This window comes from Phoca vitulina, unplaced genomic scaffold (genome assembly GCF_004348235.1).
Source record: "Phoca vitulina isolate PV1807 unplaced genomic scaffold, GSC_HSeal_1.0 scaffold63, whole genome shotgun sequence".
NCBI lineage: Eukaryota > Metazoa > Chordata > Mammalia > Carnivora > Phocidae > Phoca > Phoca vitulina.
This window is the reverse complement of record NW_022589766.1, coordinates 6,500,277-6,570,567: the sequence shown is the minus strand read 5'-3', so window position 1 is coordinate 6,570,567 and position 70,291 is coordinate 6,500,277. Positions and strand designations below refer to the sequence as shown.

The window sequence follows — 70,291 nt, the reverse complement described above, 5'->3', positions numbered from 1 at the left end:
TACCACACATACAATCTATTATTAAGTGACAAAGGAAGCCACAGAACAATGCATAATAGGTTAATTTCATTTATGTAAGAAGATACTAAATCAATTTAGACAGAGAGAAACTCAAAAAACTATTAACTGTGAGATTTTCTGGGGAGGGACTTGGGGCTTTGACATTTTGGGTATTGTTTTCTTTTTTTTACAGTATGCACATATTCATGAATTACTTGTGGGATTTTTAGAAATTTTAAACAATTCAAAGAAAAAAGGAAGAGATGTGTCCTCATCCTTGTGGAGCTGAGTCTAGAGACAGCAGACAAATCAACAGCATTAAAACCTCTCAGTAAGTATTCTGAGAAGTGTGAGCAGAGCACGGTGGCAGCTGGGGTGGGGGCCCCTCACTGCCTGAAGTGACACCTTTGCTGAGTTCTGAAGAAAGAGAAGGAGTTTCCCAGGTAGAGGGGAGGGAGGGGAGTGTCACCCACGACAACGGGCCTAAAGGGCTGAGTCCAGGCCCATGAAGAGGCGATGGGCAATAGGCAAGGAAGCTCGCACCTGCTGAGCCCCTAGCTGCTGGGTCCTGTGCTGAGTGGTGTTGTGGGCATGTCCTCATTGGGTGGAAGGGAACCAAGGCTGTGTATGTTGATGGAAGAGAGGGTCCGGACTGGATGAGAAAGGGCATGGGAGGAGGTGGCAGGCGGCTGGGCAGGGTCTGCTCCTGGAGCGGCTGATGCAGACAAGGAGGGGTGAAGAAGGGGACAGGGAGGGCCAGCGCCGGAGGCAATACCTTCCCTCACCCCACACCCCACTTCTGGGTGCCCCATTCACATCCTCAGCCCCCAGGCAGGTGTGGGTTGCGGGTCAAGCTCTCAGGCAGCCTCTCTAGGGCTGAGGGTACTTCCAGGCCTCACCCCAGACCTGCTGCCTCAGGGCTGACTCTAGGTCTCCATGTGGTGCCCGAGGCAGCTGGCCACAGACCTGGCCCGGGTCATCCTGGCAGCAAGATGATCGCACTAAATCATTTCTTGCAGTCCTTTGGGGCGCTCTAACAAAATGTCACAGGTAGGTGGCTTATGAACAATAGACTTTCTTTCTCACATTTCTGGAGGCTGGAAGTCTGAGATCAGGGTGCCAGCATGATTGGATGAGGGTCCCTCTCTGGGTTGCAGACTGCTGACTTCTTATTGTGTCTTCACATGTGGAAGGGGGGCGACGGGGATCTCTGGGGCCCCTTTTATAAAGGCACGAATCCCATTCATGACCTAATCACCTCCCAACGGCCCCACTTCCTAATACCACACCTGGGGACTTAGACCTCAACATACAAATGGGGGGGCACCAACGTTCAGATCACAGCACCCCTGAAGGGTTCCCAAGTGGGGATGAGGCTGAGTCTACGGACAGAGGGGCCTCAACCTATGGCCTTCTACCCCGTGTGCTTGTCCTGACTCGCAGAGCGAACACAGCCATGTCCTGAGGATGTCACTGCAGACGTGACAGAAGGCACCCATCAGCGGCAGAGGGCAGAGGTGATGGGGTGCGTGGGATCAGATGAGGTGGTGGCCAGGGGCACTCTGGCCCAGATGATGGGCTCAAAGTCCTGCTCTTCCAGTTTCAAGCTGTGTGACCCTGAACATGTTACTTAACATTCCTGGGTTTCAATCTCCCCATCTCTACAGTGCAGTAATGACAGTATGACTGTCTATTAAGTGCTTGGAACAGCGGGAGCATAGGGAGGCCTGCTGCTGAAGTGCTAGTGGTCATTCTTGCGGACTCCCCATGATGTCCCAGCTGGGCCTAGCAGCAAAGGGCCCCTTCGGGGTCTCTGCGCTACCATGTCCCTACCCTCAACCAGCCACTCGCTCACACCTGCTCCTGGGGCCCAGGGGGTGGCCCTGGGAAGGGAAAGGAGTGCTGGCTCTGGGGGGGTGGGGAATGTCAGTAGCCATGGGCCCTAGGGGGGGTGGGGTGGGGGAGAAGGAGGAAGCAGGGGTTCCAGAGTAGCAGAGACTCCAGCGGGGAGGTTTGCCCAGGGCAAAGACTGGGTCAGCACACGGCTGGCTTTGGGGTGTCGGAGACAGCCTTACGGGAGCCAGAGGTGTCTGCTATTATCTCTGGAGCTGTTGCGAAAATTTCCAAATAGAATCATTTTTAAGTCACTTTAACCAGACAGAAGATCTGTACGCCAGGCAGCACTTTTGAGAAGGCGGGCGTAAGTGTCACCCAGTCAGGGAAACGCTGAGGAGTCTGGGTCCCCTCGGGGAGGTCTCTGGCTTCGGAATATTAAAATCACTCAAGGAGAGGAGAGGCATGTTGATCCCTCGGAGCCCAGCTACCTCCCACAGGGGGCCCAGCTCACACACAAAGCGAAGAGTAGAGTCTCAGTCCAGAGGAGCTCAACAAAACAGTCCTGGTTTGTAAATTAGCGGCAGAGCTGGGAAACAGTAGCTACCTGTGGTTTTCTAATTCCATTGCCCGACGGGAGTGAGGGGCATCATTCGGGTGTGAAGTGCAGGCTATCAGTTCACCCATGGGTTAGGGATTCTCAGAAAAGGCTTGACCAAGGCAGGGGTGGAAAGGATCGCCGAGGAAGCTGCCGCAAACTAGCTGTGTAGCCTCGAATGACTTGCTTCTCTCTGGGCTCCCCCTCCCTCGTGCTGTAATAAGGAAGGACGACTGTGTAGCATTAATCACACTGCGGGGCTTACTACGTCTGAGTCACCTTATGTGTATTATGTGGTGTATTATCTCACGTAAGCCTTCCAACGACCCTGGGCAGTAGGTATCTGAATCCTCAGTTTGCAGATGAAAAATGGAAGTTCAGGGAGGTTAAGTAACTTGCCCCAGGCCATTCAGCTAATGAGAGACCCAGCGCGGGGCAGAAAGCCTTGAAAGGCCGCTAATGCCACGCTGGATCCCTCTGGGTCAGCTCTGCACTCCATCCTCTGCATGAAAAATCAGGGGAAGGCACCTGGGTGTCGTTGTGCTCCACCTCAGCGCCGGCCAGAGAGGCCACGAGGGCCGGAGCGTGAGGGGCAGAGACGAGAGCCCCAGCACCTTCACAAGACGCACACTCTGTTCTGTCCTCACAGGCCTGAGAAAGGGGACTGCCTTGAGTTTACCCTGAGCTCCTCTTTCCAAGAGCTCACACATATCCTTTACATGGGCAGCTTCTCACTCTTCCACTTAAGATAATAATAATCTCCATGGAAACCTCTCCAAAGGACCCTTCCAGCCAGGGCTCAGGACCACCTCAGGCAGGGGATGTCATCACCACCATCATCGTCATCTTCACGGTCCACCGAGGCAGAGAGGTGGCCAAGTGCCGGGGCTGCAGTGTCACTCCTAGCTCTGCAAAGACCAGCCGGGTGGCCTTGGACAAGTCACCCGTCTGTCAGCCTGAGCTTCCCCATCTAGAGCCCGGGGACGGTTAGAAGGACTAAATGCAGAGTGGACAGGCAGAGCGAGCACTCAACAATGAGAGCTTTTTTTTTTTTTTCCAGGTCCTTTATTTAAAATAAACTATTTTTTTAAAGGCTCACAGCAAAACTGAGAGAAACATGCAGAGATTTCCCACATAGCCCACGGCCCCACACAGGCGCAGCCTCCTCGACCGTCCACAGCCCCGACCAGAGCAGCACAGCTGACCACGAACCTGCGTCAGTCAGGTCAGCCCACGAACGACACGTCATTGTCACCCAAAGCCCATAGTTTACATTAGGGTTCACTCTTGCTGTTGTACGATCTGTGGGTTTGGATGAAGGTATAATGCCATCTCTCTCCATCATTATGGCATCACACAGAGTAGCTTCACTGCCTAGAAAGCCTCTGTGCTCCACCTAGTCAGCCCTCCCTCCCCTCTAACCCTGGGCAACCGCTGATCTTTCTATGGTCTCCGTAGTTTTGCCTTTTCCAGAAAGTCATGTAGTTGGAATCATACAGTATCGTAGCCTTTTCGGTTTGGCTTTTTTCACATAGTAAGAGGCATTTAAGGTTCTTCCTTGTCTCTTCATGGCTTGGTAGCTCATTTCTTTAGTGCTGAATGATATTCCATTGTCTGGATGGACCACAGTTTATTTTTCCATCCATCAACTTGAAGGATATCTTGGTTGGCAATTATGAATAAAGCAGCTATAAACATCTGTGTGCGGGGGTTTCAACTCATTTGGGTAAAAATACCTAGGAGCCCCATTGCGGGTTCATAAAGAGTATGTTTAGTTTTGTGAGAGACTGTCAAACTGTCTTCCAAAGGAGCCGTGCCATTTTACATTCCCACCAGCAGTGACTGTGGCTTTTATTTTTATTTAGAAATAAAAAGTGCCTTGCTTAAGATTACACAGCCATTAGTTGGCAGAACAGGGACCAAAAAGCAATCCTTCTGGTTCCACACTGTGGGCGGTTTCCCTTTTTTTTTTTTTTTTTTTTAAAGATTTTATTTATTTGACAGAGAGAGACACAGCGAGAGAGGGAACACAAGCAGGGGGAGTGGGAGAGGGAGAAGCAGGCTTCCCGCCGAGCAGGGAGCCCGATGTGGGACTCGATCCCAGGACCCCGGGATCATGACCCGAGCCGAAGGCAGACGCTTAACGACTGAGCCAGCCAGGCGCCCAGTGGGCGGTTTCCCTTTGACCACGTTGCCCGTCAGCTAGACAAGCCAATCTCCTGCCCTCACAAACAGGTTCACACTTACTCACCATTGCTTTTGAAACCTGATTCTTGGTGCGGATGTATCCCAAAGGATTCCTCTTCTGCCCCGTCCAGGAAGGCCCACCGTCTGTCTGTCTGGTTCCTGTACCTGAGAGGCTTGTGATGCTCTTGCACGGTGCCCAGGTGCGTACAGAGGCCAGTGTCCAGGTGTTCCAAGCTTACCTGTACCTGGAGGAGAACCAGGTGGCTCTGGGAAGCCCCTCCTCCTTTCAGAGCCAACCCAGCCAGCCCCAGAGTCCTAGGAGTCACCGTGCCCTCATCAGGGACTGGCAGAGGAAAAGAAATGACCCCCACACCCACCCGTCAGTCCAACTCCAAGTCTGCCTGTTCTTCCTTCCTTCCTGAGGTAAAATTCACATAACGAAGTCATTTTAAAAGTGTACAATTCAGTGGCGTTCAGTATATTCGCAATGTTGTGCAACCACCACCTTTACCTAGGTTTTTTTTTTTTTTTTTTAAGGTTTTATTTATTTGACAGAGAGACACAGCGAGAGAGGGAACACAAGCAGGGGGAGTGGGAGAGGGAGAAGCAGGCTTCCCGCAGAGCAGAGAGCCCGACGCGGGGCTCGATCCCAGGACCCTGGGATCATGACCTGAGCCGAAGGCAGACGCTTAACGACTGAGCCACCCAGGCGCCCCTCTACCTAGTTTTAAAACATTTTCACCCAATTCCACCTATTTTTCAAAGAAAACCCCACACCCACTAAGTTGTCACTCCCCCTTCTTCCTTCTCCCCACCCCTGGCAACCACCAACCATTTGCCTCTTTGGGATTACCTATTCTGATCTTGGAATAAACAGAATCTGTGTCCGGTTCCACACACATTTCTCAGACCACACTTTCTGTAACTTCCTGGGGAAGGAGGAGGAGCAGAGACCCCTCTTGCTGCCTTTGTCTCTGGCCCCGCTCCCCCTGCCCACAATGTCTGTGATCCAGTTCATCCATTCTGTTTCTTTTTTTTTTTTATTTGTCATGAGCAAAGGATTTTGATGGTTCCTAAATTCATTCAACAAATAGTTCATGAGCTAGCAGGGGAGACAGGGAAATAGTCATTACAGCAGTGTGATCAGGCAATGCTATGGATTCTTCAGAGAGGCGTGGAGCCCGTACGTACCCCAGCCTCAGGGTGAGGGTGGTCAGGGAAGGGAACAATGGGGCTGGGGCCCCCATCTGTCTTGTTCACCTGTTTCCTCGGGACTTAGTACACTTCCTGGCACATAGAAGAGGATGAACGAACAAGTCAATCAACCAATTAATGCAGCTCTCAGCTAAGAGCTGAAGGTTGAATACAAATCTGCATAGCGTATCTGAAGCCTCACAGGCAAAGGTTCCCCTGCTTTAGTACACAGAAAGACAGCTCAGTCTAGATGAATGTGGAAGGGAAGGGGGAGGCAGGTGGGAGGAGATGAGGCCAGAGCAGGCAGGGCCTTGGAAGCTACCTGAAGGAGCTTGACTTTCCCCTGAGTGCGAAGAGGAAGGGTTTTAAGCAGATTCGCATTCTAGAAACTCATCTTTCTAATCCGGATTAGAGATTATGATGATCTGATGATGTGCCAGGAGGACAGAACAGACATCATTCTTGTCCTCCTCCGGCTGATGTTTCAATGGGAAACAGAGGTACTTAATATATCCTTAAAATAATTAATTCAATAGTCACAAGGGCACAAGGTGTTCTGAGGGATGTCCTGAAGGCAGTGACTTTTGGATCGAAACCCGAGAAATAAACAAGATTTGGTTAATTAAAGAGAGGCAAAGAGCTTTCCAGACTACACGGAAGCTTTTAGGAAGGTCCTGAGCAAAACGTGCTAAAGGAAGTGAGAAAAGTCTAGTATGACAGCTGTGCTCAGTGTGAGGCTGGGAGTTTGACCAGATGGGGCTGGGAGATACGTGGGGCTCAGACCCCAAAGAACACTCTTACACATTTTGGACTTACCCTAAGTCAAACAGGAAGTCTTGAATGATGTAAGCAGGATCCAATTTTGAAAAATGGAACAACTGCATTTCTCTTCCGTGTTGCTGTGCATGTGACCTTCTTCCTGGTCACTGCAATCATCTGCTTGCTTTGGAAGTGAAGTTAAGATTAGCAAAGAAAAAAAAAATGCGAAGGAGATAAGTACTGTTTAGCTTCTGACATCCAAAATAGAATTTTTTTCAGCCAGACAGTAGTCTTGAAAGACAGTCATTGGTTAAGAAATAGGGTATTCTGGATGTCTTTAACTTCCTCTTTAAGATATCAAGAAGCAAACCTGACAGAATTGATGGTAGAGCTTCACTTCAGGAAGCAAACAGAGGAGAAAGCCCTGCTCTTAGGTCTGGAGGATATTGGGGAGGAGGCTAGACAGGAAGCAAGTGTGGAAGGAAGTCAGGTGTGTGTCCTAATTACCCATCTTCCATTTGAAGTCCCAAGCAGAGGTGTGTTAGATTGGGGGCAGTGGGAGAGGGGGGAGTGTGATTTCTGTACGTATCTCTCTAGAGGTCTTCACATCAAAGTAAACTTCCGTGTGGTTAGGCACAGGGAAGGTTTGAATTTAACCTTATCTATTGTGGTTGTGAGTTCAAGCCCCACGTAGGGTGCATTTAACCTTCTCAAACCACCCTGGGCTCCCATGTTACAATGATGGCTACACTAGATCTTTAGCTGTGGGTTTTGTATAAGAAACTAACCAGAAGCAGATAGTTTGAAAGCCTAAGCTTTAAAAAAAAAATGCGTTGAACAAGTATTAACTATGGCCTGTCATTTCACAGCTAGTTCTAGTACAATCCCTGGGCCTCAGAACCTGTAGCAGCAGCAAGTAGACTGCGAACTCTCTGAAGCTCCCAATGCCCATTGCAATCAAGCATACTGTGGCGGATGATGGACCAGGAAGAACCTTCCAGAAGGAAAAGCCCGGAGACACAGACAACGGACAGAAGAATTCTTCCCAGACAACAGAACAGCGGCTGCCAGAGGGGCTAACCAAGCGTTTTACTCCACTGCCCAGGAGGGAGGTCTTTACTCCTCCAGCCTATTAGCAATGGATCATTTTTAAGAACTAGTGGCCGACGTGCTCCCTTTTCTGAATAGGGGTCTTTACCTCAGTTACCACGTACCCATTCCACCTGGTATAGCTACACCTGAAGCCCATGGAGAGTCTTACACATCACCTGATAATCCTGGGCCTTGATTTGCATGAGGTTTTGGGGTTGTCTCCCCTGAAGAGGGAAGGGGATAATTCAATACATGGGAAGAGGGGGGCACATGAATGTTCGGGTGGCCAAAGGGCCGCCTATGGCAGAGACTGCTAGTTGCTTCCTCCAGCATCCATTCTCCCCTTCTTCCTTACCAACATAACCCCCAGTTTTATTACTAAGATTGTATTTCAGATTGTACTTCTCAGACTCCTTTGCAGCTAGCTCTGGCCTTAGGAGTAAGTTCTAGCTAATAATATATGAACAGAAGTGTCATAAGGTTTCCCAGGGAAGGAGTCAAAATAAAAGTGTGTGTGTGGTAGTGGGGGAGGGCGCCTGGGTGGCTCAGTCGATTGAACGTCTGACTCTTGATTTTGGTCCAGGTAATGATCTCAGCTGGGCATGGAGCCTGCTTGGGATTTTCTCTCTCCCTCTCCCTCTGCCCCCTACCGCTGCATGCGTGAATTCTCTCAAAAAAAGGGGGGGGGGAGAAAAAAATAAAGGGGGTAGAGGATGCCCCTCTCCCATTCCTCCATACTGCTTCTTGGAAAATAAATATAATGGCCAGAGTTTGCTGGAAATTGGGTCATGGGGAATTAGGGTCACCCATGGGAATAGACAAGAAAGAACAGCTGGAGGCCCCTGGCCCCTGATGACTTCATGGAACCATCAGCCCAGCCCTTCACCTCTGGCTCCAGACTGTTGTAGGCAAGGATAAAACCCTGCGTGTTCAAGGTTCTGTTTGTTTGGGTTTTCAGTCCCACGCAGCTGAAAGGAATCCTAACTGATAGATCTCTAGTCTAGGCTTGGAGCAGGAAACTTACATAATCAGTTGGGTGGTAGGACCCCAGATCCTGCAGCGGCAGGAAGCAGACTGTGGACACACAACATCAGTTTGGGCAGCAGCATGTGGAGTGGAAGTGGCTGTGGACGAGGATGGTGGCATCGGGGCTGGCTAGAACATTCAGATTTGAAACCTGCCTAGGCGGTGAGAAGGACGGGGCGGTGTGCTGCCCTGAGGCAGGTGGTGAGGAGGAGTCGAGGCTCATGCGTAGGAAGAGGGAGGCAAAGGAAACGGCAGACCCAAGAAGGAGTGGGGAGCCGGGCCCGCTGCTGTGCAGTGGTCAAGGGCATGCAGGCTGCGCTGGGTGGGATTTGGTCACAGGGAAGCAGTGTTGGGGCCGTGGGGGTGGCAGCCACCCGCAGGGGGGCAAGGGAAGAGGGGGTGAGGGGGGTTAGCAAGTGGCCCAGCAAGGGAAGATATCTCCCCCTCCCCCCACCCCGGCCCTCCTCGGCTGGGAAGCTGCCCCAGGAGGAGGAGTCCAGGGAGGTTCTTGGCATTTTTAAGATGGGTGAGACTTCACCTCGTTTCATGCTGGTGGGAAAGCAAGGGGGCCTTGGAGAGGTAAAGGTCCATGACAGCAAAGGAAGAAGAGGACACAGGCTCCCGAGGCTCCCTGAGAACAAGGACCCCGTGGCACCCAGAGCTGGGCGGTGCGGCGAGCCTGGGGGAGGGGGGGCGGGCAGGAGGTTGCTTCTCTGCTAAGGCAGCTGAAGGAGGGAAAGTGGCAGACAAGCTGATAAGGTTGTAGATTATAGGGTGAGGACATCCCCTTCTGATGGCCTCCGTTTTCTGCGAAGTGGCCGTGATGTCATCTGTGGTAAGTGAGGGGGTTGGAGAAGATTTGAGAGAGGAGGCAGCTTGAGCACCCCCTTTCTGAGGAACACGAGAGAGAACTGGCCAGGAAAGCACAAAGGGTGAGGCTCAGGCCGGGCTGGAAGCTTGCGCTGGTGGCAGCACCCGTCTGCAAGGCTGTGTGGTTTTCTCCAGAAGGAAATTCCTCGTCTGGCTTTCCCAGCCTGCCTGGGCTCCAAGCTGCAGGCCCGCCTTTGCGCTCAGCAGAACGTGTGCACCTGCAAATCCTGTCCACTCCTCGAATTAACATGCCTCCCCACCCCCACCCAACTCCTCCTCTTGCCCTCTTGCTCCTCTGGGTTTGGCTCCTGGAACCAGTTATCTTGGACTCCGCAGGAGCACCTTCTTGCCATGCTGAGCCCACGGCAACTCTGGCTGTCCCCCGGGCTCTAGGCAGGGCCTCCTCCCTGCTCGTCCCAGCCTCCTTCCTTCTTTTCACCACCCACCCCTGTCCTGCACATCTGGTGCCTTCAGCTTCCTCGAATGAGACTGTCACTGTGTCACTCCCCATTCAAAACCGCTCTGCAGCTCCTAAGACCTCAAAATAAAAGCTCTCATTTCTGCTTACTTTTGGGATCTTGGCTTAAATGCCACGAGTTCTGGGAAGCTTCCCTAGATTAGGGGAAGTCCCAGTGGTACCTGCACCCGTGACACCTTATAAGTCTTCTCGGAGACTCTCAGTAATTACTCGATCCCGCGTCATTAACAACGGCAGGGAGTGCGTGCGCGCATGCGCACAGGCACACGCTCCCTCATCACGCCCATCTCCCCAGCGCAAGGATGTCACCTGCCTGAGCAACTAATGACAAAGCCAAGCCTGTCGGGCCCTTGGGATCTCAGGTTAAATTTCCATCCACCCCTAAATCAGCCCATGCTTCAGATACTGGGGACTCCTTCCCAGGCCCCAAAGCTGCCCCCCCCACCTCCTCCCGCACCAGGGTGTTTGCTCCGACGGCTCCCTCTGCTCACGTGCTCGTGCTCCAGTCCCTCTTGTGCAGACGTGCACGCCCCCCGCCCGGCTAGCCCAGGGCCCTTCTGCTGCAGACTCTTCTCTGAAACCTCCACCGGCCACAGGCCAAACCCCAGAGCGTCTGCTTCCGGAATGCCTGCCGTCCCCATCCTTTCACTCCCATCAGACTAGAACCTTGAGGGAAGCTTCCAGTTTGTAGTCAATCGATACAGCAAATGAAAATGTTTGATCGTGGAGCAAAGAACCGCTTTCTGTTAACACTTGTATAAATAGTGTCCTATACAACCGTGTCCCCAGTAGCGACTTTCATGGTTGCCACGCACTTAGTAGGGACACAAAAATATTTTTCAACGAATAAGATATTTTCTCCCTTATATCCGTAGGAATATGGTGGCGACAGTCTCTGTCTACACATCAATTTGGAAAATTAATTTATAAATGCCATTGTCCTGTGTTTACAACATGAAAAAGATGTCTGTTTTCACCAGCGAACAGAGTCGGTCTTTTCAGGTTTATTCCATCTTTACTTGAGAAACAAATGCATGCCTTATGCAGCGGATCAAGGTAGTGACTATATTTGCCAGCGTACCAGACACGACACTGTGTAAGGGCAAAGGAATTTCTCCTGGAGCTGATAATTTCAACACGTTCAGTAACATTTGTCTCTTGGGCTTCTGAACAAGACCATGAATGTGGAGCCAGCTGAAACCTATGAGACCCTACAACAAGGGGCCGACTATATTGCCATTCATACTTACTAGTTTATTTTCCGTGCTGATGTTTCCCGACTGCTTTCTAGTTCAGAAAATAGGCTCATTGGGATTCTGAAAAATACTGCCTAACTATAAATCCATGGAAACAGAAAGCAGATCGATGGTTCCCAGGAACGGGGGGGCAGGGGGAAATGGGGAGCAATTACTTGATGGGTCGGGGTTCCTTTTGGGGTGAGGAGATGTTTTGGAACTAGGCAGGAGTGTGTGTCTTGCATGACACTGTGAAGGTACTAAATCTCGCTGAATTGTTCACTCTGAAAGGGTTGCTATTAGGTTATGTGAACTTCACCTTAATTTAAAAAGTCGCACATGATTTAAATAATACTGAATACTTCACTGAATGTCCTACAAGGCAAGGCAGTGCTGTATTCTAGAACAGCCCTAGATAAAAGGCCCCACAGCACCCTGCACCTTGCCTTGCCTTTGGATAAAGAACGGGGTCCCCCATGTCTAAGCAGGGCCATGTCCTCAAAGTGTCCTTGGAGACACCCAGCTGAACACCATTACAAACCAAGCCACACGCTGCAGAGTGTCTGTGTTTTCCTTTGTTTCTCCTTTGGCTGACACCAGGACTTGGTAAGGTGTGTTTTGTTTGATTAAGGACTTTTCTAGTTCCAGAGATGGAGCCTGTGGTGGATTTTATTTTTTCCTTTAAATGAGTGGAATTTTCCAGTGACTGGATAGAATCCCTGGACACTTCACTGGGCCATCTGTCCACCAGGGCCCAGTGGACAGGAAGCAGGAGGAGCCTGCCCACAGGGCAGAGTCATGGGCCAGCAGTTTGTCTCCACTTGTGGCAGGTTCTACAAAGGCAAGGGCTGACTGTAAAAAGGGTGGGTGGACTTGTCCTAACAGCTCACAACTTCTCAGGAAGCAGTCCTTCGTTGTCTTGTCCAGAGAGGAACAGACTCTCCACCAGGATGCAAGAGCAGCATCATGGATCAGGAGCGAGGCTGACCAGGAGGGGAGGCCATCGGCCCCCCTCCTTGCTGGGGCCTGGAGGGGGGGCCCTGGGCCAGCAGGGGCTTGGCTGCTCGTGCACAAATATCTCCTCCATCCTTTAAACACATGGGGCCCAAAGGGAAATTGCACCCTTCCACTTCAAACATGGCACTGGAGCCCAGAGCCCAATGGCTGTCATAGGCAGGGTGCATCAGTCAACTCTCTAACCAAGGTCTATGGGTTTTAACCACTTAGGTTTCCTCCTGATTTTAGCACTTCGTACCTTCTCACATGCCTTCACATACAAGGCGCCATTCAGTAGCCCAAGGCACAAATGCTGCTGAACGTCTTGGAAAATACCGGCTCCAGGAAAAATTCCTTTTCCTTCATGTAGTGGCAGTGCCATGAGCAGAGAAAGCCTGGTGACAAAGTTCTATGTACCTGGGGACTCTATCTAGGTCCAGCAACAGAAGCGAGCCCCAGGAATCTGTCACCAACACATCCTTCCCAGGGGAGAACACTCTACCTAATCCTTGAAACTCCAACTTTGCTGGACGTGTCACCGATAGAGTTTACCGTCAACCCGGCTCACTCAACGGGGTTTGGACCAGGACAGCCTAGATTTAGCAGTGACTGCAAAATTCCCTCACAGACCCTGGTAGGTCTAGGGACCCAATGATGGTGGCCCCTTACTGTTTTTCTCAAAAGAAGGGGCACCTGAGTGGCACAGTCAGTTAAGCATCTGACTCTTGGTTTCGGCTCAGGTCATGATCTTAGGGTCATGAGATCAAGCCCCGTATCGGGCTCCGGCTCAGCACGGAGTCTGCTTGAGACTCTCTCTCCCTCTCCCTCTGCCCCTCCTCCTGCTCTTTCTCTTTCTGTCTCTCAAATAAATAAATCTTTTTAAAAAAATAAAAAGACTGAAAATCTGTCCAGATGTTTTTAAGGCATTTACAGCTGCCCAAAGAGGCTTATGACTCTACCTCCTAAGTGCCTGGCAATCGTCGACCTCTCTAATTGCCATATGGACGAAGAGGTGGAAATTGAAACGAAGCAGATTTCGAAGTGTTAGTGGAAGATGAAAGGTGTTCTAGAAGTGCCTAGGCATGAGAGGCACGTGGAGAGACATGAGCACAGGCTTGTCCGTGGGCGGCATAGTCCCCGAAGCCAACAGAAGCCCACGTGAACATTCCCAGAGATCCTTGACCCTTACACAACTAGGGGACACATCCACCACCCAGGAAATCAGACATCTCATTCTGTGGTGTCTGCTCAGGCAGAAGAGATTCCTAGGAGGCCCCGTGTGGAGACTTCTGAGTGCCCCATCCCCTAATGCCCCAGACCCTCTCAAAAGGGAAAGGAGGAGCTCCCCTAATCCTGCTGGTGTGGGCGCTGTCGTTGGACGGTCGTTGCCCTCCCCTTTGCAGACGAGGACGAGACGAAGCCTCAGAGCAGTTAAATGGCTTTCTCCCGAACTCAACAGCCACTGCGTAGTGGGGGCAGGCTGGGGATTTAGGGCCCTTCTGATTCAGTCCAGTGCTCTTGGATCCTCCAGAGAATGAGGCCTGCACACCGAGCTGGTCCAAAGCAGATTTGCAGTGCCCGGTGCAATTTTAGGGACTAGTTCTCAGCCAGCTGCGCTCCCGAAGGCTCTGGCCCCCATTCCATTTACGCTGCAAGGGAGGATCAGCCCCGAACAGATGTGCCCCCTTTACCCGCAGCAATGGGGTCTGGGCTGACACCTCTCATTCCACACCTAACAGCCTGTGTCTTTTCAGAAAGAAAATCTGAAGATGTGATCGTCCACTTAGATGCACGCCTCGGGTTTTTTTTGTTTTTTTGGAGGCCTTTCCTGCCCGTGATCTCATTTGCTCACCTGGACAATCTTAGCGATACATTTCATTGGTTCTTTGAAGATTCTTGGGTTTCCAGAGCCAAATTGTTCAAACAAAATACCCCTAGGAAGGGACAGGACCTTGAACTTTTATTGGCTCACAGCTTGACAGTAGTTGGCAGCTAGCTGAGAGTCAGGCCCTGAGAAAGAGGGAACAGGACTGGGAGGAGTTAAGGGGGGGGTCAGGAGGACAAGCAGGAGAAAGGAGGGGAAGGAGGGGGGGACAGCTCTATGCCCCAGCCAGTAGCCCACCTCACCGTTTGCAGAAAGAGGCCATTCTCTGCTTCGCCCACCCACCAGAGAGACCAACTCCACCCCCAAGGCCAAAGGCAGAAAAATCTAGAAGAAAAAGAGAAACGACAGCAGAGATGGGAAGAAAAAGATGGAATAAACCAACCATCAGAGCCTCTTCAATCTTAATTCATTTTATTCTACAAAAACTACTCAATTGAAAGTGGAAAAGCTAACCAAAAAAAAAAAGTTTTAATATGTTCTTTCTTCCATAGCAGCAAGCTTTTTCTAACAAGCTTTCTTTAGTGCAAATACTGTAGGCCTATATTACAGTAAAACAACAAAACAAAACAACAACAGAAAACACCACCAGAAATGCTTCAGAGCAGAGCTACTCCTCAATTTTCAAAGCTATACAAAGATTTTTGAGCTCGTGGTCCTGCCTGGAGAGGCCTATTTAGAAACCTTTCCAATGGGACCATTTCACCAATACTTAAAAAAAAAGAGAGAGAAAGAAGAAAAGAAGAAGAAGAAGAAGAAGAAGAAGAAGAAGAAGAAAAAGAAGAAGAAGAAGAAGAAGCAGCAGCAGCAGCAGCAGCAGCAGCAGCAGCTGCTCACAAAGGTAATTCAATTCCCCCGTAGAGCTATGGGAATCTTGTACAACTTATTTGCCTCCAGGATCTTATAGCAGACTTTACTCCACATCATTGACATCTCAAATACAGATGCACAAAGCTTATGCTTTTCCACTATATACCAAAATACGATATATACATCTTTCACTGCAGAAAAGACACCCTGATACCTATTCTTTATACAAAGGCGAATATTTTCTTCCTCGACATCAAGTAACCACAAACTAAAATAAATGGAATAAACTTTTAATCATACAGAGAAAATAATTTTTGAGGAACAGGGCAGGATCTTCCATTGTATTTTCTTACAATGTAGACTTTCTCGGCGACCACTGTCCCCAGAGGAATGACCACCCATCTTTAAAAACAGAACCTTTTTTATACAGTTTATACAACACATGTCACAAATCATTTCAGAAACAAAAAAGCATCATTAGCCTAAATTAAAAAAAAAAAAAAAATGGAGAGGGAGAGAGGAACTGAGTATTTTAATGCTGTTTCTCTTCAGGCTTGGTACAACACAAAGATGTAAACATTTTAAATAAATAATAAAATAAATGTCGATTTCTTCTCCCCCTCCCCTTCCCATCCCCTGCTCAAAATTTGACCCAGCCTTTCCTGAACACATCAGCATTGGAAAATGAAAGCCCTCTGTTGACGTATGGCCAAAACACTAGAAGCATGAGAAGATGTCAAATTAGTAGTGGGACGACTGAGTTTCCTTTTTAAAAGTTGCAGGAGGCACACTTGGAAATGTACACAGCGCACACACACACACACACACACACACACACACACACCCAACCTGTCAATAAATAGTGAGATGCTGGCTTTTAAGATGAATGCCAAGAAGACTCAACAAGCAGAAAGTAGCAAGACCCCTTTACTTAAGTTTTAAAAAGAAAGTTACACACATCACATATCCTATTGGTCCACAAATTCTATAAGGACTCAGGTTACCCCTCCAACCATCTGAGGAGTGCAAAGGAGCACATCACGAGGGAGAGGGAAAAGAAGTTTAGAGGTGGGAGGATACTGTGGGGGATGGGTCTTTGAGGACAAACCTCGGACTGGAGGCAATCTTGCCTCAGATCTTTGAAGGAAGACCTTCTCACCTCCAAGTGCTTTTGTTTATCCATTACGTGGGGGCCTTGAAGAGGGGATACCCTCATCCCTTAGTCTCATCCTAAAGAGGGTATATTTATAAAAGTGCCTAACACGGTGCCTGGCACATAGTAGGGGCTTCTGCCTTTCCTTCTTAAAGGGGCCGTGTGATATCTGATCAGGAAGGAGACCAACCGGAAAGGTAAATGGTGAGATTGCAGGAGCGCTGTTGGTCCATCAAGGGAAGGGGAGAAAAGTAGCACTGAGTCCTCCCTTAGACTTAGAGCCAAGTGGGAGCGGAGAGGAGACTCTCTTCCCCAAAGCCTGAGAAAAGGAAGCAGTGACCTCTGAGGGCTCTTGGCTGAGATGCTTGTGTGACTGGCCACAGTGGAACACCTGGCCTTTCTCACAGGCAGAACAATGATTTCTTTCTGAAAACTTCCCCCGTGAATTCTCCGCTTACAGCTGGCTCCAGCCATTGCCCGAGCTTCACCTGGGATCTCCTCTCTTTCCTGTGTCAGCAGCTGTCCCCGTCCATTCAGCCAGGAAGAGGACTGATCCCAGAGAGGCCAGCCAGGTGGCCGAGAGGACGGGGTGTGGTTCACACTAGCCTGTCAAGGAGTGCCTGCCCTGTGCCGTCCCAGAGCTGCCTGCAGCCCAGCTGGAGTCCACACCAGCTGCCTCATGGCTGGGGACACAGGGGAGGCACAGCGGTTCCCAACCCAAGCACGAAGGCACCCCCACTGCAGCTCTTCCTGTAGCTGGAGCCATGGAGGAGAAAGCAGAAGGCCTGGTGGCTGGTAATTCTGGAACAATGGTGTGTGTGCAGGAACTCAGAGAACAAGCCAGAAGAAGTCAAGGAGGACGTGCTCATGAGTTCGGGGTGAATATTCGGCCTTCCCCAAATAACCTCTGGCTTTGGGGAAGCCAAACCACCTCCTGGAACACAGCCAGAGGGTCCTGAATGGGACAGCTGAGAGGCCTCTAAAGTCCTCCGGGGTGGTGGAGTTTCTGCCTTCTGCTGGTCCCAAAGCCAACACAGCCTGAAATCTGAACTAAAGCCAAACTCTGTCTCAGGAATGTCCAGCCTGGCCCCGAGTCACAGACTGTGGCCTGCCTTGGGATCAGTGCTGTGCAAAGTGGGGCACAAAGGGACGTTTAGAAATAAAACACCAAAGCAGCTTCATTTAAGAAATATATATATATATATATTGCATATATATATATATATATATATACACACACACACATGCAAAAAGAAGCAAAGAGCTCCCAACTGGCCACAAATACCACTTGAGATGATTAAGCCTTTCAGAACTGAGTGCACCCCGGTTTTCTTTGCCCACCTCCTGCTGTTCCTGGCTGACTTCTGTTTCTTCGATTAATCTGAAGCCAGAAACTCAATTGCCTAGTCTAATAAGGAGTGCCCCTCCCAGAACCTCTGGGAAACCGGGAGGGCAGCCTCATAGGCAGGGAATGTGGGAAATAACATTTTTAAAATATTTTTGGACAAAATCCTTTTTCTTTTAATCTCCTCTCTCTGCATGGCCTAGCCTTTCACACGTCACTTCCAGTCAGAGCGGGCTGTGTACTTTAAGCCTCTGGCTGCCCCATTCTGCGCGCTCCCTTCTAGTGCTCGGAGCGGGCTATGGGCAGCAAATAAGGACCAGCGCTCGAGGCCTGGGTGTGTGAGGGGGGCAAGTGAGCGAACGCCTTACAGCTCCTGCGCTTGCTCTCTCTCTCTCTCTCTCTTTCTCCCGAGTCTAACTTTGAAATTTAACCCCCACTGGGTTTGATTTAAATAATATCTATCTAATTTTAAATTATCATACAATGATCTCTAGAGCTGAATCACAATAGCAGGGTCTCCCCCAGAGCAGCTAGCCCAGCAGAGGCCAATCCAAGAAGATCAGCCAGAGCTATGCCCTCGGGAGAAAAAGGCTCAGAGGGGTGGGAGGCAGGGAGCCCGCTCAGCTGTGCTTTTGCAGGAGGCCAGAGAACCCCCTCCCTGCTCCCCGCCCCACAGGGGAAGGGGGCACCTCTCCTGCAGTGGGAAGCAACACATCTTATGTCTGATTTCAGCAGCCCCCCAGGAATGACAGGTAAGCCCCAAGCCTTATTAACAGCTCCGGGCCACTGGTCCACAGCTGGCTGGCTGGACCCGAGGAGCACTCTGGGGGAAGGAGTATGTAAAAGAGAAAGCGCTCCATCAGGTAGCCGATGACCACAGCAGGTAGAAAGGGCCCGGCAGCTCACTGAGAGGCGAATCCCACTCTGCCTCCCTCTTTCCTCCCCTACCTTTCCATCCACAACAAAAGTGCCTTTTGAGGCTTGGGGAGGGGCCACCTGGCAGCAATCTGGGGAGGGGCCAGGCCCACGCTCATTAAATCTCCGTGGGTGGCGTCACCCTGAGAGCCAGGCTGGGGGAGGGCAGAGCCAGTAGGGACTTGGAGTGATGTGTGGTTCCTAGGGAGGGACGCCTCCCTGGTCTAGAGAGAAGGGTCCAGGGGCAGGATGGCGAGGCAGTAATTATAGGAGACGTCCTGCTCAAGACACCAGGTAAAGGGAAGCTGGCTAGGACACCTGTGTGGCTTGTTGGCACTACTCCTGGCCTGGTAATTAGGCATTTGGCAAACCCAACCTGTGCCCCGGCTGTCTCACTCACACCCTGTCTTCTGGACAAGCCGCTCCTCCAAAAAGTTGTCTCCGAGGATGGAGAGGAAGGGTCCTCCGGGCCTCCCAGTGATGGCAACATCTCCTTGAGAGCTCAGGGAGCCCTGCTGGTGGTCCTGGAGATGGCGGTGGACCGGGGAGTGTCAAGGGAGAGAAGGTTCTGTATTGCACATTGACTGTCCCCTTCCGGACAAGTCAGCCCCAGCAGAAGAGTCAGTCACCTGCTGCCCATCTCCAGAAATGAAGAGCTTTAATATTCAGACCCCCCAGATGAAATGTCATGGCAAATTTGATAAAAACCAAGAGGAAGTGAAATTGACACTGGGGGGAGGAAGGGGCGAATAGAGGGAAGGTGAAACCAAAAGGCACTGAGCATGCTGGGTGGGGCGGGGAAGGACACCATCACTCCAGAGACGTAGCATAACAAGGGACAGGAACGGTCCACACCAGCCGCAGGCTCTTCAGAAGCCAGAGAGATGCCTGAGTCCACCAAACCAAGTTCTCCAAGGCTTTTCAAGAAACAGGATTTGCTTTGCAAGATGAACGACGGAGGAGGTCCCATGACTTCTAAGAGATGGCTGAAGTCCTCAGCGCCTCACGGCCAAATCCCACCTGGGTGTCCCCAGAGCCGGGCAGCTCTGTGGCAGGGCCCCCCTCTTGCCCTCACGGCCCTGGAGCACTCGAAGGTGCTGGTCCCTGGGAAGGAGGCAGTGACGAGGAGCCCCCGGGAGCCGGGTTACAGAGCCAGCAGAGTGGGGGAGTTCAAGGAGTCTGACGACTGGTCCCCACTGCTACTGCTCCGGCGGTGAGCCTTGGAGCAGGACTCGGAGGGTGACGCAGGCGGTTCCTGCTCCAGGACGCTGGGGTAGGTGAAGACGAGGTTTGACGTGCCCGGAGTGATGGCTGGCGTGGAGGTCACCACGATGGGGGTGTGCAGGGGCTCCTCCCCGTAGAAGCCCCCAGCAATGCTGATGGGCTTGATGACAGAGCGCTGAGCCTTGTCTAGCCCGGCCGATGAGGAGGAGGGGCTGTCCTCTTCCAGGGGCTCCTGTTTCACCACCACGGCGCCCGCTCCACCGCCCCCACCACGCAGGGACGGCAGCCCAGAGGCGGGAGGCGATCGGCGCTCCTCGGGGCTGATCTTGCACACAGGCCCGTGGGCCACCAGCATGAACTCCAGCTTTTCCTTCTCCTTCTGCAGCTCGGCGATCTCCTTCTGCAGGCCTGACTTCTCCTCCTCCAGCTCCTCTGTCTCCTGCAGGGGGAAGAGAGGTGTGTGAGGGGCAGGAACCCGCCAGGGGCCTGCTCGAGGGCGGGCGGTTCGAATCCAGGTGAGAAAGGGAAACCCAGAGCTGTGAAAGCAGCGAGCTCACACCCCTGGCCACAGACCCCACCGCTTCTGAAACACCTGGAGGCTCAAGAGGCCTTTTTTTGTCCAAAGCTCCGGATTGAGAAAGGAGGAAAGTCGGCTTGGAGGAAGGATGAATCAATAATTAGCTGGCACGATGGAGGGCTTCCTTTGTGCCCGACACGGCAGGCAATCCTCCAGAAGATTTCTGAAGCAGCTATTTTCAATCAACTCATTTTGCAGATAAGGAAACTGAAGTTCAGAGAGGTTTGGTAATTTGCCCAACGTCACAGAGCAAGCAGGTAGGGTAGACCAGACTTGACCCCAATGTATCCGATTCCAGGGTCCCTATGCTACCATGCCCTGTGCCCTCAGTGCCAGGACTGCCCCCAGCTACCCCTGGGGGGGGGTCATAGTGAGGTCTGGAGGGGACGGGAGCACAGCGTGCAGTCCCACCCCTCTCTCCTCCTCATACCCCCTCAACCCCATCAGCCTGCCTTCAGCTGCATCAACACCAGCCGCTCAGCTGCACACACAAGCTGAGGACAGTGCCGGGCCGGCAGGAAGTTCTCCAGCAGTCCCGGCTAAATCGGCACTGCCCCACTTCCCTTTTTTGCTCTAATTTCTGAAGCATGTGATTCAGGACTCACAGAACCCCTGGAGAACATTCCGTTCAGTCCCCGCACTTTAGCAGAGGAGGAGCCTGGTGGCCCGCGCAGGGCTGAGGCTGGCAGGGTCCAGGCAAGGAGCTCGGCCCCCTCCTCTGACACAAAGCCAGAGAGAAGCAGCAAACACCCGCAGACGGAGCGGGTGCGAAAGGCGAAAAGGTGTGGTGTCACGGGCCTCCTCCCCACTTTTCCCCTATCAGAGTCCTGTTCGAGAATGAGATGGTACAGGCCAGAGCTTCACGAAGCAGAGAACAGCATATTCCACAGTGAAAAAAAGTTTCCATCTGTCTCAAGGGTCTGACAAACGTCATGAGCTTATGAGAGGTTTCCTGTGGAGGATGTGGCTCAGGGGCCTGGGTGGCTGGGGCGGGTGGGGCGGCAGGGGAGTAGGGTGTGAGGCTTCTGGGGGAGGGAGGGGAGGAAAAGCAGGGGGCCCCGGAGGAGGGGCTATTCTGGGGCTAGCGGTGGGGAGCACCCAGGGTAGACCCAGAGGACCTGGCCCCTTAGCAGGTTAGTGGAGGACTCCACACCATGGAGCGCTGGTCACTAAGGGATCTCTTCACCTAGTGATGGAGAGCGCCCGCCTGTCCTCCTGATGCTCTCTCTCACACACACACACACACACACACACACACACACCCCTCCACTGGGCATTCCTGCAGCCTACAGGGAATTCACATGTACACGTTCAATCCCCAAGAGTGAGGGCTCCAGGATGGATGAAGGGAAGCTGGGGCAGGTGGATGGCACTGGGAGCATTAAATAAAGTCATGGGATGTGCAAGGTAATTGGTGATTTCCAAAGCCGCTCCCTGGCCGGTCACGGTAAGGACTGCCGACAGTCTCCCCGGTCTCATCACTTTGAAAACATTCCACCCGGGACAGTCAGTCCTGGCTTTAGGCTTCCTCCACGCGCCATTCAGCCCATCCTGTAGGGCTAGGCTCCGGAGGGAGTTACGTGATGTTGGTCAGGTCGGGCTTTTGAGAGGGAAGGGCAGGGCCGTGGCCCCCAGGTGTGGGCAATTAGGCAGCAGGGGCGAGTGACTCACAAGGGCAGAGTGAGCTACCAAGGTGACAGCTTCAGGCTCATAGCAGAGGTGGGGAAGCCTTCTGCCCATGAAGGATAGGAGAAAACCCCAAGATAGTCCAAATCAGCTGGCATGTGACCATTTCCATGAGACCCGGAGAGCTTCCAAAGCCCTGCCGAGGTGAAAGGACCCAGCCCTGCCCAAACTAGCTCACTTAAGCTAGCCCGGGCCACTCCTGCTGGTGGTAGGCACGGGGGCAGCTGGAACCTTGGGAAACAGCCCTGAGGGGGCAGGTCTGGGCCTGCGCAGGCTCCCTCTGCCATCCCTCACCCAGGGGCCCCAGAAGGTTCGAGAGTAGGGAACGCGCATGTGCTGAAGGAGAAAGGGTGCTAGGCCCCAGCAGGCTGTTCGGGGCCGTGTCTGGGCCCAGGCTGGTGCCCAAGCCCAGCTCCCGCCCGCCCTCTCCCTTCTTCAGTCAGGGCGATGCTAACCCTCTGTGTTCAAAGGAAGGACCGTTTCTGTCGGCACTGGCTCATCGATGGGCCACTAGTGGACAAGGAGAGGGTGGGAGGCCAGGAGCCCCAGGGCTCTTGCTCTCGCCCACCCGGAAGTGCTCCCACCCCACGCAGAGCTCCTCACCGCCTGCAGCTTCTCCGTCAGCTCCCGGCGGCGGTTTCGGCACTTGGCTGCGGCCAGCTTGTTCCTCTCCCTCCGGATTCGACGTTTCTCCTCTTCTTCAGGGGACAGCTGGAGGCCAAGGTCAAGGATCATGATTAGGTTTGGGTACATGATTCACCAGCTTTGTTTTCTCACTATATTTTAAGAAACCCTTCTGAGGGGCACCGGGCTGCCACATCGGTTGAGCATCCGACTCTTGGTTTCGGCTCAGGTCATGATCTCGGGGTCACATCAGGCTCCGCGCTCAGCACGGAGTCCCCTTGGGATTCTTGCTCCCTCTCCCTCTGCCCCTCCCACTCGTGAAAGAAAGAAAGAAAGGAAAGAAAGAAAGAAACCCTCTGGGACTGGGTGTGCGGGGTGGGAGAGAGGCGAGAGGAGGGTGGCCGGGCCCCGCATTCCCGGAGTCTGCGGCTCACTGCTATGGCCACCAGGGAGGGCACTGAGAACCGAACCCACCCTGGAAGGTGACATCCCATGTTTGAGGGCAGCAGTGTGTCAGGGACTCATCAGCCTAGGCGAGATGGTAGCATTTGTCATGTCAGCTCTGATTCTGTGCCAAGGCCAGAGAGAAGAAGCTGGGGCCACTTCCCCAGAGTCCCCTCATACCAGCCAGGCCTCGCCCCACCCACTTAAACAGCTTCTTCCAAACCCTGGCTAATTACTCCTCCCCACCACTCTGCCAGCTCTGCAAGCCTCATTATCCCCGTTTGGTTAAGTAGCCAGGCCCAGAGTAAGAACCACCCCGGGGGGGAATGTTCTATTGCCAGGGGGTAGGCCAAGGATGCCACCCCACTCCCAACTTCCTCTACCAGCCCCAGAGGGCTAGCTGCTCACCATTCAACCTGGAGGACTCGCTAGTGTGCCCGGCACAAGGCTAGGCCGGACGGGACAGGCAAACGGAGAAGGAACCCTCAGGCACATTCAATCCTGCTGCCCACCACATCCATTCATTCAACCAACGAGAAACTTCTTCGAGGTGTCAGGCATGGTTTGACGGGTCTGAGATTTATCAGAGAACCAAATGAACAAAAATCCCCCTGCAGAGCTTACAATCTAGCTCCTTATGATGAGGCTGGTTAGGGGCCCATGACTCATGCCCCAGGGCAAGGACGCTGCTCCGCGAAACAGGGCTGACGCTCTGTTTACATGTAGCCCTTCCTGTGACCCCAGGGCCCCTCGCAGGCAGAGGTGACACGAGGCCGTGGGCCAAGGTGGAAAGTAATTCCAAAAGAAAGGCCATCCCATGCTATTCTCAGACAATGATGGCATCCCTACTACGTGCCAAGCGCAGTCCTGGGGGCTTAGAAAATTCTATGGGGAATAAGATCTGGGTTCCACCCTCCAGGGACAACATGGGAAAAAAGCCGAAGCCACTTTTGGAGGTGAGAAAAGCTGCCTCATTTCGAGATGCTGCCCCACTGTCAGCCGCCCCGTGAGGGAGGGAGTCACGGCCCCGGCTGGGCCCAGGTCAGAGGCCCCAGGGCTCCCCACAGCCCTGCAGGTCTGTTGCTGTGATATGCAACACAGAAAAGCAGGTCACAGCATCGGAGAGGACAACTCCACCCCTGTCTACACTGAGGAAGCCCCGTGGCCCCAACCAAGGCGCCAGAGTCCCACATCAGATTCTCCAAACGCTGGCCATGGAAACATGCCCATCAACCGCTCAGACGTGAAGTCTCTCTGAGGCCTCAGGTCCCCTGAGCACAGAGAAGCTCATCACACCTTCTCAACTTTCAAATCCACCCCGCACCCCCGCAACAGTCTAGGTGTGTGGCCCACGGGGAGGCAGGAAGCCTGGCAGGCTATAGGGAGACCTACCGGCCTCCTGGTACCTCAGGTCCCTGTCTCCCAGGGCTTGGGCGGAGCTGTGTTCCTGGCAAGGCAGACGCAGGCCTCCTTCACCCCCGGGACATCAGCCCATGCTCCTTCACTGCCTCTGAGACCCCACCTCACTGGGATTAAGAACCAGGCCCAGCTCCCCTCTCCCACCAGCTCCACCCGCCCTGTGTCTCTCGCCCCCTGCAGCAGCCTCCAGGTGGGGCACACAGAGCCCACCCAGCTGGTGACACCCCGGTGAGTCCCCAGGCCCCTGCCAAAGGCCTGCTCTTCGAGTCCCACACTTCGTCCTGGCTCCACCTCTGTCCTCCAGCCCCGTCTTCAGTCCCAGCCTCTGAAATCCTCGGCCTCCCCTGGAGAGCCCAAGGCTCCACGTTCTCTCTTCTGAGAGGTCTAAGGCCGACTGGGAGCAGAACACAGATGGGGCGATTCTGTGTGGCCTTGGACAAATCACTGAACCTTCTGAGCCTCAGATTTCCCCATGTAGAACATGGGATTATTAGGACCTGCCCTGCCCTCCAAAAAGTTTCTGTGATGATCAGATGAGATGCAGTGTGAGAGCCCTTTCTAACCTAGAAAGTGCTAGAAGGAAGAAGATGTAATTCAGAGGTCTCCTTGCTGATGCTTTTTCAGAGCCCTGCAAGAGTCCACAGCCTTGGGTACCATGCTCTGTGTGGGGACTGGCTGCCCAACTGAGGTCATGAGGCCACTTGGCTGAGGCCCTGAATACGTGCTGCTCCTAAACCTGTCTCAACCTGAGCCCAGCCGTTACCAAGAGAGCCTGCTGGGCCCGCTGCAGTCCCGCACTCAGGGCTCACTACTCAAAGGGCTACCAGGGCTCCCCTTGAGGTCCAGACAAGCCCCTCATCCCTCACTGACGAGGGGCAGAAAAGATGCAGAGCTGGTTGCAGTCCATTTCGGCCTCCCTTCCCCTTTGGGGGCTTCCGGACAACTTCTGACCTCCCGATTAGCCTAGAAGTCTCTCCCCTATCTGTAAGATATGGGGCAGCTTGTGGGAGCTGTCAGCAAGGACGTGTGCAGGGGTGGTGACACCAACATGGTTACAACCTGAGTGTGTCAGCACCAGCGCGGACCCACCCACAAGCCACACACCCTCTGCTCCCCGCCTCCTCAGTCGCCACCACTGGCCTCAGAGGGAGCCTCTGGGCAGGCTCTGGGGAGGGCAGTGAGGCACCATGCTGGCTCTGGGGAACAGGCTCGTCCTCCTGGGGGAGGTCAGGAAGGCGGAAGTAAGCTTCAGAGGAAGACCCTCGGGCTAGGAACGCAAAGAGCCAAGGTTTGAGGATGCTACTGCCCAGGCTTCCTCCAAGCTGCTGGATGATTGTCTGAATTCCTAACTGACGGGATAAAATGCTCCCGGCTCTCTCCCTCCCTCTCAGAAAAGGAAGGAAATTCTCCAGACAGATTGTCTTAAGGCACGCCTAGGTGGTGTGGTGGGAAAACCACAGGGCTGAAGGTCAGAGGAGGTAGATTCCAGTCCTAGCTCGGCCACTAACTCACGGCGGCGTAACCCTAGACGGGGCCCTTCTCCTTTCTGGACCTCTGTTTCCTCATCTGTAAAATGGGTACAGAGGGGAAACTGGAAAAGCTGGTCTCCAAAGTCCCTTCAGATACAAGCTTCTATATTTGGTGTGAGCTAGGCCCAGAAAAGAATGGCGAGCGTTCAGCACATCTTGCTTTTTGTCCTGCTAGCTCAAGAGTCCCTCACAAAACTGGCTGTCACTTAGAGGTCACTTACATAATGGGGGGGGGAGCCAGCTCATCAGTGACCATAAAGCTTGACACCTTGGGCTCCTGAAGGAAGCCTATTTAATAAAGGACAGTACGATCGCTGCTACTGCAATGTTTACAACTACAATTTTGGAAAGCAGCAGCGAGGGGGAGATTGGTCACTCGCTGTAGCAGCAGAAGACCAACAACTGCAAGCAGCAACTATTACGGTGTCCATTACGCTCCATGTCACCCTGCGCTGAGTCCTGCCATTAACAGAACAAACCAGCGTGTAGGGGATGCAAGGCCCAGCTTTATCCTCAGAGGAACGAAGATCCTATGAATGCTCCCAGTTCCTCAGAGTAGGGACCCTTGTAATTCTAAGTATCCTGGGGACTGTTGGCACTGGATCCATGATTATCCACAGGGACCACGGGTGAAAGGTCCTTGTATCGGAACATCATGGACCTGGGATCCCAGAACGAGAGTGGACAGTGGTGGAAATGGAGAGGAGTGACTCTCCAGGCAAATATTTCATTTGAAAAAGGGATCCCACCGCTAAAGTATTTTCCCTTCCCTGGATCCATAGTGACACGGTACTGTAGAAAGAGCACCGTACAGGGAGTCCGGTGAACTGGGTTCTAGTCCAGACTTCCCACAGTCTTGCCAAGTAGCCTCAGGCAGGTTTGTCTAAGCTTTGGTTGTATCGCCTGTGAAGGGGGATACATGGGGCACTTCGAAGGCTCATCCCCCCTTTTTATGCATGATTCTGATTTCTCTTTTCGGAATCAGGGGGCCCACCACTACCCTAGCTCACTACTGATAGAGATGACATGCCTTTGAGTACTGGTAGATGGTGTCTAGAGAGCAACGGCCCACACTTTCTCATGTCCCTCCCTGCCAGGTGGACTCCTTCTCAAAGCTGAGCCCTTGGAGGACAAAAAAAGCCGACATCTGACCTGCCCCCCACCACACATCGTCAGCAGGAGCAGCTGAGCAGACTCGAAAGACCCCAGAGTCACCGTACTTCTGGAACGGGCATTCTAGGTACGTAAAATGGGCTCCTGCTTCAAGCTGGAGGCCTGGGACGCCGAGCAGGAAAGGCAAGTACTGTGGGCCTGGAGGGTGACCCTTCAGGTCTGCTGAGCGTTTCCCCTGCACCAGACACCAGGAGACAATGAAGGGCTAATCCCAAAAACTCCCGGCCAGGGTTTCGTTGGCTGTGTGTCCTGCAGCCCCTCTGCCAAGGATCGGGGAAGGACATCGGTGTAGGCAGGTCCTAACAGTCCTTCCCATCTGCGGCCGCCGCGCCACACACAGTGTGTTTTCCCACACGTGGTCTCATTTGCGAGGCTACAACTCCTGTCCGGCAGGCACCATTATCCCCATTTTGCGCTGAGGAAGCTGAGACTCAGGGATCCTAAGGGACGTGAGCAAGATGACAGAGCCAGGCCTGACTCTCAGGCCTCCGGCTCCGCTTCCCATGAGGAAGGGTCATGTGCCCGTGGTCCCGAGCTGCCTCTTCTCCTCAGTGCTCCCAGAACACCGACCCGGCTCCCCAGCAGACCACAGAAAAACACTGTGTGTTACAGGCCCTGAAAGGCACCCATGTGGCTGCCTTACCCTGATCTGAGGCCTACCTGCTCATCTCTCCTCCTGCGGCCCACGGTGGTGCCAATGGTCTTGATCACGCCGGGTCTCGGGAGTGCCATGTGCCCAGGGACCGAGGCCAGGCCCGGCAGGGGGCTGTAGGGGTGCGAGCGGGGGTACGGGTTGGACATGGAGGTGATCACCGTGGGCTGCACCATCCACTGCAGGTCCTGGCTGGTTGTGATGGCGTTGATGGTGGGGATGAAGGCGCTGCCTGAGCCAGGCATATCTACCCGAAATTTCTGCAATGAGGAGAAAAAATCGTATTGAGCCAGTAAGTACAGAGCAGAAGAGGGCGAGCAGAGCCAGGAGGGAAAGCAGAGCCAGTGTTTGGAGGGCGGCCAAGGTCAGAACACTGGGTGGGCTTCCCTGGACATCCAAGAATCAGGGGGATCTTAACTATTCCTGAGGCCCCAGGGCAGATCTGTTCCCCTGAGGTCCTGGGGACTCTGTCCCCAGGTGGCTCGTGAGGACGTGATCATACCGCAAATGACTTCGAGGACAGATGTGGTCCCTAGCCGCTTACACTCAGCAGGCCCTCCCTGCAGCCTTTGGGCCTAGCTATGCCGCATCTGCAGGGCAGCCATCCCCCCCTGGCCTCACGAGCCTCTGGGTCACCTGCCAATTAGCCCCCAGGGTACTGGGGCTTGGGAGCCCTTGAGGAGATTTGCATACCAACAGCTCTGGGGCAACAAAGATCACCAGGAAGCTTATTGTGCCTGCTTTTGTTACTTTCCAAATAGGTGCAGGATGGGGCTATGACCTGATCCAGGGTGAGGCCAGGTCCATGAAAGGTGCCCTCCGACTCATGGGACTGAAAAGTGGTAGCCTTTGTGGCCAGACTTCCCTTTAAGTCCTCATCCTCCTCCTGGCCCTTAACCGCCATCTTGCTTGGAGCAGACACACTGCGTCTCTACCTACCTACGTATCTATCTGCGTTCATAGACGTGTCTGTGCGAAACTTTAGTGCTGCTAGCTCAGAGTTTTCTCCCCGTCTCTTAATTTATGCCCAGAGCGTGTTGCAGAACTCTCCGGAACATACTGCAGGAAGCATTCTATTTAAAATATAAGATGATGACAGAGTAGAAACACTAAAATGGGTCATGCTCCTCAGCAGTTGGTCTTGGCCTTTCTTCAGGGCTGGCTACTAGAAAGTGAGAGGAGGAAGAAGGGAGGGACCTCCCTGCCCCCAGGGCCTCCCCTGGCTTCCAGCTTTTTCAGGAGGAAAGCTCCCTGAAGGGAGCCCTCATCCTCAGGTGATTCCCGTTTCCACACAAAGGTTCTGCAAATCCTTTCTTCCCTGACCTGGCGGGTGACATGATGAAAATAATAACGTCACTTACTGAGTACGCACTAAATGACAGTCACCGTGGTAGAGTCTCACCTCAATTGTCTGATTAACTCTCCCTCTGAGGTAAGAACTACCATTATCTCCATTTTAGAGGCAGAAATTTAGGCGCAGAGAGATTGAGTAACTTATCCAAGGCCACCCTGCTCCTAAGCAGGGAGGGGTCAGGATTCAAATGCAGTTCAGCCTGACAAAGAGGACAGGGCTCTCAACCATGGTGCTACATAAGCTTCTGTGCATTGCTTTTTCCTTCCTGGAAACCCAGACCCGGGTGCTGGTACCCACCCCTACTGCCCTCAGAGCATCAGCTCATCCCTGGCCAGAGTCCCTACAGACCATCCCTCTCCCCCAGGAGGCCCCATAGGTCTGACCCCAGATGAAATCTTGCTATCACTAGCATGGGGGTATAGCCTCCCCCCTCTCTTGGCCTGGTCAGACCAAGCAGGAGTAGAAGTATTAGCAGCAAAGCCAGCTGACACCACCCTTGTCTCTGTCCCTGGTGACGGACGACACCTGGGCTCCTGCTGTGAAAATAAAGTGGAGCTTAGAGCACTTCACTGTAACTGAGGGGGCTGGGGCCCCGTCCTTGCTCTTTCCCACTAGCTGCCTGACCCCAGTCTGGGTGGAGGGATGGCTCTGCCTCACTTCCCAGACTGCCCCGGGGCCCCAGGTCAAGGGCGTTCGGGGAAGAAAGCACAACCCAGCACAAGGGATTCTGGGATTCCATGAGGACAGCCACCAGTGCGAGGAATCCTGGGATTCTGTGAAGTTACCGGTGCCATGGATTCTGGAATTCTATGAGAAGAGCTGCCCAGTACAAAGGATCCTGAGTCATCTTGGAAGGCAAAGACAACTCGGCTTTTTATCAGGAGCTGACTCTGTGTGTGTGTGTGTGTGTGTGTGTGTGTGTGTGTGTGTGTGTGTGTGTAGGTAGGTAGGTAGGTAGGTAGGTAGGAAGGTGAACAAGGAAGAATCCAGGTGGGAAATGATCTTCAAGGAGAAAACGTGGACAGCTGAGCTGGGCCTTGAGGAGGCAGAGTATTGAAAGCTCGGGCGTGTGGCTGAGTGTGCAGAAGCACAAAGGCCCAGACAGCTACGCTTCTCTTGGGCTGTTGGATGGGAGGGGGGGAGGCAGCAGGAGGCCTGGATTTGAGGCCTTTGCAGAATCAGGGAGGACTGTTTCCCCATCTTGGAGGGAGAATCCGAACATCAAACTCACCGCACTGTCATGAGGATTAAATAAGTAGCTACTTATAATCACTGGCTATAAAAGCACACCGGTGGTTCTCAACCTTGGCTGCCCATTAGGATATTCTGAGGAGCCTTTTCAAAACACCAACGTCGGAGTCAGCCTCACCATTAGAGTTCTAAAATAACATGTCTGGGGTGGGGTTCTGATAAGGTATTTAAAAAAAAAAAAAAAGCCTGAGGAGATTCTAACGTGCAGCCAGGGTTGAGAAACACCGCGCCAAACAAATGGACGGCGGCACCGTCCTCACCATCACTACCACCACCGCCATGATGGTGCCTCATCACCGTGTCTCTGCACTCTGCTGGGGGTGGCTCCAGGAAAAACTGCCAGCTTCCCGCTCCTGGGAAGCACCCAACATTTTTATTCCATTTCTCTCCCCAAGTCAGGTTCTGGGTCTGAAGAACTCCTGAGGCATCCAGCATGAGGGCTGAACGTGACCCTCCACCTCTGTGAGGGAACTGTCAGCTTTTCTTTCAGGAAAGCCTCCAAGAAATTCACTCCTCATCTCAACAAACAAAAGAGCTCCCATTTCAGCCTAGGGGAAGCAGGAAACCTGAAGCACAGCTGGGAGGCTAAGATCCCTTGGGAATAAGTGGATGACTCGCAGCCCCCCGGGGGCCCTCCAGGGCCCTCACTCTGGGTCTCCAGAATGTGCTCCCCGGCCTTCAGCCAGATTCCTTGCAGCAATAGCTGGGTCTAGACAAAACAAGACAGCAGTAAAAACAAGGCACTAGGTAATGACTGCCTCTAAGTGCGTGCACAGCTTGTTTCAGAGGGAGGTAAAGCCATCTGGGTAACACGCTGGTTCTAAACTGCACGGAAAACAAGGTCCTATCCCCAGAGGGGACTAGAGCTGTGCTCAGGAAGGCTTTTGTCTCCTCCAGGAGCCTCTCTGAGACGCTTGCACACGTTTCAAGGAGATCTGCCAGATGTGACTTGTCTCCCCTCCAAAGGTATTATTCAGAAAGCTACCCTGGAGTAGGAGAGAAAAGGTGAGGCGAGGAGCCTCTGGTCCCAGGAGTCAGCCGGGCACTCTTCTTCGCCAACAGACCCAGGAATCGGTCAAATATCATGCTGAGAGGAGTCATGGTTCTCCGTGGAAGGGTTAATACTGAACAGAAGCCAAGATAGGGCTTCTGGGCTGCAGGCCCGAGGGCCGTGTGAGCCCTGCCACAGCACCCGGTGTGTGCTGAGAGGGGGGATAGAGGAGGGAACCCTGGACCTCACTTGAGTTGCCTGGGGCTCTCCAGCGCCTCTGGAAGCTCCTCCTCCAGGGACAGGACGGAAGATGCCCGAGGGCTGGGTGGCATTCCAGCCTGGCAAAGCCTCCAAATGCTTTCTTTGACTGTGTCATCCTGTTGACTTCTGGGTGGGCAAGAATGCCTATAAAAGGACAAACTGGCCCCCACCGACCTCCTGGAGCAGAGTGTGACAAACTTTGGCTGTAAAAGGCCAGATAGTAAATATTTTAGGCTTTGTGGGTCACGTGGTGTCTGTCGCAACTATTCAACCCCACTGTGGACAGAATGTAAACAAACAGGTGTACCTGTGTTCCATGAAACCTTATTTACAAAAATACCTGGGCCGCGCTTCGGTGACCCCCCCCCTTTTAGAGGACCATTCCCTCTCCTAATGCTCAGGTTGGGGGGAAAGAATAAATAGAGGGAACAAGAAAACAAAACAAAAAACAAAACAAAACAAAGGAGAGAGAGAGAGAGCGCTCTTCCTTTAACTCAGGGAGTCTCACTCACCAGCTTGAATCTCCAGACGAAGAGGCTGAAGTTCAAGCCCTTACAAGCTTTGTTGTGGGTTTGTGGGCATCATAAAGACCCCTCTTTATCCTGAAGCACCCGTATTTAAGGATGCCGTGGGGCTGTTCAGTCCTGTTCCCAGAGTCCATAAGGAAGACAGCTCAGAACACAGCACCCTAGTTACCCAGCTTCGTCAGGTCACAGAGGTCCCTGCAGCCTAGCACTTTCTGATTTGGAAAAATGACCTTCCTGAACTTGACAGCTGGGCCTTGGATTCAGAAATGAGGGTCACAACCATAGTCTTTTGCAGAAGCGTCTAGGAAGTAGGGTTTGGGTTCCCATTTCCTACAGACATGGATGGGGCAGGGCTTGGCCCAGATATTCCTGAGCTGGGCAGAAATGGCATTTGAGATGCACTGAGGGTCAGTGTTCTCAGCCTATCCACTCAGCCAGGCATTCCTCCATCACATTGATTCTCGACTGGGCCCCCAAGCACTCAAGCCATGAACCCCATGAATACCTGTGACCTGTCTCAGCAGGCAGGCAGGTATGACTATGCAAGTCTGGAAATGGACTGGCTTCTCTTAAGAACCTCCCCCCTTTAAAAAAAAAAAAAATTATTTATTTGAGAGAAAGCGAGCGAGCACAGGCAGGGGGAGCGGCAGGCAGAGGGAAAGGGAGAAGCAGACTCCCCACTGAGCAGGGAGCCCGATGCGGGGCTCGAGCCCAGGACCCTGGGATCATGACCTGAGCTGAAGGCAGACGCTTAACCGACTGAGCCACCCAGGTGCCCCAAGAACCCCTTTTTAAAAAATTCACAGCATGGGAAAAGAAAAGTTCCAAAATCTCTAGAGACTAACTCAGGGGGAGAGGAGAAAGGACAATTGCTGCTTCAAACACCCCAGAACACCCCGAATGAGGTCCAGCTTGACTCCAATGTTCTCTATTTCTATTAAACTGGGGATATTCTCCAAAGCCTTCTGTATGGAATTCAACCAGTCTTCACAGAGTCTGCACTGGATATCACTTCAGCCTTTCCTATCTGAAGAAAGTCACTTGTGTCACAATGAAAATGGTTGCTAATAACTGAGGATTCCCCCAAATTTTACAGTCCACAAACACTCTCTCAGGTGACTGGCCTCCTGTCAGCTTCCTCTCTTTCCCAGGTTCACTTGAAAGTACCACACTCTCCCCCTCGTCCTAACTGCCAGGGTGGAAGCAAAGCAAGGAAGAAAAGAAAAACAGGGGACAGAAAGAAGAAAGTGGTCAGTACGGAGTTACCATCCAGTTTCCCCAGTTTCTTTCCTGCCAGGGCCCTTCCGGCCAGAAACCCCACTCCAAAGCACAGGGGGGGTGGGGTGGATGGGGGTGGGATTCCTACTATTCTGTGAACCCCTTTTGCACTCAGTGGAAGGACATGGCATCTGATCTTCCCTTTAACCACAGCAGGGTGAATGTGGCCAAGTCACCACGAGGGAGAGACGGTGCTGGGCCAGAGAACGCCTAGCTTCCCTCTCTGGCCCAGTGAGTTGGAGGGATAGAGTTACCAAGTGGGGTTGGGAACAGATCTATTCACCCCAACCACACAGCTGCTGTCATGTTGAAATGTGGCCATTAAAAGACACCGCATGCAACATGGATGAGACATGTCCACAAAGTAATGATGCTATTTTTTTTTCTCTCTCTCAACAAATAGAGCACAAAGCTAGCTTCCTGAATTCTCAAAGCCAGTACCTTTCTTCCTGTTTAACAGAGGAAAAGAAAAATCTCAAGTACGGATGGCAAAAGTGCCTACTCTTGTTGTAGGTGCCTGGTCTTGGTGACCGCTCTCCCGAGCAGACTCTTGAGATGGAGACCAAGATGACTCGGGGTCACACTGTACTTTGGACCCAGCTGGATCACCCAGACCTTCTATGTCAGACTTGATTCCTCATACGTCACATCTTTCGATAACTTCCAAATATCAAAATTCAGCCTCAAAGGACAAAGACTTGTGAGCAGGGAGGGTTTTTGAAAGAATTTGCTGAAGGTGATTCCAAAAGAGGAGTTGTCAAACGTCGAGTCTGAGTAATAGCAGTTAAGTAGTTAGTCTCCTCCAGGAATGATTACAAAAGGCACCACAGTGATTTGGATGTATAAGTTCTGGTGTGTTTGCATCACGATAGACACGAAAAGGGGCGCCTAGGTGGCTCAGTCGGTTAAGCGGTTAAGCGTCTGTCTTCAGCTCAGGTCATGATCCCAGGGTCCTGGGATCGAGCCCCACGTAGGGCTCCCTGCTCAGCGGGGAGCCTGCTTCTCCCTATCCCTCAGCCCCTCCCCCACCGCTCGTGTTCTCTCGCTCTCAAAAAGATAAATCTTTTTTTAAAAAAATGATAGAAACAAACAAAAACACCCCGAGGCTCCTAACTTGACATTCACCTTGAACAATAAGGCAGGCAGAAATAAAGCAATGGAAATGCACTTGAGTTTGGAGAGGAAAATTCAACCTCCGCTCAGACAATACATGACTGCTACTTCACCCCGTTCACTTTGATGAAAAAGTGACACTGACTTCCACCATCAAGAATCAGTAGAACAGACAAATTCCTGGGATAACATTTCGTTTGATCCTAATCTACAACATCTATAAGATCAAAGACAAAAAAACCCGGGGAGGGGGGAGGGGGGGCAGCAAACCCTTAATATACACCTCCCACCTTCCCACAAATTCTGAAGGCCCCCTCCCCAAACAATCCTCAGTGTCCTAATACAAACACATCAAGAAAACAAGCCTTGGGAATTTGAATTCCTGGCACCCTAAAGAACAGACAAACATCAAAATAGGGAAAGAAAAAAAAGCACTCCTTTTTCAACCAGGTTTTATTTAGAACAAATTTTTTTTAAAAAACTGCATTTCAAAGTCAAGCAGTTCCTAGTTAACCGCTGTTAAATATATGGCATTTATCTGTCCCAAATTAAAAAGAAAAAAATCCTAAGAATTCCGAAGACTCACCAAGTTAACAGTGTCTGGGGCTGGAAAAATACCTTCCCCAGACAGTTCTTCTAAGAATGTCCCGTAGGGGGCACTAGAGAGGTGTGATTGGGACTGACTTGGGAATCACAGTCATTTCTGGTAAAAGTTCTTTGATGTGAGGAATGTCCCAGCCTGGTACAGTTGGCAAAAGTTCACTCCGGGGAATTTTGTGTGTGTGTGTGTGTGTGTGTGCGCACGCATGCATATGTGTGTCTGTCTGTCTGTCTCTTGGGAAAGGGCGGTTGCCGAAGGAGAGCTAGTCTGGTATTCCTTGATTCCAGAAAGGAATTGTCCCTCTTGGTTTATTTTCACAAGTTATCGGAGGAACAGACAAATGGCAGCCTTGGAAAAGTTCTGGGTCTTGTTTTTGTTTTGTTTTTTCATTAAAAGGGGGCCCAGCTGATGAAAACAAGTTATGAAATGACCTGTGTTTGTGCAACTGGCCGATTGCGTAACGCTCAGGGCCTGAAACCGTAATAGTCAGGCAGCCAGGCAGGGCATATATCTGGGAGGTGTTTTCCTAGGAAAGTTAGAAGAGAGAGAAAACAACAACAATAAACAGAAAAGGCCAGGAGGGGGAAGTGTGTGCAACGATTACAGACAAAACAAAATCACCAATGACCAACCTTTTAGATTAAAACTATAACTGGAACAGGAAATATTTTTCATGCTTGGAGTTCCTGCCATATACAAGAAGAGTGGTTTTAACCAAGAGTTATCTGCCCCCCACCCCTCCAAAGTCCCTGGAACTCACGGCCATGTGTTAAAATCAAGCTTTATTAAGCTAGAGAGAAGTTCTGGGTTGAATAGACAGCAACAAACTTATTGGGAATATCAGGCCCCACAAACAAACAGATGAAGAAAATATAATATTCACTGGCCCAAGGGAAAACCAGAGAACCCTCTTTTCTTACACCGACTGGTCCATGGAGATGCCACAAAGGTGGAAGGCCCGGCACTAAATGCCAGGAAAGCCTCCCCGCAAAGGAAGCTGAGAGAAATAAAGTGATTACAAGTTGTATCTGGTATGTAATAAAGTTACCTTGAGCCCAAGAGATCCGGTGGGAGATCGGGTGGGGTCCTAGCGCAGACTTGTGAAGTAACAAAAGCCCCTCAAGTCAGTCCTAAGGACCACAGAACAGCTTTGCTCCAAGTTGGAGAGATGATGGAAAAACCTTCCCCCCACCCACCCCCTCCCCAGGAGTGGACAGGCTGAGAAACTTGTCCAAAGCCGCATTACCTTGCCAATCCCTCTGCTTTGAAAGGCACCTCACTCAAGCTGCAGGGCCAAACAGGCAGGCGTATATGCAAGAAGCCCGTGCACCAGTTATTACTAATTGCAAAATCCTCATGTGTTACAGCATGCTAGGAATTAGCCCACAGCTGCTTTTTGCTTCGGTAATGAGGCCCCATTACACCCTGCTGGACTGAGTTCTCTTCCTTCTTCCTAGCACTGGTTTCCTGTCTGATTTTCTTCCAAAACAGGGAATTGCCTCTGCTCACATCCTGGGCTCAAAGCCCTAGTGACACAGATTATTCAATCGGGGCACTGATGTCCGGTCTGACTTCCCATTCAGGCCCCAGGGTCTGAGCAAAGCCAGGCGGCAAGATTGCCATATTACAGTGATAACTGCCACGAAAACAGCAGCAAAAGGGACAGACAAGATATCAAAAGATCTCTTTCAGATTCAGGGAGGAGGAGAAGGACGTTTTGGCAGCTTGTTGCATTGGAGAGTAAGGGCAAGGGTATAAATGACTCTGACCCCCTTTGCCTAATGATATTTGGATTCAGTTAAAACCACCAACGAGACTGGAAAGCAAACAAAATCACTTTTTGAACAAGATTTAAGGCTCATCACCTTGGGGCTTATTATTAAGGGTACACTGAATGCACCGTCGCCCCGACTAGGTTCTCTGCAGTGGGTGCTTATGGGGGCACCAGGGGAGATAGAGAAAAGCCATTTTGGGGACTCACCAAGTATGGGTGATCACTTTGGAACAAGGTATCCCTCTTCAGATCCCAAAGAGAGCCATTTTTCCATTTTATCTTCTGGCAGGATCCACCCCTCCCGGGGAAGCCCACCCCAGCCCCTCCTGGCTGGCTGGCTTCTAGAGGCCAAGGCTACCGCCTTACCCGGGCAACTCTTGCTGCAGCCAACTTGGCTAGAGACTCCGCAGATCCTGACCGAGATGGGCTTCAGGTTGTAGTGGCCTTCTTTGTTAAGCCAGCTCCCTCTGAAGCCTGGGGGGGGTGGGGGTGGGGAGGCCGCTGCAGAGGGCAGACACCCCAGCAGCACCCCACCAGCACCTTTCTGGTATTTATAGAACAGAACGCATGCACAATCCTTCCAGTGCAAACCAGTCCGGCTGCTTTAGAAACAAGTTGTTTTTCCGCTTCCAGAACCACCCAGGAGCCTAAGCAAGGTCTCTTCCTCCCCCCCCGCCCCACTTCTCTCTGCAGGCGTCCTTGCCCCAGGTACCCCCCACCCCCAGAACCTCAAGGCGCCCCTTCTGGTGGCAGTACAAGCTCCCTCTCTGACCCTAACAGGAGATGGATGGGCGCAGGGGCACAAAGGCGCAGGCCCCGAGCCTATCAAGGCTGACCTCCTCCTTCCTGACCTTCGCACCTATTCCCAGAGCGACAACCCTCGCCCTCACTCTGGATTACTTGAAAGAGCCCAACCATGTTTCCGAATCCCTAACCTCTTTCAGAAATTAAGACTGATGGAGAGCAGGGGAAGAGAGGGAGAGGGCTCTCCCACAGGAACAGAGTCCTTGGATGTCGGGAGGGGCCAGTGGGTGCAAAAATTTTTTTGCCCACCACGGAGAAGTGAGGGGAGAGGAGGGAGGGATTTCTGGGAGAGGAGTTAACAGGCTCCTGAGAAGGGAGGCTGCAATTCCAGGAGCTTGTCTGGGGAAGATGTAGTGTGAGGAAAAGGGTTTGCCGGCTCTTCAAGCCCACTCCCCGGTCCAATTAAAAAAAGAAAGAAAGAAAGAAAGAAAGTGGTGGGGGGAGAAGGGTGGGCAGGACAACACGAAAATCCAAAACTTGCAGTGGTGACCCTGTAGGAATTTTCTCGCCAAGCCAAAAATGGGAAAAGAAAGCAAAAGAGGCAGTGGCGGCGAGAGGAGGGCGGGGGTCCGCCCGCGCCGCCAGGTGCACCCGGGGCCCGCACCTACCTGCTGGCCGCCGCCGCTGGTGTAGGACTCGGCGTGCGCAGGAGAGCCGCTGCTGCCCCGGGACGAGGTGTCAAAGTTCCCGGGATAATCCTGGTACATGATCCGCGGTGGGGGCCCGAGAGGAAACAGGGTGTTTTTCTTCCCCCGCCCTCGCCGCGGCCGCGCACCGGCTGCTGCGCGCTCGCTCCCTGCCGGCCGCGCCTCGGGCTCTAGTCTTCGCTCCCGGGCTTCTCCCCGACGGTGGCGGGTGCGGACGGGAGGCGGCGACAGCCCGGGAACCGTGCCTCCCGAGCGCCTCGCGCTGCACTTCTTTCCTGCTCTCCGAGCGCCGCGGGACCGCCACCCGGTCCCTCCCTCTAAAAGTCCGCGCGTCCCTCGGTCCCTCCCCTGCGCGCGCCCTCCCGCTCCCGCGCGCAGCCGGAGCCCAGCCGGGACAGACCGCCCGATCAAAAACTGGAAATTAAAAAAAGAACAAGAGCCCGGCGGATCGCGCCTGCCAGGTCCGGGGGCCCCCCGATTTCAGACAGGGCAAAAAGAAAAAAAAAGGCGGCGAAAAGAAAGGCTGCCCGCCGGGAGAAACTTCTATTTCCTCCTTTTAGAAAAGGAGCTGAGAATAAACTTCCTGTGGCCGACTCGCCGCCGGAGTTTCGGAGCGGCTCGGACACTTGCGGGGAGAAGGCAGCCTGCGCCCGGGCCGCGGGGTTCCAGCCGAGCCGGCGCTGAGAGGGACGCGGTCCCGCTGCCCGTGCCGCCGCTGCGGCGCCCGACTGCACCCCTTCCCCGGCGCCTGCTCCCGGACGGGCCGCGTCGCCCGGCCGCGCCTCTCTCCCTCGCTCCCCGGCCCGCCGAGCGCCGCTCACTTGCTCGTCGCTTCGCTCGGAGCCCCTGCGCTCTGCCCGAGATGAGTCACTACAATGGCACGAGTTCAACTCCACACTCTTTATTCTCCAGCCCCTGTACCATGTGGATTCACTCACGTCAACCCCAGACTCCACCTTGCAAGGGAGGAGCGCGCGGGGAGGCGGGGGGAGGAGGAGGAGGAAGAGGCGCGGGAGGAGGCGGGCGCAGCGCTCCCCTCGGTGCCCCGGCTCCCGGCCGCGCTGACGCCAGCCGCACACCCGGCGCGGCGAAGAAAGGCGGTGGCGGGGCCCGAGCGGACCGCCGGCGCGGCTTGGGGGCGCCGAGGCGGCCCGGGCCCTGGCCCTTCCCCACCCCCGCGCACCCCCGAGCCCAGCGCCCTTGGTCTGTTCCATTGGCGCACGTTGCCAAAGATGGTCATTTGCGTTAGAGGACGCGAGTGCGGGTTCCCTCGCTTTCGGGTGACGTGGAGGGAGAGGGATTCCCTTGCCGGCTCCCGAGCGCGCCGCGGCCTCCCCCTCCACCGCCCTGGGAAGGGGCGCCGGGCGGGGCCCCCGAGTGCGGCCGCGCGGGCCTCGGCGCCGGGTTTTACAAAAAAATCACAGCCTGAAGAGCGAGACGGGTGGTTCAGTGCGGCGCCACCGCGAGGCCGGGAGCCGGGCGCGCAGAGCCGCTCTCAGGGAGGGCGCGGCCAAGCGCGGTCGTCGGCGCCCTCCGCGGCGCCGCCCGGTGCAGCGGGCGCCCTGGGCGCGCAGGGTACCCGCGCCGCCCTGCGGCCGGCCCTTGGCGGGGCGCGGCGCCGCCGGGCGGGGCCGACCTGCCTATTTTTCCCGGCATGGCTGGCTGCCCACTGCTGCCCCCCCCAACCCCGAACACACGCACTTTTTTTTTTTTTTTTTTTTCCGGCCCTGCAATTAATTTGTTAGGAGTAGCCCTGAAGAAGAAATGAACCAGTCGAGACATTCCGGCCTCCCTCTGTGCGGGACAATTAGGACGCATCTAATAGTAATCGGGCGTTAGAAGCAAACTCGACTGTTAAGAATTAAAAAAAAATAAAAGAGAGGGAGGGAGGCAGGCCCGGCAGAGGGTGTGCCCCAACGTTGTCTTCAGCTGTTTTGGAGGGAAGTTCAGGGAGCAAGGAGCGTGGACTCCTGGGTCTTCCCGCCTCGCCTGGTGAGGCGGGGCGAGGTGCGGGTTAAAGAGCACAGACCTCGGAGTACGAACGTCAGGCTGTGCTATTTATGAGCTGTGAGACTTGGGGCGAGTCCCTTAACCATTCTGGGCTTCGGTTTCTTCCTATAAAATGAAGGGGTTGGGAAAGATGACCCTCTAGGGCCCTTGCCAGCTCTGGAACTTCAATTCTTCTGCAGAGACGATCCGGAGGAGCACTGTACCAGGAGTCAAGGAACTTGGGTTCTGGCCCAGACACTGCTTTAGTCTCGGTTTCCCCGGCCCTTAAGTGGCGCCATCCGTACCCCACAAGGTCCTTGTGAGGACCCGACGGGAAGATGTGTGAAGACTGTGAACCCTGTGAAGCGCTGTGCGTTGTAACACGTCACAGATCCGGTCCTCAGTTTCCTTATCTGTAAAGTGGGGGAGTTGCTAGGAAAGAAAAATAGAGCCGGGAACTCAAAGCTTTCCCGGGGCTCTATATAAAGCGCTGGCGTTTCCGGGACGGCTGGCGGCATCTGGCCGCCCCAATGGCCCCAAGATACGGTAATCCCAAACAATACTCGGGGTCATTGTTTACAGCTATAAAACACATTCTGTCCTGAGCTCCATCCCCAAGGACGCGCGCGGCGAGGCGAGGCTGGCCAGACCCCTCGCACCTCCGCCCGCCGCGCTCCGGACAGAGTCCCCAACTCCGCGGGCCGGGGAGAGGTGTGCGGCCGGCGGATGTGCACACCGGCCGCGGGGACGCGGACGGGGGGGGGGATTGTTTTGTTTTGTTTTGTTTGTTGTTATTGTCGTTTCATCCCTGAGTCCTGCCTGCCTGGGTGTTTACGCGCCTCTCCCAGCAGGACTGAGTAAATGCAGTTCTTTGACGCAAAACCGATCAGCCCTTTCCCCAGCGGCAGTGGCAAAACCAGAAAACTGGGGGTGGGGACGGTGTCGGGGAGAGCGCAGGAAAAGAAATCGTGACACTTTCTCACTCGCCTCTCCGTCCCCTCCTGCGCCACACGCCTCCCCCCTCCCCAGGTGCCTTAGCGAGATCTTGGGGGGGCTGCAAAGCGAGGCGCTGCCAGGACCCTCCCGGGGGCAGCCGCGTACAGGAGCGGCCCGAACAGATGCACTTTTGGTTTTCCTTTGAGCACCAGCGGCTGCCCGGCCCTCCCCCCACCCCGCGCTCGAAAATCCGGGTGCTTCTGGGTCTCTCCCACACAGTCCTTCCAGTAATGCGGGGGGGGGGGGGGAGAAGGAGGGGGAAAAGGAGCGGGAGCTTCCTCCGCGGCCTCCGCGGTCCCGGGCGCGCCCAGGCCCCGGCCGGCGCCGCCGGGAGCGCGCGGGCGGGCGAGCGCACCCTCGCGCCCTCGCCCGCCCCCGCCCTGCCTGTTCCCCGGCCCTTTCCTTTCTTGTGGGTTCCCGTAAAGCCCAGCAGCACCGAGACGTCTGCAGAGCATCACGGAATCTGTGCTGATGCAAGTCGCTAGCCTCCCTTTGGTGCGCCTGGCCCGCCTCGGGGCGCTTTGATCCCGGTCTTCCCCAGCTCCAGAACTTGGGCTGGTTGCTTCTGCCCGCCGGGAGGCCTGCGTTCTGCGGCCTGCCCTCACCCTTCGGTCCCCGCCGAAGCGCCACACACACAGAGCTGCGCCCTGGTGCTGCGGGGACTGGCCGTATGGTCCGGCTGAATGCCTCAGCCAAACGGTGAATGCCAAACCGAGAATTCAACCCCCAAGCCCAGTTTATTGCCTCCTTCTTGGGGAATCATTTTTGATCACCCGGTTAGAAAGGGTCCTCTGGCTCCCTGGACTAACATACTAAGAATAGAGGCCGTGTTCCTGACCACGAGTCAGGCACTAGGCCCATTCCTTTAAGGGACTGTCTCATGCGAGGTGGGTATTATTCCCTGGTTGCAGATTAAGAGAGTGAGATTAAGTAACTTGTCCAGGAGGTTTGGTTAGTGGATTAGAGATCCAGTTGGAAATGCAGCTGGGCCCGTATGACACCAGCTTCTTCCTCTTCTTACCCAGGACACTGCATGACCTGCCTCCTCCTGGCATGTCTTTGTTTCTCTCTTAATGGTCTCTGGAAAGCATGGACTTCACTTGGCACATGACTTTGTCCTACACTCACAGGTGCTCCTTAATTCTCAGCTGAATAAACAGCCTAGCATCATGGCTCAGCTCAGGGAAAGGTCATGTCAGGTATGAGAAGCAGAGGAGAGAGAAGAGGGATGGGGGAAGAGGATTGCTGGGGGCTGTCTTCTCACTGTCTCTCTGGGTCTCTGCTCCCTGCCGGGCATGGCTGTTGCTTCTCCTCCTTTGTCCCTCCAGCCCAATATTTGGTCCCTGACCTGAATCCCAGAATGGCTGCCTGCTCTGGGCTGCACTGGCCCACACATCTGAGTGCTGGACAGTCCGGGAAACCTTTCACATACATGGCCTCCCTTGTCCTCACACAACATCCCTGCCAGGGACGTGACAGCAGAGGGGTTGACTCTGGATGGCCAAAGAGGAGGCCAAGGAACAGAATGGCAAGGCAGCCTACTCAAGATGTCCCAGCCTGTGGGGTCAGAGCCTGAGCTCAGAGCCATCCCACCTGACCTGACACCCAGTGCTCTGCACGTCACCTATGCTCCCGGCCTTGATGGGCCAGAAGCAAACTCCATGTCTTAATGATAAATGGTCCTCTCTGCATCATGCCTAAGCAAATCTGCCATTATTTCTCTGTAGTAAGCAATATATTTTGATGATCTTTGAACATTTCTGAAAGCCGGTGTCTCTTATAATCAATGACTGTTTAATATGGAAGGATTTGTGTTTGTCCAAAGATCTCTGGATCAGTCAGGAATCTATCAGGAAACAGACTTCAGCCCAGCTGGCTCAAAGGAAGAGCTTTTATGGAGAATCTCCGAATAGAGATGGGGGGCAGGGCTAAGCGAGCAAGGGACCTTGGCACCCAGAGCCTAGTAAGGGCTGGAAACTGTGACCACCCCTAAGATGGAGAAGGAGAGGAAACAGTGTTATTAGAGCCTGGTGGGCCCTGGTGCCAAGGAAGCGGGCCATCAAGCAGGACCGAGAGAAACAGACACTGGCAAAGAGTGCTGGGGGGGTGGCGGCTAGGGAGGGAGGCCAGACCCCTCTCTCTCATCCCCTCACCCCATGTCTAGCCAAAGGTAGTCAGTCCACTAAGGTCAGGCTCCCAGGACATACAGAAGGGCAAAGAGAGTGAACAGTGGGTCCGGTGGGGGTGGGGGTGGGGGAGGCACACGCAGCAAATTGGGGAGTAATCAGTATTAAGATGCTGTTAAACCTAGGTGTATCTTCTCATGGGCGGCATTTCAGGATGGGGGGGCGAATGCAAACAATCAGTGGGTCCCACACCTCTCCCTAAGTGGGGATGAGCGTCAGAATAGCCTGCATGGCTTTTTCAAACTGCACCTCCCCTCCCTTTAAACTTTACAGCTACACTGAGCCACTAATCCTAAGGGAATGTATCCTCTCCCTCAGGTGTGGGGGCAGAAGACAAGTTGGGAACCATGGATCAAAAGATATCAGCATCTGGGGGAAAGAGCCCAGTGAATAAGCAATGTTGGCTCCCTCCCCTGTGGCCTCCTTTAAATTCCAAGGAGGACCCTCCCAGCTTAAGTGTTCTGAGATGTGGCACGTACCTCCACCCACCCTGATTCCCATTTCATGTACAGGACATACGCTAATGAGAAGAAATGAAAACAAGGACATCCAGAAACCCTCACTCTAGAGGCCACCATAATAGTAATATTAAAACTGCAGTGTGCTGCATCAGGCTGACGGTCCCATGTTAAAAGATTCATCAGGCTCTACCCTAAGATGAGGGCACTTTATTCACTGTATTTTTACCTTCAGTAACACACAAAAGCAAACAACAACACAACCATTTTGTTGCCTTAGACCATGTGTGGAGTTACACTGAAGTTTGTGCAAGACTTTCCAGAAAGCATATGCAAAGGAAGCCTTTCTGGTCACCTGCTTATGTCCCGGGGAGACCCTGAGCACTCAGTGCCCCAGAAAGACTCGGGCAGGAAGAGGGTACTTCCCAGTTGTTTGGATTTTTTTTTTTTTTTTAAGCTTGGTACATTCCAGAGATAAAGCGCCCAGTGCTATTACTCAGAAATTACCTTTAGGAGTTAGAACAGAGCCACTGTTTGTGGGGTCTGCAGAGGAGGAACAGGAAAACTTCCCTCACTTCTCGTTCCAGGTCTCAGAGCTGCTCAGGGTTGGGATCCCAATTGGGAAACGAGGTCCAAGGATGACCCTGCTCTGGCTGCCTGTGTGACCTGGAGTAAGTCTCTTGACATCGCCAGACTTCTGCTTCCTCCTCTGCTGCCCAGAAACTGGACTGAGCATAGGGTCTGTTTTAGGGCAAAGGGAGGTAGTGAAGTTCTAAAGGGAGAACCTCTTTCCCCACCACTCCTCTGTCCGGAATGTGTCTCCTGCCAGGCAGCTTCAAGGTCTGCTTGGGAACATACCTCTCCACCCTCCTGTTCTAAGGACCCAGAAGTCCAGGAGAAAGGGGCTATTTGGCCCTAGTGTGAGCTTCTCCCCGCCCCCCTGCCCCAACCATTCCCAGGATGAGAGGCTCTAGGCAAGTTCCACCCACTTCTAATCTGATCAGAGCCCAGGACCCTGCCAGGCTGTCGCAGCCATCCATTGGCATGCTGGGAAAAGGAGAGCATAAGGAAAGCCTGAAGCCTGGATGGGCCCTGCCCTCAGTCAGCTCCCAATCTAGCGAGAAGAATCAGGAAAAACATACACAATAGTGGGGGCCTGAAGCAGTCACAATGGTGACACCTATAAAAACCTTTTATAGGGCTTACCTTGCACCAGACAGGGTTTTAATTGAGTCATATATATTAACTCGGTTAATATTCACAAGTACTCTATGAGGTAGTTATAATTATTATCTCCAGTCAACAAATGAGGACAATTGAAGTCAAGAGAGGTAAACTCACCCAAATTTCCAGAGCAATACAGAAATAGAGCTGGGATTTGAAGGCGCGCATCTAGGCCCCAGACTCTTGGTACAGAAGATGTTAATGAATCTTCCCATTAGCATGGCACTGGGCCATTACAAACCATCTCTACACACACAGACATGTCGCCCGCTAGGTTTTTATCTGATCTTCTCAACAGTCTATGTAGCAGACAGGGCCCACATTACCGGTCCTCTCTTCCAGATACAGAAACTGAGGTTCAGGTAAGGTAAATCATGGGCTCAAGGTCACACCAACCTTGCATGCAGAGCAGGGGGTACCCAGGTCTCCTGACTCCCATGGGCCAGGCTTCCTGCTTTGCTCCTCCACATACTGGGCCCACAGGGGATATAAGTGGAGCCCAGAGAAAAGCCAGGAACTGGAGACCTAGTTGCTTGTTCCAGAGCAACTGAGTTGGCATCTGTAACTTGCAACTAAGAGTTGACTCACGTACCTGTGAGCACATAAAGAGCACCTACTGTTAGCACTTACTGTTTGCCAGACATTTCAAGAAAAAGAAAGACAGACAAGGAAGTGGCTGTCCTCCAAGAATTTGGAAAACGGTGAGGGATGAGAAAGATTCTCAAACAGCTTTACAGCAGGTCATAACACAGTAAGCACCCCAAGGGAGCTCCCGGGGTTCTCTCGTTAATGCAGAGGGTATCAGATGGAACACATCCGAAAAGGCCTCATGAAGGTGGTAGCAGTGACACTGCCCACAGGTGTCTGACGGGATGTTGCCAAGGTGAAGGTCGGGGAGGGTGCAGAGCACGCAGCATTAGAAGGGTCCAGGTTCAGGAAAGTACGTGTATGCCGGAGCAAGAGTAAATTGATGGGAATAACTGACACTAGGGAAATGGCCTCAGGTTTACAGTCCAGGAAGGTGCTCCAAATACCTGCAGGGATTCCCTGTGGCAAAAGAGCTAGGCTTATTGCTCTGCCCCGTGGCCCCAAAGGATGAGGCTAGGGCTCAGGGCTGGTGCCCGGGGAGGCAGACTTGCCCTTAGCCTCGGGAGGCAGCACTTCCTGAACATATCACGGGAAGTTTGGGGGAGATGATCTTCCTGAACATATCACGGGAAGTTTGGGGGAGATGATCGGAAAGAGGCTGGGACTCAGCGGGTATTGTAAGAGGGATTCAGAAACCAGACGGGAGTCTGAATCAGCTGACCCTGATGATTCTGTGAGTTCCACGCCAGACTTGGAAGTGTCCTGTGGCTGGTCTGGGAGGGGTTTGGATTTTGTTCCAAAGGCAATGCCGATACACATCAGCTTGCGGGGTGAGGAGAGGAGGCAGGAGCAGGGATGGGGTCGGAGCTTTACCTGTACCTGTGAATTTCTTTTATAAATACACAACTTAGGGTAGTAGATGGATAGTAGAGGAGGCCTAGGATTCTTGTACAATTTTTTTAATGTACACGGCATTCATTGTGCTCCTGTAAGATGATATCCATATTTTTAGATACCTATTGAAAAACATAGGGATGAATGGCAATGTTTGGGTCTTGATTTAAAATATTTCAGCTGAAATATTTTATATATATTCACACATATATATATATATATGTGAATATATATTCACACTAGTGGTGAATATATTAGAATGTATAGAGTTGTCAAATCACTCACTATGGTGTGCACCTGAAACTAAGGTAACCTTGCATGTCAACTATACTTCAGCTTAAAAAAAGTTCCTAAATATTTCAGCAAGAAAAGGGAAATTATATATTTTTTTCACACACATATATATGTATGTGTATATATACACACGTATAAATATATATACACATACATATATACGTGTGTATACGTGTACAACACACATATACCTAGTTAACAAATATAATATTGATCAAAAGAAACCAGAGACAAAATGATACTTACTGTATGGTTCCATTATAGAAACTGTTTTTAAAGGCAGAATCAGTCTATGATGTTAGAAGTCAAGACAGTGGTTGCCCTCGCAGGGTCAGGCAGACTGGAGGGGCATGAGGGCCCCTGGTGCTGCCCAAAATGCCAGTTCCCCCCACACACACATACACACACACACACGTTTGAGAGGAAAAGAGATTGAATTGTGATATATATGAGACAGAGAACAATCTGAAACACCCATGACTCTTCCATTGACAGCATCATCTAAGGTACGCCTTAAGCATGAGGTTTCCAAACAATTTTGAATGCCACCCTCAGGGTAGCACTTTATCCCCCCATGAATCGAAGGAAACACCTCATGGGCTGCAGCCCTGAATGTGACAAATCTAACAAAACTGATCACCCTGGTGGCAGGGGAGAGGATGGAAGGGAGCAGGAAGAACCCAGGGTGGAGACCAAAGGGAGAGAGCTAGGGAGGAAGCACAACAGGCCAGGGGATGGGAAGGCAGAGTCCAAGTTCAATGCCTCCAGCGGAGCAGGACCCACCACTCACTCCAGCTGTCCGGGGTATGCTCAGGTGCAGAGGGCAGACCTGCACAGATTCAGCCAGACATCCCAAGTACAACACACACAGAATGGGCCGAGTGCTGCCAGAACCCCTGCTGAGCAACCCCCTGGGTGTCAGCACGCACGTGCCCCCCTGGCCCCCCATGGGTCAGCTGCTGTGAGTCACTGGGCACACAGGCTGCCTTGTGGGACCTATGCGTCTAAAGACACACAGAGCCTGCCGAGTGGAGGCTCTGTTATCTGCACAAGTGAGCACATCATGCAGTTTCCTGCCTGGGACATGAAAGCGCTTGAGAGGGTAGGGGATGTTCCTGGAAAGAAGGAAGCAAGGGAGGGAGGGAGGAAGGTAGAAAGGAAGGAAGGGAGGGAAGGAGGAAGAAAGGGAAGGAAGGGAGAGAGGGAAGGAGGAAGGGATACCACTTTTTTGTTTTGAGGTTTTTGTTTTGAGGCAGCTGTGATGTTTCTAGAAATAGCCTTAGGTCTGTCGACAGAAGACAAGGTTTGATTCCTGACTCTGCTACTCAGAGCTGCCAAACCTCCACAAAGTCACTTTATCTCTAGACACCTCATTCACTCATCTGCAAAGTGGGGTGAAGACTGCTAATTTGTGCATAGCTCAAGGTGACAGAAGGGGCCATGGGCTTAGATCAAAGAAACCTGGGTTGGAATCCTGCTTCTTCTGAGAGCCAAGGGACCCTGGCAGTTACTGAATCGCTCTGAGCCTCACTTTCCTCCCTTGTGATGTGGTAATGGTAATAACTCCAGGGCCATGAGGAGGGTTATGTGTGTATGCCCTTATATAAATATCCATCCACCATCTATTTATTTACACTGTGCCTTACTCCCAAAAGGGTTTCTGAGGCTCTGGGGAAGGTTCAGTGAACAACACGGGAAGGGCCGGCACATGGCTAATCCTGGGAGCACAGCATTCCTTCCTTTGCCAGTCTCGCAGGGCAGCAGTGAGGCTCAAATGGGGTAATATTTCTGAAAATGTCTCACAAACTGGGAATTTCCATACAGGTGGGAGCTAGAGAACATGGGAAAGAAGGGAAGGGTTTGGGGAAACTGAGGCAGGAATGGCCATCTAGCCACCACACGGAGGAAGGGCTTGAGTTCTTGGAGCCCAGAGGTCTTACACCCACTAGCTAGGGGCCCATACCCTTTTTTTAAAGATTTTATTATGTTATGTTAGTCACCATACAATACATCATTGGTTTTTGATGTGGTGATCCACGATCCATTGTTTTCGTATAACACCCAGTGCTCCATGCAGTACGTGCCCTCCTTAATACCCATCACCGGGCTAACCAATCCCCCCCCCGCTTCCCCTCTAAAACCCTGTTTGTTTCTCAGAGTCCATAGTCTCTCATGGTTCATCTCTCCCTCTAATTCCCCCCCCCCATTTTTCCCTTTCTTCTCCTAATGTCCTCCATGCTATTCCTTATGTTCCACAAATAAGTGAAACCATATGATAATTGACTTTCTCTGCATGACTTATTTCACTTAGCATAATCTCCTCCAGTCCCATCCATGTTGATGTCAAAGTTGGGTATTCATCCTTTCTGATGGCTGAGTAATATTCCATTGTATATATGGACCACATCTTCTTTATCCATTCATCTGTTGAAGGGCATCTCGGCTCTTTCCACAGTTTGGCTATTCCAGACATTGCTGCTATGAACATTGGGGTGCATATGGCCCTTCTTTCCACTACATCTGTGTCTTTGGGGTAAATACCCAGTAGTGCAATTGCTGGGTCATACAGTAGCTCTATTTTTAAATTTTTGAGGCACCTCCACACTGTTTTCCAAAGTGCAATACCAACTTGCATTCCCACCAACAGTGTAAGAGGGTTCCCCTTTCTCCACAACCTCTCCAACATGTGTTGTTTCTTTCCCTGTCCATTTTGGCCATTCTAACTGGTGTAAGGTGGTATCTCAGTGTGGTTTTGATTTGGATTTCCCTGATGGCTAATGATGATGAACATTTTTTCATGTGTCTGTTAGCCATTTGTATGTCTTCTTCAGAGAAGTGTCTTTTCATATCTTCTGCCCACTTTTTGACTTGATTATTTGTTTTTTGGGTGTTGAGTTTGAGAAGTTCTTTATAGATCTTGGATACCAGCCCTTTATCTGTAGTGTCATTTGCAAATATCTTCTCCCATTCTGTGGGTTGCCTCTTTGTTTTGTTGACTGTTTCCTTTGCTGTGCAGAAGCTTTTTATCTTGATGAAGTCCCAAAAGCTCATTTTTGCTTTTGTTTCACTAGCTTTTGGAGATGTATCTTGAAAGAAGTTGCTGTGGCCGATGTCAAAGAGGTTACTGCCTACGTTCTCCTCTAGGATTTTGATGGATTCCTGTCTCACATTGAGGTCTTTCATCCACTTTGAGTTTATCTTTGTGAATGGTGTTAGAGAATGGTCGAGTTTCATTCTTCTGCATGTGGCTGTCCAATTTCCTAGGGGCCCATACCCTTAAAGCATAAAGCAATTTCGTGGCTACAGGGTCCTGTACTGTCAGAGCTGGAAGGAACATGAGAGATCGTGTGCGCCCCCCACCCCTCCTCCCCACCAGCCATTATACAGATGTAGACACTGAGGCTCAGAGAGGGAAACAGGCTTACGTCAGGTCACCCAGGGCAGCAGAGGCAGAGCTGGGACCAGACTTGTTTTCTGACGCCAAGGGCAAGACATCATGTCCACTGGCCCATGAACTCTGGAGCCTGGTGCATTTCCCTCACTCTAGTCTGGGACCCCCAAGCCCACCCCAAGGCCGGTCTGCAGGAGCCTCACTTCCCAGGGTGAATTCTAGGAGCTTCAGAAGGCTTCCTCCCCTCCTCTGGTAAGTGTGCCTGGGGCCCCGCCCTGGATGACGTGCACAGGGGCTCCTGAGAAGTGGCTCTAGCCAATGAATATAACCCACAGCCAAGAGCAAACACAGAGCCTTATTGTTAGGGACACTGATTACTGCACTGGGTTGGGCATTTATTTATTATCACATCTATTTCTTTGCATTAACAGAAGGCAAATATTCCCCACCCCAGTAACTGGAAGGCTACTACCTGTACCAGAGGACAGAGGATGTCTCTCCAGGCTGGGGTGGGAGCAGATCCAACCTACTTACGTGGTCCTTCCATCAGATCCAACTCAGGCAAGGGTAGGAGAGACTCGGGGCAGAGTAAAGGGAGAACTGCCCACACTATCAGGATCCAGAGGCTGCGTTACTAAATAACCTCAAACGCTGTGGGGTGGGACTGGGAGCCAGACAGAGCTGGTCCTGTTCCTCGCTTTGCCTCTTGACTTTTGGCAACATACTAAGCCTCCCTGGGTCCCTGTATTTACACCTGTAAAATTTTAGAGGTTGCGAGGATTAAGTCATAGACGTGTGAGAGCTGCTAGCATAGTGGTAATACACGGGCACTTAATAGTCCCAAAGCCGTGTTTGAGGGCACAGTCCACCTGTCAAGGTGGATCCAAGCCGGCTTGCCCCTTCTGGGGTTTTAAAAACAGGAGAGAGTAGAGGCCCAGGTGCATCTCACCTGGAGGCAGGGGAGTAAACCTGGTGGCCTTTTCAGTCCACCCTATTCTCCTTCTTTACCTTTCATTTCAACAGTTCTGTCTTTCTCTTGGGCCTGGAGTTGGAGCTCCCCGCCCCCACCCATCCCCTCCCCTCCTCAGCCTCTCTCCTTGCCCTTGGGACACCACCCTTAGGCTCTTCTCTTCCCTGACCAGGAGCGCCCTTCCCTGGGGAGGCCCAGATTGACTTTTGGCTCCCATTTCATAAGATCCAACTTCTTTGAGATTTGCACCACCCCCCACCCCCAAGCAAAATTAGTAGGAGGGATTTAGTTGGGACTGTCGGCAGAAGCTTCTGTGGAAGAGCTACGTTCAGAGGTAGCATTACCTGAACAGGGAGGGAGGGCTGAGCAGGTGGAGTCTGAGGTCGAGGGGAGATCCGGATCCTGGGGGTGAGCAGGTCCTGCAGGGCAGAGCAACAGCGATGCTCCTTCCTCCCCGGCTTCTTCCCACAGGCCCCTGTCTCGGGGGTACCAGGCAGGGGCCATGACCCACAGCCTTGGCCAGCTGTCTGGGGCTGGAAGGAGGGGCCTCTCATGTTCCAGATTCTTGCCTCTCATCCTGTAATGGATCATTTGTTACCTCCCACAAAATGCTTAGCAACAATTCTGGGGATGGGAACCAAAGACCATGAACTTGAACTCAACGGTTTGGTTTACCTTCCTTTGTGAAAGCTGGAAAAGACCCCCAGGCATACACAGAGACCACAAAGCAGCCCGGAAGTTCTGCAGGGTGATAAAAGATGGTAGTCGATAAAGGGACTCTATTTTCAAATTAGTTTGGAAAATACTGGCTCAAAGGGGTGTCTCTACTCAGGGCTTCTTAGAGCCTTTAATATGCCGGGGTAAGTTCTGAATATCTAGGATGCATTTTCCAAAGATGTCCCATGGAAATAGGGATTCAGCCAGCTCTCTGGCATTGTGGAGAGGAAACTGAGGCACAAGGTCCTAGGGACAGAGCCACCAGCGAATCCAGGTCTCCTGACCCCCAGAGTCTGTACACTGTCTCTGACATCAGGACTAAGCTGGCTCATGCTTGGTCTGATTTTTGTTTTTACGTTGTGATTGGGGGCATGGGGTGGTAGGAATAGCAAATTTGTTTATTTAGATGTATTTTATGTGCTCTGAAGGCCAGAACTAGGGCCAATGAGTAGAGGTTCCTGCTGAGTAGAATTTCAGCTCCACCCAGTAAGAACTTTAAAATAATTAGACCTGTCTGGACGTGAATTGAGCCAACTCATGAGGTAGTGAGCTTCCCACCACTGAAAGTGTCCAAGCCATCCCTGGCTGACTGGCCACTGCAGAGGGTTGAATGGTGCCCCCTCAACAACCCCCGCCCCGCACCCAAAAGAAATGTCCACCACTGAATCTCTGGAACCCGTGAATGTGGTCTTATTTGGAAAAAGTGTCTTTGCAGGTGTAATGAAGCTTAGGACCTCAAGATAAGGAGGTCATGCTAGGGTATCTGGGGGAACAAGTGTCCTCATTAGAGTGAGGCAGAGGGAGATGAGACACACACGGGGGAAAAGGCAATGATGTGAAGTCACCAAAGCTAAGGAATGCCCAAGCCACCCGAAGCTGGAAAAGTCTGTGCCGACGTTTAGATTTTGGACTTAGGTCTGCAGAACTATGAGACAAAAAATTGCTATTGTTAAAGACCAGCGCATGTGTGGTGATTTGTTATTTCAGCCACAGGAGACTGATCGGGACGGGGATGCTGTCAAGGGGACATGAGCACAGGTGGCTAAGGGCCGCTGCACGGGTCTGTCCTGATCTTTTGCGCACCGGTCATCACCCCTCTCGACACCTGGGATTCCGTACTGGGAAGCCTGAGTCAGGCTTTCCCATCTGCCCCGGGGAGGGGGAACCACCGGGGTGCAAGACCCAGGTTAGGAACAGCAAGCCGAGGCGGCTTAGTGGCCGAAGCCTGGCTGGTGCTTTCTCTGGCCACCAGCGAAGGTGCCCGTTTGGCCTCTGAAGCAGAGTGTCCCTTCACGTCAAGGAACCCGTGAGCTGCGTCCAACCCCTGGTGGACCAGACCATCGCCACTAAGTGAGCAGATGGCCTAACACCCAGGGCCGTGTGTCCACCAAGCTGGGTGCGCCCTCTGTCCTCGGGTCCCCTGCCTCAGGGACAGAACTCAGCCTGTTGCACAGCCCCCCTCCCCCACAACACCACGCAGGAAAGGAGGGCCAGGCACGCAGCCCCGCGTACAGCCTGCCCCCTCACTGTGCTACACGCATGCACTTTTCCATGCACGCGGGGGCTCTGTCGCAATGGTCGGTGCCCAGGGACAAGCGAGAACACGCCCGTCTGCCCGTCTCGTCTTGCCTTCAGTCCCTGGCAGAGCGAGGCCAAACCCAAGTTGCAGGGCAGAGGAAGAGGCTGCGTTCGACTGTCTCAGCAGCAAGCCGGGGAGACCTGAGGACAGGAGAGAGAGGGGCTGAAGCCAGTGCCCCCCTCAAAGCTGCCGACTGCCCAAATGCCCATGGTCCTTCATAAAGCAAAAGTCTCAGCCGCTTTGTTCTCAAGGCCAAGAGCCCAGCCAGGTGTGCACATCAGGGCGGCTACCTTCCTCCTCGGGGAGCACAATGAGCTTTGCCCACCCAGGCCAGCCAAGCTGAGTCCTGGGCACGAGCCCCAACCCTGGCACACCCGTGTGTGTGGTCTGACTGGCTCACCCGGAGCCCAGCTGGCCCTCAGGGGCGGGAAGGGCTCCCAGCTGCCCAGCTCCGGTCACAGCAGAAGCCCTGCAAGCCGCCACCCCACCCCGAGACCCTGGACGGTGTCGGAGGTGGCCCTTCTTTACGTCCTGGTTCCTGTTCTCCACTTTCCAAATTCCCCAGACGCCAACATCCAAGTTCAGGGCGGAGGGAACATGGCCTTCTCCCCTTTCTAGGTCAGAAATGTTTTGTAACAAAGCCCTCAGGCTCTGTAAATGTTTGCTTGCAGGGTTGTTTTGCTCAGCTGAGGCAGGATTGGGCTGAAGGCGCCCCCCCCCCCCGTCCTCGATTGCCTTTGCCACCCCCCCTTCACCACCCTAATTTCAGGCTCAACTGTGCACATTTAGGGCTTAATTAAACTCTTGTCTTGCTTTCAGAAGAGACATTTTCTGCCCCAGGGAGTTGCTACCGAGCTTTGAGAGGAGGACAGGTCTGAGCAGGCTCTTGGGGGAAGATCTGCTAGGAGGGAGAAAGAACATCACCTCCTGGAAGCTGCAGAGCAGAGCAGGAGGCACGGAGGCCCCCAGCCTCAGTGAGGCCACCTGCAGGCACAGAGGGGCCTCCTGGCCGCCAGCACCGCGGCTTGCCGCTTAATTATGACAGGTCACACTGTCCAGGTCACGCTGTTCCCGGTGCCCGCCCTGCCCTGCCCAGCCAGCAGCTGCCTCCAGCACCTTCCGCCCACTGCTGGCCGCACCCTGGACTCACCATCTGAGATTCCTCCCAAGAGGCCAGGCCCCACCCTGAGGAGCCTCGGCGGGAGGAGGAGGTCCAACAAGTGGGCTCCGTGATCTGGGCCCTCAACCCCGAGGATGGGCCTGCCTTGCACTGATTCGAGGAGGGCCTCTGTGGTGCAGAACTTTCTAGAGAAGCATGTCTCAGAAAGGTACCTGGGCTGGAGGCCTGGGTCTCTCCCTTCCGACCCAGCAGATGATTTCATCTTCCTGAGCCTCTGTCTCCTCATCTGTAAATTGGGAGTGCTATACCTCTCCCATAGGTGTGGAGGGGGTTGAGAGAGGCCACATGGGAGCGAAAGCTTTTCACTACCTCAGGTAAAAGGGTAACACATCTTAGTGTTTCTGTCAAGGTTAAGCAGGCTGTGAGCAAAACCACTAATGGAGCTTTTAGTATTTTCCCCCAAAGATCACTCCACCCTCCTCTCCCCAAGCTCTGCACCCCACCTGTTCTATTCCATGAGCACTGTGCTCTCTGCACGCTCACCCACTCACCATGACAGAAGCTGAGCTTCCCATTCCCTGCATCCCTTTCCTCAGGCTCCAAAAGCCTCCTTAGGAGTTACTCCATTGGCATTACTTACCTGCTGTTTTTACCAACAGGGAAACTGAGGCTCTTGTCCAGAACATCCAGCATGTTTGTGAGGGTCAGGGGCCGGAGTCAGGTCTCTCGACACCCTGCTCTTGTCCCAAAGCTCCTGCCACTGTCCCTGGAATGGATCTGCTTTCTAACGATTCTTTGAGCTCATGCAGGGGCAATCATTAAAAACAGAAAAGATTCTGCAGAGTGTGGTGCTGAGTCAGGGGGTTGGAGACTGTCAGAACTGGAAGGGACCTCAGAAGTCTTCAAGGTAACTCCCTTGGAGAACTAAGCCCGGGAGAGGGATAGTAGCTGCCCAGTCCCACGACCTGGCCTCAAACTCCTCCTGCCCTTTACCGGCAGGGAGGTTCACTGCTCAGCCTTCTCTCCCAGGAAGCATGGTCCTTTCCAGAGAGGCCCCCAGGCAGGACATGGGAGGCTGCCCCAGAGCCCAGAGGGAAGTCCGTGGGGCCACCGTCACCAGATGATACCCAGTCATCCCAGGTGACCCTGCTGTTTCCATGCTTCTGAGAACTTCCCTATGGGATGACACAGAGCCCAGGATAGGAGGCTTTTCATCTTCCCTTGGGCTGCTGGCTCCAGCACTTCAAAGCCCTTCCTGACATGATCTCATCCAACCTCAGCCTGCCCATGGGGGGTTGGGAGGGAGTCAGGGCTGCGGGGGGACTCTGAACTTGGTGGTGGGGGAAGGGTGAAGTTGTTGAAGAACATGACTTGTCCAAGGTCACACCCTTGAGTAAGTCAGTTTTCCTCCGTGTACCTCAGCTTCCTCAGCTCTGAAATGATGGCCAATGATACCTATTGTTACTTGGATGGCTCATGGCGTAATTAGGGACAAAGATGGCAAAAGCATGTCATTTGGTCCACGGAGGGTGAGAAGAAATGGCGGCTTCCTCAACCAGCCTGTTTGCTCACCTGTGAAATGGGAACAATATGGCCTACCTCACAGATAGCATGAGACTAAATGACAAAAGTGCCTTGTATAGGGTCTCGGCCTGCACTGGGTGCCCTAGAAATGTTGCCTCTTCCCCAATCTCTAGGCCAAGCCAGCAAAACCATGCCTACGGGCCTCCTTGTATTTTCCCAAGTCTCTCCAGAGCTCAGTGGCCCAGACTCCCCTCGGCAGACAGGGAGGCTCTGCTGCTGCCCTAGCAGCTTCCCCACCAGGCGGGGTGGAAGCCCGTGTTGTCTGAGCTGCTCCCAGGGGCCGGGGGCTGTGAGTTCCAGGCCTCGTGGGGCTGCCAACTGATTGTGTGGCCTCAAGCCAATTTCCTGGCTTCTCTCAGTTTCCCCACCAGTAAAATAGGGCTAATGACCATCAGCCTCCTGCACTGGGGTGTTGTGAGAATTAATTAAGGTTTGTAAAAGGCTTTGAGATCCAGGGATGAAAGGCACTGGAGAGGGACAGAGTGTTATTATCCATTATTAGTACTGTTATATTCCATCCAAAGATCTCAAAGTCTCTTACAGACAGTAATTAGTACCTTGCAGGGGTGTTTTGAGGGTGATTAGTCCCATTTCACATATGGGAAAACCAAGACACAGAACTTAAGTCAGAGCAGGGCAGAAAGGGTAAGAATGACCTCACTATTCCTAGAATCTGTTGCCACCATGGCCCTTGTACCCCCAGCCCTCCGGGGTACACTCGGGCATCTTCCTTGAAACTAGTCAGCCAGGGGCCACAGGGGTTGGTGAGTGTGAGAACTGCTACTCATCACCCATTTCTCTGATTCTTCCCTCCCCGCTGTGCTGTCCCCAGGGAGCATGCTCGGGGCAGCCCATCCCCAGAAGCTGGCACTGGGGGTGGGGAGGGCTGGAAGGAGGGCAGCAGTAGGAGATGAAAGCACAGGGCATGAAGGGACAGGGAAAGTCAAGAGCCAGAGCAGCTCACTGCCGCGGGGTGCCAGGCACAGACTCTTCCTTTCTCCCTTAGCTTCCCAAACTCCTCTTGTCACCTTGGGGGCAGGATCACATTCAGGCTTCCAAGGGCAACCCAGCCTTCCAAGCTATCCCTATGGGGACAAGAGAAGGAAGAAGCACAAGAGCCCAAGACTGACGAGGTGGCTGGGGCCAGACTGTCAGACCCATTGAGGGCTCCACGGGACAAGAGAGCCCACAGTCTGCCTTTTCTGGAGTTGGTCCATTATGCTCTCTGGAGACAATCAGGAGCCTCCGGTCCTTGTGGTTGGCTCCCAGGTACTCTGCTATGTGGATACTGTGCTTATTATTATTTTTTTTAAAGTGCCCCAGAGCTAGTAATTTGAAGATGGGTTGCAATTGTTTGCATAATAAGCCCTGGTTCCCAGCACATAAAGTAAAATCAACGCATTAATGTAACGAGCTGCAGAGGTGTTCAATAGCAAACCCAGTCTCCCAGCCTGAATGCCCAGCAAGGCGGCCAGATACTCATCCTGCTTCGCAACCCCACTTCCTAGGAACTGGAGCACCAGATGAGGGACACTGATATTCAGTGGTATGTTTAATAACATGCTCTCAAAAAACAAGACAAAACCGAAAGAACCTGACAGGTCGCATTTGCCAACTTCCGTGTTGGAAATCCTTACCATGGCTGACTTCAAGCTCCCCACGTGGCATGGACCAGCACACCGAATTCTTGAAACTCTGACACAGGTGGCTCTCTCAAGCTGGTTCAAGCTCCTGCACATTGCTCTCCCCTGAGACCTGTTTCTCCAAGGAGAGAGGGGTATCTGCTACCACAGGGAGGGAGCAGGGAGGTCCTTCTCTCCCCAAGTACTTCCTTCAGTGGTTTTTCTCAGTCACCAGAAATTCCTATGAAACCCTTGTGCACAACAGAACCCTGACATGGATGGAAGGAAGGAGGGCCCAGGTCCCTGCTCCAAGAATTGAATTTGTAGGGGTCTTTCCCTGGAGGTTTCCTTGAGAGGTGGCAGCAGGTTGCTAAGGAAATGGGCATAAGCCAGGTAGGTTTTGATGAAGGAAGGGAAAATAAGGGGTTATGGGGAACTGTCAAAGCGAGAGGCCTTGGGACAGAGGCTCTGGCTTGAGGCCTGGCATTCCAAGCCCGCCTGGCTCAGACTAACAGGAGGAAGAAAAAAAAAAGAAAAACTATGAAGGGAGCATGAGAAACCTCTGTCAAGGACTGCTCATATTCAGAAAACTGACAGAGGTTACTGTACCTGTGAAATAAGAACAAGATGCTAGCAAAAGGTGCCACTGGAAAATAGAGAAGAGCTCTTTGAAATGAATGTGCTGGAAAAGTTTTAAAAATCCAGTAGAAAAGTCAGAAGGTAAAGTTGAGAACCTTTCCCAGAAAACTGAATGAAAAGGCAAAAAGTTAGAAAGAGGAAAAAATCAAAAGATTAAAAAATTACAGAGTAAATCCCAAAGTTCCAACATCTGCCTATAAATAACTCCAGAAAAAGTGGAGAAATTGTAGGGGAGAGGTAATTGAAAAAATAAATAATACAAGAAAAACTTCCCAGGACTAATGACGCGGGTGACCAATATGAAGGGACACACCCCCTCCAGGCACCTCCCTACCAAGTGCCTAGTGACCTGCACCAGAGCGCATGACTGTGAAATTTCCAAATGGAGACAAAGAGAAGGACCTAAAAACTTCCCAAGTAGAAAGAAAACAGGCCCACGCCAAGGATCAGGAATTAGAATGAAATCCAACTTCTCAACAGGGATGCTAAGCAGCAGGACAATGGAGCTGTTTTTAAAATTATGAAGAAAAATGATCTCCAGCCTATACTCAGGAAAACTAACAATGAAGTGTGAGTGTAGAAAAATATATACAGAATCTTAGACATGCCAGATCTCAAAAAAGATGACTTCCAGCCAATCCTTTCACTGGAAGCTGTTATATAATGTACTTCCCCTAAAACAAGGGGGAAAGGTGGGATCCAAGAAACCAGGGATATAAATAGGTGAGTGGTAGGGGCACCTGGGTGGCTCAGTCGTTAAGCGTCTGCCTTCAGCTCAGGTTACGATCTCGAGGTCCTGGGATCGAGCCCCACATCCGGCCCCCTGCTCAGTGGGGAGTCTGCCTCTCCCTCCCCCTCTGTCTCAAATAAATAAATAAAATATTTAAAACAAACAAACAAACAGGTGAGTGATGAAGAGAAGTGACAGGGGAATTGAAGAGACCCTTCGGGTTGGCCTATGATCTCTCATCTGACAAAAGGTGGGGGGCAGAAACAGCGGGAGGCCTGAGCCAGTGGGTGAAAGTTCGGCCTTTCTGTCTCAGGAATGAAAGGGGCAGTTAACCAGAAGTCAAGAACACCTGAGCAACGTGGGCCACCTGTTGGCAGAGCTGTGTGAAAGCCATCGGCAAGGTAACCTGGGGTGTTAGGTTTATTCACTGATCATTTATTTTGAAATAACTTCAAACTTATAGAAACATTTCAAGAACAGTTACAAAGAACTTCTATATCCCCTTCACTCAGATTCTCTGTTAATATTTTAGCACGTTCACGCCATCTCTGTGTGGGTGTGCCACTCTATATGTGTATAGATAAATCTTTTTTCCCCGGAACCCTCTGAGAACAAGTTGTAGACCTAGGATGCCCCATGACCCTGAAATACCCCAGTCTGTATTCTCCCCAAACAACACCCTCTCGTCATTACTACCATTCAATCCTCCAAGTTAGGAAATCAAAATTAGTGTAATGCCATCATTCAACCCATGGACCCCATCCAGACATCTCCAACTGTCCCAACAATGCCTCGTGTGCCTTTCTGGTCCAGGGTCCAAGTCAGGATCCCGAGTTGCATTAGTTGTCATGCCTCATTGGTTTCCTTCAGTCTGGAACAAGGCCTCACTCTTTTCCCGTCTTTCACGACCTTGACCATCTTAAAGAGCACAGGCCATTCATTCTGCAGGGTGTCCCCCACCCTGGGTCTCTCCAGTGCTTCCTCGCATCTGCTCTCAGGTGTGGGTGCCTGGCAAGAATGCACCAGAAATGATGCTGTGCTCTTCTCAGGGAGAAACATCTGGGCATGCGTTCCCGACCTGTCCTACCAACAGTGATACTATAACCCTGATGACCAGGTCAGGTTGGTGCCTGTCAGGTTTCTGCACCATGAACTCACCATCCTTTCCTTTGTCTTAGATAAGTGTGTGTCAGGGAGATGCTCCAAGACTATGCCAATATCCTGTTCCTCATCAAATCTCCGCCTACCAGCCTTAGTATCCTTTGATGACTCCAGCCCTTATTCAACCACAACTATGATGGCTGCCAAATGGTGAATATCTACTTCTATCACTCATCCTACATTTATTAGTTGGCATTCTACTGTAGAGATTTCCTTTCTCTGTCACTCATTCACTCGTATCACTATGGACTCATGGATTCCTATTTTAATCAAAGGGTTATGGTTTGTTACCATAATTATTTATTTTGATCCTCACATTGTCGCAGATCCAGCCTTCAGGCAGACGCCTGTGTTGTTTTGATTTGTCCCCATTATTCTTTGCCTAGCACACAAAAGATGTTTCAATCTCATCTTATATTTTCCCTGTGCTAGCCCTGGGATCAGCCATTTCTCTGGTTCCTTTGGGTGGAGAATGGTATTTTAAAACTAAGATCTGGGCTCTTGAGGCCTCATTGCTACTGGGGTATCGTTGCGTCGAGGTAATTACCTCCAGCCCATAGCATTGATTGTCAGTTCCTGAGTAATGCTAAGAACAGTGGCAAAGCCTGGCCCCCCTCTTCCTGTGCCTACGTTAACAGCAATATCCCTAGGCTTTCTGCATCACATGTGGTTCTGGCTACTGATTTGACATAGATATTTTATTTTATTTTTTTTTATTTTTTAAAAGATTTTATTTATTTATTTAATAGAAAGAGACACAGCGAGATCAGGAATACAAGCAGGGGGAGCGGGAGAGGGAGAAGCAGGCTTCCCGCTGAGCAGGGAGCCCGATGCGGGGCTCGATCCCAGGACTCTGGGAACATGACCTGAGGCAAAGGCAGATGCTTAACAACTGAGCCACCCAGGCACCCTGACATAGATATTTTAAAACCATATTAAGGAAGGATTGTTCTATTTCGGTTTTGCTAAGTTTATTTTTTTTTTTTTTGTAAGCAGGTATGGATATTGAATTTTATAAAATACATTTTTTGGGGGCATCCATCTAAACAGCCAAGTCGTTTTTCCTCTTTTGGTATATTGATATGAGTTACAGTATAAGATTTAACAGTATTAAACCATATCAGCTTGATTCAGTGTGCTAATATTCTATTTAGAAATTGTGTATCAGTATTCCTAAGGGAGAAGAGCCCAGCATTCCGCCTTTGTTACTATCTTGGTTGGATGCTGGTGGTGTTGGTGAGCTGGAAACAGAATGCAAGAGAGTGTGTGGCAGAGTGTGGGGTCCTGGAGCTCCAGGGGAGAAAGGAGGAGAAGTGGGAGACAGGAGGTAGAAAAGGGCCCCTTGAGGCATATGGGAGAGGGAGATGAGCAGCATGTTGCCATTTGGTGGGGGGGATCTTGAAAAATGGAGCCCTTCCAGGTAGGGTCAAGTCTCAGAGTTTGGCCAGGGGGTGGCTTACTGAAGAAAAGCTGACAGTCCCCAGGAGTTGGAGAGGTCAAGAAAGTGTGAGGCAAGGATCTGGATGGACCGCCCACCTGGGTGTTGAACTATCCCCAGATGGAGGCCAAGAAGTGGGCAAAGAGTGAGTGCCAAGGCCATTGGGGTCATGGCATGGAGCCTGGCGTGGCATGCAGGGGGTTGGGACGGCCAAAACCACGGCTGAGGGCGAGAGGGACAGCCTTTCTAATCCCAAGCCTAGGACCAGTTGAGCTCCATGAGGTCCTCGCTGTACCTGGCACAAAGTAAGCCCAAGAGAAGCACCGCTGTCAGTACTTGTACCGAGTAACCAAATGTGCTTCAAGTGATGCTACGAGGCATTTGCAGACACTGCCCAAGAAACATGATTGACACATTTGCTGCTTACAGGCAGAACTGGGTAACCTTTTCCCCTTCCTCCCTCTCCTTCCTCATTTCCAGATCCTTTAGGCAGTGCCTGGGCACGGAGCCCAGCCCCCACTGTCAAGATGCAGAGACTTGGGAAAACTTGTCTGGAAAATGGGTAGCCACAAGTCCCGGAGTTGGAGAAGGGCATCCGTGCCGAAACCACAGGCTGTCGGAATCCTGCCAACACGCTTGGCCCAGGACCGCCCAGCAGGGCTGGTGGCTGCTTGGAGGCTGAGCAGATCCCGGGGCAGAAAGGGGAAGAGCAAGGGGTCCCCAGTCTGGGCCTGGATTCCTACAGCCCACGCAGAGGAGCAGGAAGGAAAGGGGAGTGGAGAGCTGGATTTTCTGTCCATATGGGCTGTAATCCATCATCCAAGATCCAGAAACATCATCTAGACACTGGGAATTTTGTGGCAGAAGAACATGGAAAGGCAGAGCTCCTGAGCCTGTGGTTAAGTGGGTGGTCTCTGCAGTTCCCCATTTAAGTTGGGAACCAAGCAACCAGCCACTACCACAGGCCTTCATCCGACCCATTTCCGGTCCTCCTCCCAAAGGCCCCTCCTGGAGGCTGTGTGGTCACAGGTCCTTCCCAGGGTCCCCACCAGGACTGCCTCTCCCCTTGGGAAGGACCCTCACTCCTCAAGGGACAGGGCACGCAGGGAAAGCCAGGGTGAACTTGGAGCCTTGTTCTAAAAGCACCTTATCACGGAGCCGGGGGAGGGGGGAAGGAACGGAGGGCAGGAGGGGTGGGGCTCCCCAGCACGAGGAGCCTCTCCTGCGGGAGGGCTTCCATGGGGGGCTCTGACTGGCCAGTGACAGTGATGATGAATTAATACTCCTTCAGCATCTAGCATGTCCCTGCATCCAACCCCCATTATAATGATGAGTAAACAAGCTCGGAGAGTTTGACTTACCGAAAGGGACAGAGTTGGCCAGTGTCAGAGCAGGATTTGAACCCAGATCTGCGGTGCCGCAGTGCCAGTGCTTCGGGCCCCTCTACACACAGGACGCCCAGGGCGAGCCCAGCGCTCGGCCAGGGGTGATGTCGGGCAGCTGAGCGCAGAGGCCAGACTCCGGGAGGGAGCAGACCGGACTCCATCGCAGTTTGGCCACAAACTGTTTGGGGTCTGATGTGAGTTACTTAACCTCTCCGGGCCCCGGGTGCTTCTGGTGGTGAATGGGGATAATAGGGAGATATGAAAAAAAAGAGCAAACCAGAAAACATAGATGTGACCCGAGACAGCTGAGTCCTGCAGCCCGCACCCCAGGTCCACGCAGGACCGGTGTGAAAGCCCAGGCTCTGAGGAATGCAGGGCCCTCCCGGGATTCCTGCAGAGCACCCGGAGCAGCGAGGTGAGACGGGGCCCTCCAGCCTCTGGTCCTGCCTGGCCTTTCTGTCTCCTGTCATGACCCAGGCCTGGCGCCTGCCCCTTCCTCTCTTGCCATCCAAATCCCTCTCCCATTCCCAGAGGTCAGGAGGCAGCAGGTGCGGGTTCTTACTGCTGAGTGGCCGGGAGGACGCAGGAGCAAAGAGCTGCCACCTGCCGGTAGCACCCTGAGCTTCTTCAAATGCCCTTCCGGTCGCTTGGGTTGTGGGGACACTTGCACCTGCCCTCCCCTCTGCCGGCCCCAGAGTCCCAGGCCTCAGCTTCACAAGGCTCCTCCAGCCCTGGCTCCCCTCTTCCCTTCCTTCCTCCACCCATCCCCTTCCCTGGGTCTCCTCCCTCTCCAGTCTTCTGTTAGGCAGTCCATTCAGCTCCCCCCTCTCCTCCTGCCTGACTTCTTCTAGACCTTTCTCTGTACATCCAAGTCAGCCAGGTGCTCACAGGACAAAATGCCGTTCTTCTGATGGAACCACCTTCTTAAACAGCAGTCTGGGTTATTTTAAAAGGTGAGGGGTGGGTCCAGGTGAAGTGATTTGCCTTTCCCTCAGCCGGCACCCTTCCTTGCTGGCAACCTGCCCTTAAGACGTTTATGGTCAAGCGGTGTAATAAAACCGACCCTTGGGTTGTTCTTTGTTAAGACCATTTGGAAATAAGATAAAATAAAATATAGCTAAGGGCTTTCTGTAAACTCAGGGAGGGGAGCAATTTAGAGAACACAGGACAAGCACTGGGCTCCACCCCCACGGGCAACTCACTGTGTGGCCTCTTACCGCTCACCTTTGAGAGGGGAAGGGGCGGGGCCAGATAAAGTGGCCTCAGAAGGCCCTTCCTGGAGAAGCCCTGGGAGGGGCGACTGCACTGGGCCCTGTGGCACCTGCTGTCCCCGCTCTCAGGACGCGGTGCCCGGGGGGCAGCCATGTGCATGAGGCGGCTGTGGGCAGAGGGGCTGGACACTGCTTCCTCGGAGGAGCGTGCTCTGAGCTGTGGTTTACATTGCACATGAGGAAGGCCGCGGAGAGAGAAGTGGGTCCCGCTTCCTGGCTCAACCACTGACTGTTACTTTGAACAACGAGCTTCCTCTCTGAGTCTTGGTTTCTCATCCTTGAAGAGGGAGGGCCTGATCTCTCAGGTGGGGCTGGGCTGGGGGCTGGCCCAGTCAGGGTTCCAGCCAGCTCAGATCACTGGGCCCAGGGTCTGGGGAGCCTATGCAAAGGAACCCATATTTGGGGCTGGGACATGGGGGACACGACAGCTGTAGGAAGAGCTGCCTGGGGAGGCAGGAGAGACTCCAGAAAGGAGGCTTTAAAGGCTTAGCCAGCCTCCAGACTCTGCCCTACACACAAAGAAATCAACAGAAGAAAGAAATGTTATGGCCTCAGGAGCTTAAAAGGACAAGCTATTGAAATGGTTGCTCACAGCACCCTAATCAGCCACTAGTTCATTCCTCGCTGTCTTAGACCTGCTCAATGCCAGGCATTGGGCAAGGCCACACCACCTATCTGCTCGTACCCAACCTGACTACAGCCCCTCCAGTGCCATCGCGGTGTTTCCATCATGCTCTGAGCCCACCCCCAACCACCACCAGGACCGTCCTCCTGAAGGACTCCATCAACTCAGGCCACCAGGCCACCTGACTGCCCCACATCAACCTTGGGTTTTGAGTGAATGAATGAATCAACGAGCGAGTGAGTGAAGGGATGTTTTCAACAATGAATAGTGTGGTGGGCACCATGATGGCCACCCAGTCCCCTCTGGTGGAGGACGTGTTGGCCCAGCTGCTGGCAGTGCTGGTCAGCCATCCGCCGCTCCAGGGATGGCCTCCGCCGCAGAGACCCACCTCTCCCTCGGGTTCACTCTTTCCCAGGGCAGTGCAGATTCAGTGACGGATGGATCCCAGAGCTTAAAGGCCCAAGTGGATGACTCTGAGAGCCCATCTAGTTCTAGAACTTCCATGGTGCTGGCTGAGGCTGCTATTGGGCATCCCTATTCAGCTTCCCTCTGCCTAGTCCTGCTTCTTTGTCTCCTTGTCCAGGGGGTTTGATCCAAGGCCACTTCCTGAGGAACACCTGAGCACTAGCTGTCATCTCAGAGTCTGCCTCCGGGGAGCCCAGCCTACAACACAGACGAGAGAGTGGGCCTTGCGCCGGAGAGTGCTTGGTCCAGTTCGGGATAGAGACACCAGCAATAAACACTACACAGAGCTTCCTAGCTGTCAGGTGCCATAGTACGCATTCTACATTCCTTACCTCTGTATTAGCCAGGCCTCTCTATCGAACCAGACACTCAGCCGAAATGGCCTACGTAAAATTGAGAATATATCAGCTCTAGCTAGTAACTCTGATGGAAAGAAAGTCTTAGTAACTCTAGCTAAAATCCCAAGTATGATTCTCACTGGCCTGGTTTGAGTCACATGTCCATTCCTAGGAACCTGTTTCTGTGGCCAGGGCAATGGAATATTCTCAGTGGCCAGGCCTGGGTCATGTGCTCACACTGGAACCAGAACATAAGGCCATCCCCATCTGGACCACATATCCAACAGCAAATCCAAATAATATCACCCAAAGAAAGAGGAATGGACACTGAGAAGGCCAAAATAACAGGTGGTCCTCCACCTCGTGTACTCCCGGGTGTCCTGCCGGGTGGGTTTTATTACCATTTACTGAGCAGAGGATGGAAACTCAGAAAAGTTACGTGGCTTGCAGTTAGTTAGTGGGATTAGTACTGAGCTAGCACTCTATAGCTCACGCAGGCCTTTATGGCTCCAAAATTGAGCTCTTTACCGAACAAATGAATGTCAAGAGTTCAGAGAATGGTCTCTGTCACAATGGGATGGTCAGGCAGAGCCTCATGGAGGAGTTAGGACTTAGGCTATGCCTTGAGGAGAGGGATGGGAGCACTGTCCAGGGGACGGTGAGGCCTGGAGCCCGAAGAGGCATGGTTCTCTCTTTGGTTGAGGCACAAGGTTCTTTTAGGGCATGGTGAGAAGGGTGGTTGGGAAGTATGGTTGAGGTTGACCACAAGGTCTTCTGTTTTCCACGGACAATGGGGAGCCATTGAAGATTCATGAGCCAGGGAGAGACTTGGCCCTTGCTCACCTCACAGGGCATGTCTAAGGGTCCTCCAGGAAGCAGTGCAGCAAAGGTGCAAAGGAGGTGGGATTAGAGGTGCAAGGCTTGGGCAGGGAGGCCCAGAGGAGGCTATAGCCACAGTCCAGGTAAGAGGTGATGAGGACCAACTAGGACTGGAGAGGAGGAACTGATAACTCCACCCACCACCCCCCTAACTAGCCCCAAGCCCAAATCCAACCCTGTCCCAACCTGGACCCCAGCCCTGCCCCATTACCACCCTGCCTGGTGATACCAGCTTTAAAAGATGGGTCCAAGGACCAGCTGGGACTTCCCTCACACTCATGTCTGGCCTCTGCCTTCAAAAACCCCTCTGGGAAAACTGTTTCATGACTAGTGTATGGGCAGACCTCCTCGTGGGCGAATCATATGTCCTGGCTGGTTACAAATCCGTCGCCAAAGGCATTTCCACAACCAAGATGGAGAGCTACCAGGCCAGCGCTGGGCCAGCTTCTCTGCTTCCTCCAGCCGACTTGGGGAACAGGGATGGGGGGCTGGGGGCAGCTGCATCCCAGAGCTCCAGTGGATGGTGGTCCCAGGACGGGTGCACTTTGCAGAGAGCTCCTCAGCTGGCTCTCTGCAGTGAGGAACCTAAGCAGGGAGATTCCTCCCACGGCACAAAGGCCCACAGCTAAGGATAGAAGCTTACAGGCTACTGGGAAAACACCCCAGGGGCCTGGACTGGGAAGGGGCATGTGGGGGTCCCTCAGGTGGAATCCCAGTGCGAAGAGGTGGGTGAGAGTTGGGGCTCCACGAGTCTCGCCAGGGAGGCAGAGCCTGATGGGACAGGACAGGAGGGAGATTCTCCCTGTTCAGGGAGGCAAACAGCAGTGCCCTGGCAGGCACTCTGGGGACTCGGGAGGCAGGCGAGGGGGAGCCTTCAGGGCTCCATTCTCTGGTCCTAAGTCTGTGGAGATGGTCTCAGGCCACGCCTGGGAAATATGCTCCCCCTCAGGGGTTCTGGAGGAGATGGAAGGAGACCCTACTTCACTGGGTCCCCTAATCTTTCCAGTGACTCAGTATGGGGTGAACCTTGCTCACCTTTCCCCTCGCCTGCGGGAGGAATCCTCCTGGCATTTGAGAGAAGGGGAAGTATGTGGGCAGCCCTGGGATTTCTCAGTTACCATTCCCAACCCCCCCGCCCCGGGGTGCTTACTGCTCTGGCTGCTGGGAAGTGGCCCCTGGGAGGGGGCTCACTTGCATCAGAGGGAAGGCCCTAGTGTCTCAGTGACCCACTTTTTCCCAGGGTTCCCACTCGTGCCAGAAACTGCCACCTCCGGCCCCCTTTCTCCTGGGACAGCTGAGGGCTTAGCTTCGGGGCAGAGGCTCTGCTTCGCCCGTGCCCAGCTCCTCATGTTCTAGAGGTGGGAATGGAATTGATGAAGAGGAGATCCTGAGTTCCTCAGGGGTTAATTCAAGAACATGGAAGGGGGGAGGAAACCCTGACCAAAGCGTGTTTCATGTGCTTATAAAGTTTGAACCAGAAAAACCTATTCTCCTGAAAAGCATAGGCTTCCTTTGATCAGAAGAGGACAGCTTGATGTCAACAGCATCAGCTTGTGAACCAGACTTCCAGGAAGTCATGTTGAGATGTAACAGCGCCTCAGCCCAGGGTTCTGGGACAACTCTCTCCTCCTCAAACCCTACTTTAAAGGCCTCTTAGATCTGTCTTTGCCATTGTGAGTCATCTCAAATCTTTAGAGACAGACAGGACAGAGTAAGTGAATGGGTGAGTAAATGAATGAATGATAGCATTTACTGAGTACTCATGTGTCAGGCTCTGTTCCCAGCACTTTAGAGTATCGACGACATATTTAAGCCCCCAGCAACCCTGGGAGAAGATTTATTAGCATCCCCATTGCCACTGCCAGGGAACAAAAGCACAGCAAGAATAAAAGTTTAGCCCCGGTCACCGGTCACGCAGGCTGATGGCCTCCAGCATCCTCCCTACCGGCTGCCTCTGGGAACGAGTGAGTGAGAAAAGCCCACAAGCACCAAGGAAGAGGAGGTTGCCAGCTGGTGGCCCTGGTGCTGGAGGGTTGGGGGTGATGGGAGAACTGATGCTGGTGCCCATGGGAGTGGGGGGTGCCAGGGAGGGGACGTTGAGGAGTCCTCCCTCACCTGACTGCTTCCAGCTCTCCTCTGAGGGGGTTCCTTCAGGCGCCAGCTGAGGCAGCTGGTGCGAGCAGAAGGTCCTCGTGCTTGGCTTGCTTGTGGTCTTGGATAGGTTCCGTGCCCTCCCCTGGCCTCGCTCTGCTCATTTGGGAACCGGGCAGTGGGACTCGGGGACTTGGGAGGCTCTCCTGCTGATGGAGCACGAGGCAGAGTGAGCTCCGAAGGTCGGGCAGCCTGGCCCCAGAGAGCCTCGGAGGGCAGGAGAAGTCAGGGTGGGAGGACTCCAAAGTCTGGAAGTCCTTGGGGCTAGGAGTGGGGTACAGGCCCGGTCCAACCCACCTGTCCTCCCCAAGAGCAGCTGAGGCCGAACCCAGCTAGGAAGAAACTCAGAGATCATCTGATCGGACTTTCCATCTTATGGACAAGGAAACTGATGGATGCTGGGAAGGGGCGAGAAGCCCAGGGCATATGCAAGGCTGGACCCCGGTGGCCTGCCTGCCCCTCTGCCCACCCTTCTCACTGCCCACTGTTCTCCCTTCTTAGAGGCCCAGCCGCCAGGCAAGAGGGACCCCAAAGCAGCTGGTGGAGGCAGCAGGCTCTCTAGCTGGTCCCTCAGGGCTTTGTGTCGTCCCAGGCCATGAGTCAGAAAAGCTTCATTGTGATACCAACCCAGTGAACTACAACTCTTGGGGTCAAGCAATTGCTATGACTAATCCTCACACACAAGGTGCCGAGTCGGCTCTGGGAAAGTGGCGAAAGAGGCCAAGTCTCATTGGAAACCTCCCCTGGCCCCCCCGGGATACTCCCTCCGCTCCGTACCCGCATACCAGCGCTCCTCAGCCCCAAGCTTGCCCTTTGCTTGCAGCTGGTGGCATCTGGGAGGGCATTTGCTGGGAAATCCGGAGTAGGATGGGAACAGCAGTGCCAGGGAGGGGAAACCCCCTAGCAGAGCGAGGGCGGCCTGGCTTTTTGCTCCTGCACTGCCATCAGCTAGTTGTATGGCCATCAACAAATCCTGCCCCTCTCCGGTCTCCGTGTTCCTGTACAATGAGAGGCTTGTGCTGGGGGTCTCTAGGTTTCTCTGCACCCCGACAGGATTAGGAGGTACTGCTTCTCCCATGGGGTACTTGCATCATAAAGAAAAGCACTAAAAAGGGCAAGCCTTAGCCCAAACCGTTGTGGCCCCTGTGAAGAAACGTCAGGGTCAGGAGTCGGGAGCCCTGTGCGGGGAGGAGTTGGGCCCACTGCGTGAGATGCAGCCTCCGCAGGCCCTCTGAGCAGGTCCGAGCCTGAGCTGTGGCCCAGCGCTGAGGTGAGCTGAGGGGCCAGGGCCGGGG

At 52.9% G+C, this 70,291-nt stretch overlaps 1 protein-coding gene across 2 annotated transcripts; it reads right to left on the bottom strand.

Moving 5' to 3' along the window:
- Positions 1 to 15,234: 15,234 nt before the first annotated feature.
- Positions 15,235 to 39,224, bottom strand: FOSL2 (FOS like 2, AP-1 transcription factor subunit). Of its 2 annotated transcripts, none has more exons than XM_032391508.1 (4): positions 38,264 to 39,224; positions 27,710 to 27,961; positions 22,464 to 22,571; positions 15,235 to 20,036 (listed from the first exon to the last, which is right to left on the bottom strand). In XM_032391508.1, the coding sequence occupies exons 1-4, from the start codon at positions 38,360 to 38,362 to the stop codon at positions 19,518 to 19,520; spliced, it is 978 nt and encodes a 325-aa protein (XP_032247399.1). In that variant the 5' UTR covers positions 38,363 to 39,224; the 3' UTR covers positions 15,235 to 19,517. The 2 variants fall into 2 exon arrangements, with proteins under 2 accessions (XP_032247399.1, XP_032247400.1); XM_032391509.1 differs by lacking the exon at positions 38,264 to 39,224 and adding an exon at positions 37,218 to 37,513.
- Positions 39,225 to 70,291: the final 31,067 nt, after the last annotated feature.

Bases quoted from the DNA above. Each gene is read 5' to 3' on its own strand.
- FOSL2 (XM_032391508.1), bottom strand. From the start codon at position 38,362: ATGTACCAGGATTATCCCGGGAACTTTGACACCTCGTCCCGGGGCAGC. The intron at 27,962-38,263 runs GTAGGTGCGGGC...TCCTCATTGCAG, and splicing joins CCAGCGGCGGCGGCCAGCAG to AAATTTCGGGTAGATATGCC. The intron at 22,572-27,709 runs GTAGGCCTCAGA...CTTGGCCTCCAG, and splicing joins GCAGGAGGAGAGATGAGCAG to CTGTCCCCTGAAGAAGAGGA.